This window comes from Saccostrea cucullata, unplaced genomic scaffold (genome assembly GCF_032062105.1).
Source record: "Saccostrea cucullata isolate Sc308-1 unplaced genomic scaffold, CSIRO_AGI_Scuc_v1 ctg90, whole genome shotgun sequence".
NCBI lineage: Eukaryota > Metazoa > Mollusca > Bivalvia > Ostreida > Ostreidae > Saccostrea > Saccostrea cuccullata.
The window spans coordinates 451,559-523,647 of NW_026940868.1; the positions used below are offsets into that span (position 1 = coordinate 451,559).

At 34.0% G+C, this 72,089-nt stretch overlaps 4 protein-coding genes and 1 long non-coding RNA gene across 7 annotated transcripts; 2 read left to right on the forward strand and 3 right to left on the reverse strand.

Moving 5' to 3' along the window:
• Positions 1–4,410: 4,410 nt before the first annotated feature.
• On the reverse strand, positions 4,411–15,039 carry LOC134256553 (fructose-1,6-bisphosphatase 1-like). The gene is made up of 7 exons (XM_062739230.1): positions 14,744–15,039; positions 13,270–13,432; positions 11,349–11,441; positions 11,003–11,143; positions 10,201–10,338; positions 8,643–8,759; positions 4,411–5,228 (listed from the first exon to the last, which is right to left on the reverse strand). The coding sequence occupies exons 1-7, from the start codon at positions 14,920–14,922 to the stop codon at positions 5,040–5,042; spliced, it is 1,020 nt and encodes a 339-aa protein (XP_062595214.1). The 5' UTR covers positions 14,923–15,039; the 3' UTR covers positions 4,411–5,039.
• On the reverse strand, positions 5,249–8,615 carry LOC134256554 (uncharacterized). The gene is made up of 3 exons (XR_009989741.1): positions 8,428–8,615; positions 6,842–7,016; positions 5,249–6,126 (listed from the first exon to the last, which is right to left on the reverse strand). It is a non-coding gene; the product is annotated as an uncharacterized LOC134256554 (long non-coding RNA).
• A 13,973-nt stretch (positions 15,040–29,012) lies between the features above and the next one.
• On the reverse strand, positions 29,013–43,760 carry LOC134256516 (DNA repair protein REV1-like). 2 transcript variants are annotated; one of them, XM_062739166.1, is made up of 19 exons: positions 43,618–43,760; positions 43,173–43,295; positions 41,964–42,087; positions 41,359–41,530; positions 40,283–41,118; positions 39,947–40,182; positions 39,610–39,734; positions 39,355–39,509; positions 39,159–39,278; positions 38,746–38,966; positions 38,127–38,271; positions 37,527–37,745; positions 36,731–37,091; positions 36,360–36,525; positions 35,399–35,605; positions 34,795–35,103; positions 34,276–34,477; positions 30,514–30,616; positions 29,013–30,310 (listed from the first exon to the last, which is right to left on the reverse strand). In XM_062739166.1, the coding sequence occupies exons 2-19, from the start codon at positions 43,239–43,241 to the stop codon at positions 30,199–30,201; spliced, it is 3,882 nt and encodes a 1,293-aa protein (XP_062595150.1). In that variant the 5' UTR covers positions 43,242–43,295; positions 43,618–43,760; the 3' UTR covers positions 29,013–30,198. The 2 variants fall into 2 exon arrangements, with proteins under 2 accessions (XP_062595150.1, XP_062595151.1); XM_062739167.1 differs by having other exon boundaries at positions 43,173–43,313; positions 43,618–43,734.
• Positions 43,761–45,211: 1,451 nt separating this feature from the next.
• LOC134256559 (uncharacterized) lies at positions 45,212–47,659 on the forward strand. The gene is made up of 2 exons (XM_062739245.1): positions 45,212–45,410; positions 46,049–47,659. The coding sequence occupies exon 2, from the start codon at positions 46,057–46,059 to the stop codon at positions 47,437–47,439; it is 1,383 nt and encodes a 460-aa protein (XP_062595229.1). The 5' UTR covers positions 45,212–45,410; positions 46,049–46,056; the 3' UTR covers positions 47,440–47,659.
• A 15,241-nt stretch (positions 47,660–62,900) lies between these two features.
• On the forward strand, positions 62,901–70,485 carry LOC134256506 (mucin-2-like). Of its 2 annotated transcripts, none has more exons than XM_062739143.1 (4): positions 62,901–62,964; positions 63,468–63,524; positions 64,004–68,750; positions 69,879–70,485. In XM_062739143.1, exons 2-3 carry the CDS (start codon positions 63,473–63,475, stop codon positions 68,743–68,745), a joined length of 4,794 nt encoding a protein of 1,597 aa, XP_062595127.1. In that variant the 5' UTR covers positions 62,901–62,964; positions 63,468–63,472; the 3' UTR covers positions 68,746–68,750; positions 69,879–70,485. The 2 variants fall into 2 exon arrangements, with proteins under 2 accessions (XP_062595127.1, XP_062595128.1); XM_062739144.1 differs by having other exon boundaries at positions 64,004–68,359.
• Positions 70,486–72,089: the final 1,604 nt, after the last annotated feature.

The following is a 72,089-nucleotide window of genomic DNA, read 5'->3' on the forward strand; positions in this document are numbered from 1 at the left end:
AGTTAAAGGAGGACATCGGAGTATAAATAGCAGCCAATGAGAAAAATGGTGGTATATTTGATTTTTCTGGCCACATTCAGATTGCAGAGACTTATTTACAAATATTAAAATACTGAGTCTCCTTTATCACCAGATTTTTGTCATGCTAACTCTCCTCACTAATGTCCATCTTTGGTCACAAATTAAATTTGCTGGAAATTTTTTCTAAGCTGTATTTTTCATTGAAATATTTGAAGCAGGGCTTCTATTTCTATTTGAAATTCAAAACTGACAGCAGTGGGTGTGGTTTAGTTTGTTATTGTTTACACCGGAAGTTGTCTACATCTCATGCAGACATTGTAGGAAAACAGAATGCTGCAGTATTTGACTTACTTTCATCTCTAGATAAATCCAACCTCCAAAAATAAAATCCATGATTTAAATTTTTTTCACATCTGTATTGAAATTAGAATATTATAAAATCCTCACAATAGCTGTACAAAATAAATACCGAGTCAAATATATTCCTAGCCTATCTATATACAAACAAAAAGAAATAAAAGAGAAGACACAACTGACTGTCAGATAAGAAAATAAATTATTCCCACAAATGACCCATGTATTGTACATCTTTTGGATTTGGTAGCCATGTTCTCACAATGTTCACTACACATGTTGGCATTATGTCACGTCTGTGCCATTCCTGTCCCGGCTGAAAATGTTCCAAAGCTCGCATTTTTTTCACAACATATCGGGGATCACTCCATACTCCACGATGTAAAAGCATTGTCCAAAATCTTTTATATTTCTCCTTTGGTAATTTAGAATTCCTGGGGTGGGGCAGTCTGAATGGTTCCACTTCCCACCATAATTGCCTGTTGTTGTCATCTGTGATGCAGGGTTTGCAGAGGCAGAATGGGCATTCGTCTCTGTTATTGTCTTGAGGAATGACAAATTTTTCTTCTTCGACATTATCTTCTTCATCATTGCCACAGCAATCGGGTCCAGTATCTAATTCTGTATTTGTCTGAACACCTTTGTCTACACATTCTGACCTTACACATGTTTTCCCGCCAATTTCCTCTTCCTGTGATGTGTCAATGGGGCGAAAATCCCATTCACTATGCAGAAAAAAATGTTTTATGGCCTCCATCTGCATTTCACTTACATCCAAAATTAATCTCTGTCTTTCTTCCATTTTGCTTACAAAATAAAATAACACACTGATGGAAAATGGTGTCTAAAGATTACGGTGTAGATACTAATTGATGCAATGTAGGTAGGTACTAATTGATGCAGCTGTGTGAAGTCTGACCTCCCCACATGATTAGATGGTGATAAGAGAATGGTTTATTAGTTACTGCAAATTTGTGAATAGGGCCAAACTAAGGAGAATTCTGTTTATGTTAATATTTTTTTTCCTTAGAAATTAAGGCAACTTTATTTTTTTTTTAATTAAAAAAAATGTAAAGAGAAATTAAAAAAAAGGAAAAATCAATACATTCGAACAATAATACATGTAATTTTATCATGAGGTAACACGTTTTCCTCTTTTATAACAATAAATACCCCCCCCCCCTGCCTCCCAGAAAATCCATGATAACCAATAAAGGATGGTTTTGGGTTACTGACCAATATATACTAAAACAATTACTCTCTGAACCATCAAAATCTTGTATTCAAAATCATGGCAAAAAACGTAGAATCCTCAAAGAAACGTCCACCAAATTTTAGACTTGAAATTCCAGGTGATGGAGAATTTAAAACTAAAATTCAAGGAAAACTCCAAGAGGTGAAAACATTTCTCACTTCCAAGCGCAATGCACCTGTAAACAATGCTGTTATTATTGAGGAACTTTTGGACTTTTGGCTAAAAAAACACTCAGAGGACCAAAGAGTGGAGCCGGATCAGACACAATTTCCATCAACATATCTTCAAGTCAGGAAGAGGGACGTAAATCAGAAAATGTTCGTTTGTGCAGAATCATCACTTTTGAATATATGTGAACTTTGTGAAGCTCATACCAAAACCTGTGATGGAAAATTGAAATTTTCAAAGAAAACTATGAAAGGGCATGTCATCTCTTTGCGTCTCCAATGCTCCAAGGACAAAATGCATAGTTATTCCTGGTCATCATCACCATATCTACCCAATGATGAATATTTAGTCAACCACAGAATATGTCATGGTCTCATTTGTAGTGGAATGCTACCATCTCATTATACAAGATTCTCAAATGGAAGTGGATTAGGATGCATCAACTGGGCCAGGAGGAAACAATTTTTTGAAGAATATAAAAATTCTGTTGAGACCGAATATCAGGAATCCATTCAAGATGCTCTTCATGAAGAAATTGGAAGTTACGAAGATTTGGATGGAATTAACATTTTAACTGATGCTAGGCATGGATGGCGTAAAAACGCAAAAGACACATCTGTAGTGGCCATCGGTGAGAAATGTCATAAAGTTTTGGATTGTGTCCATGTCACAAAACAACAGGACCCAGTTTCTCAACGACATGAAAGAATTGGCACAGAAACCATTTATGAAAATTTCACCTCCCAAGACGTTACCGTCAAGATCCACTCTCACGACAGAAATCTCAGTATCAACAAATTCATCAAAGACTCACAAGAAACAACAAATCAAAACGACTTATGGCATTCAGTGTAAGCACTTAAAAAATCACTGAAAAATATTTCCAGTGGCAGTAAGAAGTCCGAGGGTTTTACCTGGAGTGAGCAGCTAGTTGACAAGACCGAACCAGTTGCCACTCATATTCATTGGGCTGTTCGTCACTGTGAAGGAAATCCAAAAAAACTACAAGAATTTATAGAGAATATAATTCCGCACTATGAAAACTTGCATGAAAAGTGCCATCCAGAGTCACGATGCAGAAAGGATGAAAAGTATGAACCTTCTCGAGTGGTGTTAACAAGTAAAATCGCCAAAAAACTTTTAGAAAATGCACTGAAAGGATCAGTAATCTATAAATATCCTGAGGATTATGTTTTAGGTAAAGATACTTTCTATGTAGAAAGTTTTAATAATGTCATGAACATATTTCAAGACAAGAGAATAGTGTTTGGAGAAAACCAGTATAAACTCAGATCAAACTTAGCTGTGTGCCACTGGAATGAGAACGTTGACAGGGAGCACACCTCTGTGTATCATTCCAGGAATCCGAATGCCCCGAGAAACCAAAAAGGGAAGAAAGTGTACAAAAAACTAACATTTAGATACAGGGATAATATTTGGTGTAAATATGTAGAAAGCTTTTACTGAAATGAACTGTTATAATATTAATATTGAGTCCAGAAAATGTTGTACATATATGAAATATCAATATTATAATGTAATTGAAATAATTAATTTTTTTTTTATTTTATTCAGAATTTTATATAATCAATAATGTAATTAATCAATAAATCAGCAGTGTGTCTTGTAAATCCTGCTTTGTATTTGTTTATACTCTGTAAAGATTATCACAGTGGGCGACTTGTTTAGCCAAGTAACACATGTGCTGTCTTCTGTTATCAGCATGCTGGAGTTTATTTTTAACTTGGCTGCAGCAGTAAGCGCCGCCCTACACCAAATTTGCTTAATTGCACTACCACCGGATTTTCAAGTAGGTCAAGCTCGGCCTTTAACAATTTGTTAACTATTTGTTAACTACAGTTTACGGACTGTAAACTATAGTTAACAACGTTAATCTTTATTTTACATTTGTAAACCATAGTTAACGCGATAATCTATGTTTCATAACCGTTAACTATACTTAACACCGAAAACAATCATTTGCGATTGCAAAACATAGATTATTTGATAAATACAGTTCCATGCCGATACCCATGACAATAAAGCAGTCAGGTGTGACAAATCTGAAGAGTATACCCTGGTGTTGATATATCGTAGATAATGTTATCGAAAATGGCATATGCCTATTCGTGTTCAGCTTTAATGTGAAACAAACATTCCCTACTGTGACCCCACCCTACCCCTGGAGGCCATAATTTGAACAACTTCAAATCTACACTATACCATTATGCTTCCAGGTAAGTTTCAGCTTTTTCTGACCGAGTGATTCTCGAGATTTTTTAATGACCCCACCCTATGTTTGTCTTTTCTTGATCATCTCCCCTTGGAAGGGGGCTAGGCCCTAAGGTCATGAACAATCTTTGTGTGAAGTAGTAGATTCTAATGTTCTTCCATAAGAAAGATATGGACCAGACACATTTGCACAGACAAATGGACAAGGTGATTCCTATATATCCCCCCAAACTTCGTTTCCAGGGGGATTATAATCATTAAAGCAGTGGAGCTCATATCTCTTGTAGTTATGTTTTCTTGCTATTAACTGCTACATTTCACATTAATATTAAAAGATATGTTAACAAGATATAAATCATTCAAATTAATATGCCGATCTCCTCAGTCCACAAATTTATTCGAATAAAAAATACAATAATCATCATGCATTAATATAATCATATTTATTGCAATAATATAATTTTAAGATTTTCATACTCTTCATTTTTTCAATGGCACAATCATAAGGAATTCTGTCAAAAGTCACAAATACAGCAACTTTACGAAAAAGGATACAAAATTTGCTCCCCCCAAAAAATAATAAAAGTATAAACAAAACTTTTGGCAATACAAAATATTATTACCATAAGAATAAAAATAATTCTCCAATCCTTTCCGTTATTTTATTACATTATAAATACATGTTTTTACGATTGTTAATGATAAGCTAACAATCCCACATTATTCATATTAAAGCTTCAATAGAAACTAGATTCCATATACCTGTTTTTAATAACAAGTTTTGCAGTAGATAATTAAATTACAATTGCACTGTATGTACATGTGTTATACCTATCAGTTAAGCCTTCAATGTAGGACCACAACTTCCCAATAAAACAGATGATTTGTGGTAAACAATATACGTCGATGGACATTATGCTTATGAGACCAAATATGTAGTATGAAATTTATATTAAAAAATAATGTAGCTGTCTGAACAAAATGTTTTCCAGTCTACACAGCCCCCTGTCTATAGACCGTGTTTCTTGTACAGCTCAATGACATCCTGTACATCCTCCTTGGAACCCATAAACACAGGACAGCGTTCGTGAATTGACTGGGGAACAATATCCAGAATATTCTGTGTTCCTGTCACAGCAAGCCCTCCTGCTTGTTCCACAATGAAAGCCATGGGGATGCTCTCATACAACATCCTCAGCTGAAAAACAAGCCAGCATCATGAACAATACGGAGATAATGGAGAAACCAGAAGTCTCTGATAAGACTGTAGCTCTACTGGTCTGTACGTATAACAAAGGAAAAGTAGCACTTGGATTTGAAACTTTGCAACAGGCAAGCAATATATAGAATTACGTATTTTAGTGTAGTCTACTTGTGTGCCAAGTTATATTGAAATCAGACCAAAACTGTTAGGGGGAGTAGCATTTTGAAAGTATTTCAAAGAAATTTCTATTTTTAGTAATCAGAGCAACACCATTCATCAAATCAAAAACAGATGCACAGAATTATGTATCTTGGTGTAGTCTACTTGTGTGCCAAGTTGTACTGAAATCAGACCAAATCTGTAGGAGAAGTTGCATTTTGAAAAATTGTCTGCAGACAGACAGCTAGACAGACGGACAACATACTATCGCATAAGCTCTTCTGGTCTCTGACCAGTAGAGCTCAAAACAAACCAGCATCATGAATGATGCTGAGATAATGCAGAACTAAAGGCCAACAAAAATGATGCCCCCACAGGATTTTTTAAAATTGTTGCTACCAATATTTATCTAATTATTATGAACCAGAAACAAATTTTCCCCTTTTTTTCCCTGGAACAAATGACCTTAAATCTGTCAATAAACACTGGGTGAAGACCATGACGAACATTCAGTTCATAAAGAATCTTTGCGTCAGCTATGAACTTCCAACTTTTCTTCAATTTAAGCTATGATTGTTACATGAATTATACGATGTATGCTTTTTTTGTTACACAATTTTTACTTGTAACTTGTACAAATTTCATTTTGAGACTGATGCAGTTCCAATACCTGCACATGGTCATTTTCAGTAGGCCTTGGCATCACAGAAGACAAAGAAACAATTTTTTAGCTCTACTGGTCAGAGACCAGAAGAGCTTATGCGATAGTAATGCGTCCGGCGTCCGTCCGTCTGTCTGTCTGTCTGTCCGTAAACAATTTTTCAAAAACGCTACTCCTCCTACAATTTTAGTCTGATTTCAGTATAACTTGGCACACAAGTAGACTATACTAAGATATATAGAATAGTGCATCGGTTTTTAATTTCGATGAACGGTGTTGCCATGGTTACTAAAAATAGAATTTTCTGTGAAATTTCTTAAAAACGCTACTCCTTCTACAGTTTTGGTCTGATTTCAATATAACTTGGCACACAAGTAGACTACACTAAGATACATAGAATAGTGCATCGGTTTTTGATTTCGATGAACGGTGTTGCCATGGTTACTAAAACTAGAATTTTCTGTGAAATTCCTTTAAAACGCTACTCCTTCTACAGTTTTGGTCTGATTTCAATATAACTTGGCACACAAGTAGACTACATTAAAATACATAGAATAGTGCATCGGTTTTTGATTTTGATGAACGGTGTTGCCATGGTTACTAAAACTAGAATTTTCTGTGAAATTCCTTTAAAACGCTACTCCTTCTACAGTTTTGGTCTGATTTCAATATAACTTGGCACACAATTAGACTACACTAAGATACATAGAATAGTGCATGGTTTTTTGATAAGTACAAAGCAGTAGAGCTACAGTCTCGACAGAGACTTCTGGTTTCTTTTTTTTACAATAGTGCTCACTGCTGCTATACCTATACTAAGAAACACACTCATATAAACCTAATCATTGTCAATTTCTAGAAAAGAAATGCTTTGTTTTAATTGTGAGGACTTGGGTCCAGAAACAGAATGAAAATCAGCCAACCTCTCACTACACAAAGTTGAAGATGTCCCATTTTTAGCTCTACTGGTCAGAGACCAGAAGAGCTTATGCGATAGTAATGCGTCCGTCGTCCGTCCGTCCGTCTGTCTGTCTGTTTGTCTGTCTGTCCGTCTGTCTGTCTGTAAACAATTTTTCAAAATGCTACTCCTCCTACAGTTTTGGTCTGATTTCATTATAACTTGGCACACAAGTAGACTACACTAAGATACATAATTCTGTGTATCGGTTTTTGATTTCGATGAACGGTGTTGCCATGGTTAATAAAAATAGAAATTTCTGCGAAATTCTTTCAAAATGCTACTCCTCCTACAGTTTTAGTCTGATTTCAATATAACTTGGCACACTAGTAGACTACACTAAGATACATAATTCTGTATATCGGTTTTTGATTTCGATGAACGGTGTTGCCGTGGTTACTAAAAATAGAAATTTCTGTGAAATTCTTTCAAAATGCTACTCCTCCTACAGTTTTAGTCTGATTTCAATATAACTTGGCACACAAGTAGACTACAATAAGATACATAATTCTGTTTATCAGTTTTTGATTTCGATGAACGGTGTTGCCGTGGTTACTAAAAATAGAAATTTCTGTGAAATTCTTTCAAAATGCTACTCCTTCTACAGTTTTAGTCTGATTTCAGTATAACTTGGCACACAAGTAGACTACACTAAGATACATACTTCTGTATATTGGTTTTTGATTTCGATGAACGGTGTTGCCGTGGTTACTAAAAATAGAAATTTCTGTGAAATTCTTTCAAAATGCTACTCCTCCTACAGTTTTAGTCTGATTTCAGTATAACTTGGCACACAAGTAGACTACACTAAGATACACAATTCTGTGTATCGGTTTTTGATTTCGATGAACGGTGTTGCCGTGGTTACTAAAAACAGAAATTTCTGTGAAATTCTTTCAAAATGCTACTCCTTCTACAGTTTTGGTCTGATTTCAATATAACTTGGCACACTAGTAGACTACAATAAGATACATAATTCTGTGTATCGGTTTTTGATATCAATGAACGGTGTTGCCGTGGTTACTAAAAATAGAAATTTCTGTGAAATTCTTTCAAAATGCTACTCCTTCTACAGTTTTAGACTGATTTCAATATAACTTGGCACACAATAAGATACATAATTCTGTGTATCGGTTTTTGATTTCGATGAGCGGTGTTGCTGTGGTTACTAAAAATAGAAATTTCTGTGAAATTCTTTCAAAATGCTACTCCAAATACAATTTTAGTCCGATTATAATATAAATGTGGCATGCAAGTAGACTGCACTAAGAACATAAAGAGACTTAATCAAGGATCATTATTCTATTTATTGCTGTTGAAAAGTTTCAATTTCCAACTGCTTAAGTACTTTTCTCTTCCTTTGCTATAAGTACAAACCAGTAGAGCTTCAGTCTCGACAGAGACTCCTGGTTTACCATTCAAAATTATACCAAATGTTTTTTTTTTTAATTCAATGTTTTAATTCTTTTTCAAGTCAGTATATATATTAGTCATATTTTTGCCAGAACATGAGAATTGAGCAAGTAAGGTATTAAAGGTTTTTTGACATTGTATGCTTTTGCTTAACATCAAATTTTTTTTTTTTTTTTATTTTAAGCAATAAATAGAATTTACAAGTTTAAAGTCAAACCTTGCCCTTGGGTGCTTCTGAGGTTGCAGGGTACATAAATATCCCACCATAGACAAGTGTTCTGTGAACATCTGCTACCATTGACCCAATGTACCTGGCTCCATACGGCTTTCCTGTCTAAAATATTGGAGGGAAAAGTAATGAATCAATATAAAAGCCTCTATGTGAAAAAATGCTAAGTTTGGGTTTTTTTAGCCCCTTTGAGGTCAAAGCTCGATCCCTATATCTTTTCTGATCAGTGTGGGACCTTCATTGTACACTGTATTTTAGAGCCCTACTCTAACACCAGAACCTCTGAGCCAGAGGTTAGGAATTTCACAATACAGAAGCATACTTGCTCACCATAACCATGTACTAAGTTTGTTTAGTACCCAGAGACAGTGGTGATTTAAAAGAAATATAGAATTTCACTAAATGATTAACAGAGCCCTGTTTTATCACCTAATACCATATTCACAAGTCTTACCACATTCATATTGTTTCTCTAACAATATTCTTGTTTAATTTTCTATGTTTATGTTTTCAAGGATTTCCACTGCAGGGATTTTCCACCCCATTTTGGGAATGGGGCCCAGGCCCTTCCAATTGGGATTTTTAGAACTTTTTGGGAAATTTTATAGCAAGATGTATTTCAATAAATAAACACTTATGATAGTTCAAATTGACTTTTTACTTCATATTTTCAGAACTTTAGTCCAGAAAACAGATCTATTATTATTATAAAGTTTTAGCCAAGTCTCCAAAAAATATGTTTATTTCATAAAGAGTTCAAACCTGACCATGTTTGTTTTACATGAATTTTTCAAAATTTAAACACAGGCTGTTCATTTTTGGGAAAACTGGAGTGATTTTGCAGTTGGGAATAAGGCCCATATTCGGCCCTACAGGGGGCAGTGGAAAATCCCTGCACTGAAACCTATATTTTATTCTTTCTAAAAATGTATGATATACATACATTTTGAGAAATATATCCATAACCGCTATTATAATTAATAACATATAATATTGCTATTTCCTCAGTTTGGGACCTTAAGTTGTGCTCTCTGTGGATATTTGAAAATTGCTGGGTACAGATTCTCAGAGGAGAATGATAAAGCATAATTATACAAATATGGTAAGTCGTTTTCATTCCATGGTGTTAAAATTTCACGATATCTCAAAAAGTACTAATTGGGATGGTTTTAATTTCAGGCTGCAAGAAATTTATTCAAATTTCATATAAGCATTTAAACATTTTTAAAAACTAATAATAGCATTCACGGTGGGTTTAATTTGGCAGAAAAATGATAAATCGTGAACATAGCAAAATTAAAACCATAGTGATTATTTGCCAATCTACAGTATATAAATTGCATGCATCTTTATATGTGAGCATACAAGTTTGTTCAAATCATAACTCCTAGTGGTAGGGTGAGCAAATGAGAGTCAATGGTTCATTTGTAAAATAAATTTTGTAATAAATACAGTTTCTTGATTCATGGAAGTATTAATTACAGAATGACAAAGTTTGTATTAACTACTTGTTTCAGATGGACACCAGGCAAGACAGTGTGTTTACCTTTGGTCTCTTTTTGCTCTGTACATATTCCACCGTAGCTTTGTCCCAGAACTGCTCATAGCCTTCATTGATCGAGTAAATCTTTCCTCTTGGTTTGACTTTTATGTCGGGCTCAGTCAGGATAAATTCTCCAATGGACTGAAAAATTTAAAATATTAAAAGCAAAATTAATTTCCTTGAAGACAATGTCTATCACAGTATTGATACCTCAGCAAAAATAATTGAGAATGATGCAATTATACATGCATTGTCTTAACTCAGACCCATAATCAATAAACTGAAAACAGAATTTAGTCAAATTTAAAATTCTTATATCTTGATTTCAATTCAAAAAATTTGAAAGTTGCAAGTTTATAAAATATTAGAATTCACACACTCACTGACAGTGAAAATTTGGTCTTAATTTAAAAAATTAAACAGATTTTGAAATTTTGACGTTGAGGGTAAATCTATCTTGAATTCTGCAAGCAACCCCCTTTTTTCATGAATGGATTAAAAGTTTTAAAAGATAATTTTGTAATTTTCTTCATTATTATGAACCTGTAGCTCCGCTGTTGAGTGTTGAACAGACTTGCATGTAATTAGTCATACTGCAGATGCTGCACATGACCTATATTTTCTGCACATGACCTATGTTTTCTGCACGACCTAAATGTGCATTTTCTGCACAACTCATACTTTCTGGAAAAACATCTAGACATCTGAGGCAATGTTCTTACATGCAAAAAGATCATATTATAGATAGTAAGACAACTCCCTAGGTATTAAAAACTGAATAATGAAAGGAAAAAATCTAACTTACCGGATCAAGCATGAAACCATTAACACCGTTTCCAATGGACAGAACAATCATTGTGGCACTACCATATAAGGCATACCCTGCCCCCACCAACTCCCGCCCACTCTGTAAGCAATCCTTCTCAGTGGCAGGCCCATCATCTTTCTGCAAAAAATTAGTAAAGAAATAAGGTTTTCACATGCATATCTCAAAAAAAGTGGACTTCACTTAATACCACTATAGAACCTAGTAAATAAATTTGTAAAGATTTGTTCATTACATGTACATGATTGTGAATTTACAATTCTTGTATATATTCTAAAAACAGGTATGCACAAAGTACCTTTTAGTAACTTTAGTGTAATGTTACCTTTCTGTAAATAGCAAAAATAGACCCAATAGATACTAGACAGTCTATGTTTGAGGATCCATCCAAGGGGTCAAAGGTTACTATATATTTGCCCTGAAAGATACATATAAAATAATTTTTTAAGAGTTACTTTTAAGATAAGTTCACAAAAAAATTACCATTACCCATTACAAGTATAATGACAATTGGTATCAAGTAGGCACTATGAAGTCAATTTTTGTAATGGAAATCTCCAATACTGCAAAATCATTTTGGTTGATGGGAATTTTATTTTGTGGTTGAAGGACAAACATGAAAATGACTTTAAATGTAATTTTTAATTCAATTTTAACAATTAGTCTGGGGCATAAATTTGTTTGTCTTTTCATACCATGAAAATTGAACCCCCCAAAAAATTTGATTTCATAGTACACGTCCAATCGAAACATTGAAAAATAGGTGCAAAATGGCACTATATACAGTGAAACATGCTCATAATGAATTGATGCTTACAGCAAAGGATTTTCATTACCTATGACTTTAAAATATATGTATTAGAAACTTATCTAATGAAATATACACTTAAAACAAAGCAAAATCATCAGTCCCTGACGCTTCATTATAAGTGACTTTTACAGTATTATAGTTTTCATGAAAATTTCATAAAGAATTGCTGCAAGATTTTAAAGGGATGACTACCACTTGTTGTTTAATGTTTTTAAAAACACTATTATTGTACTGTTTCAGTATCTGTAGATGATTCTTTATATATGTAGTAGTAGTAGTAGTAGTATTTATTTGGTATCATTAGGGTTGGACACCGGTACACAGTACCAGTACCGTACCGAATAGTTACTTCAAAAATACCGGTAAAATACCGTTTCATTTAATACCGGTACTGATAACGGTATTTCTTAATCTTTAAAACATTGTTATACATTTAAAATTATCTTTAGTTAAGATTCCAGACTCGCCTAAATGGAATTCTCATGCACTGAAAGGGTAGGCTAATTAACGAAATCAGTACTAAGTAAGATACTTCCTTTCTACAGCCGATATTCGAGGGAAACCAATGCGTATTAAAAAATATTTAGATTAATCTTGTTTCAGTTTTATTAATAGAAACTGATAGAAATTGTCAATTAAAAAGGCAAAACGTTGCGGATTTGTGATGTCATCTCTCTCCATTTTTCATGTTTCGTCGTTTAGTGCTACCAAGCAAAATGGCGACCGGATGACGCGATCAGCTGTCATTTAGCAGAGAATTAGACGGCGGTGTTTGTAATTTTTTTTTTATTTTATAGAGATTCAGATTAATCTGTTTTGTTGATTATTTAATAAAAGGTTGAATTATAGAAATGGAATATATTTAACACATTTTAGATTATTATATTGAAAGTTTGGTTATAAGCGATGATAATTGAAAGCACATTTGTCATTAAAATAAACCCGGATTCTCATGCATCAAGGTATAGTACCGTACCGTTAAAAATACCGTATCGTTTCAAAAATATCGGTATGGTATCATACCGTTTCATCCTTAACGGTATCCAACCCTAGGTATCATGTCATCATACATAAACAAATACACATAATTATACATGATCTTATAAAAGATGGAAGTTGGTAATCAAGATTTTATAAATAAATAATTTAACATGACTAGATAGATACCAGGATAACCCATTAAAGCTCGAGAGCTTATTTCCAATGGGGTCCTGTCTTAAATAACTTTAAAGAATAAATAACAATACATTGTAATGAGTATTCCATCATTAAAGCACTATAATACCTTTGTAGTGCTTTAATGATGGAATATGTACAACAAGTATACAACAAAACTTGTCCAGAATGTCTATTACAAAGTCAATTATAAATTCCTATAAGGTCTATAAATCAGTTGTTTGAAATGTAGCTGGATTAGACTTGTTTCAGTTCGTACCCTTTTCTCTGGTTCCACAACAATTGCGTGATCATTTTCCTCTGACACCAGGAGACAAGTTAGAAAGGAAGACTTGAGCATGTTAATAAACAGGTCATTAGCCAAAACATCCAACTTTTTCTGGTCATCTCCAGACACATTCTCTGTACCGGACATACCAAATCTGGAAGATGGTTTTAGAGAGAACATCTGAATGAATGTAAAGGTATTGGCAATAGGGAAAGTAAGAAATAAGAAAAAAATCCTGTCTTTAAATCAGTTGACCAAAACAATTAATTATTTCTGGGTAAATGACATATTATGATTAGCCTGTATGTATGTGTATTAATAAACTCTGTGCTTAAAGTGTACAATATAAAGATGTTCTTAGGAATTCATGAAAAATTATCCTTTCCATTATAAAGATTCAAACTTTCAATCATTGTTAACCATCAGTAGGGTTATGAATGGTCTGGCTTGGTTATTCTCAGAAAAGGTTTCATACATCTCCCTAGTAAAAAAGCTCAAGGCCACACCAATTTAATTTCTTGTTCGTTGGACATTTGATGAAAAAAAGTACGAGAGGGCTAGCGGTTAAATAATAATATTATTACTTTTTGTAGGCAAAATTTTTAGGCAGGGCGTGAAAAAATTTGAGCGGACAATTATATTTTTTCTGATTTGCAGAGAAAGTATATTAAAAGTACGATAAATAGAGTGGAAATGGAACAGAAAACAGCACAGAATTCCAATGGTGCGGGAATTTTAAATATTATTTGTATAGTTTTGTTTAAATATGAGCGGGCGGATCCGACGAACAAAAAATTTTATTGGTGTGGCCCAAATGAAAAATATATACCAAAGGGAAAAAAAATAAACACCTTGACTCGAATGCTCTTGATCAACCAAGTCAATGTACTTTAAAGTTTACCTACTGCAGAGAGATTGCTTAATCAGGGATTATACCATGTCATTTGTTGTACAGAGCACTGTAATCAAGAAGAGCAGGAAATCGGCTGTTGTCTGTAACGATGACACAGAACGGTGAATCTAACGTATCCGATTGCTCATGAAAAGATCAGTCATTTATTAAACTTGTATACAAAGCTTCATCCTCAGGGATTTCAAAATTGTAAACCTAATTTCTATGTATATTGCATGCTTAGTATTTAAGGTATTATTTTGAAAACTACAAATGCATACGAGGGGGCACCTGCACTTCAAGTGGCTGTGATTGATTTGACACTAATACAATTGTACATAACGTTTAGTCATTTAAGAATTATTTTGTCAACTATTTTTCCCCAAATAAAATAAATAGTTTTTGCGTTAAATGTTGTGTTTTCTCTTAGCAATCAAGTTTAACTGGAACAGATATTAAACGGAATACTTAAGTTAAGCTAGGTTGTTTTTCTATTTTTAAAATTTTATTTTCCACAGGATTCAGAAACTGACAATAAGATCAGTACAAAGTCCAAGGTCTGTAGGTACATACATTTTGTGAATGCCTGCTTTCCTGACAGCCGAGGACACCGCTTTCACTGCCGTCTGTATGAAGTTGATCAACTGAGAAAAGTCACCCGTGGCCGAAGGATGCTTTTTCTGCTCGGCTAAAATGAACCTCGTAAGGGTAATAGGTTCCGTGTCGATGGGGTTAGCTCCTTTTTCACTCATGTTGAACTCTGTTGGAGAAACTCAATCCAGGCCAGAACTGTGTCAACTGCAATGTGCGCTGTAAACCTCTTATCTCAACCCTTGCTACTCGTCAACAACAACACGACCTCGACCTTCTACTTAATATGATGCAATATGATTGGTTAAAAATCGACACACCTTCTAGAAGGTTACCGAACCCGAGTTCTTACTTTGATGGGGAAAAATTTCAAAGTAAAAATGCACTACGAAAAAAATTTCAAAATCTACTCACTGAAAAATTTATTTAAAGTGCGTCAAAAGTGGACATTTACAGACACTTGATGCACTTTGAAAAAATTAACCATTAAATAAAAAATTCTAGACATAATATTATTTTTGATTATAATAACTACTTAAACTAGACTAAGACAAAACATGCAGATTGCTGCATGTATCTCATAGTAATTGCTTGACGTACTGTCTACTTAAATATTTAGTCTATTTTTATTAAGTTAAATATTCAAATAAATATGAATTTTCCTGTCTGAGTGACTGATGAGTGAACATTTTGAGACTCAATCAATCTGATGAAGGATATGGAGATAACAAACAGTATTCAATACCGAAGTCGATAAAACAATACAAAATAGGAGCAAAGCAAATACGGACCTCCAAAACATCAGAGGTGGGATCAGGTGCCGTGGAGGAGTGAGCATCCCTTGCCGACCGGTCACACTCGCCGTGTGCTCCTTGTCACGATCGGGAATTAACAGAAAAATCCGTCATCAATTCAGTGACTAACAATTAGTATGAAAAACGTCAGTCAGCATTTGACTCAATGATAAATTGTATTTTGCTGACAAGGTCCTAGTATCGACCATAGAACTTACGAAATGGTGACTTTAAACGAGACTGGTGATATTCTTGATTCATCACCTTGTTTGTCAATAATTTACCTCGTTCTAGAAATTGTTCATACGTAGAGCATGCTCTTGCGCATCGAATCAACTGAGATATATAAACTCCGTATGCAGGTGATGAAGGTATATTGCTGCATAAGTACGGGAAGTTGACGATAGAAACATTCCCCACCATGCATCCACCCTCCAAAGTCACGTTTATCATAGAGCTTGGCTGTTAGATAACCATTACCGTCTTTCTCAAGTAAGATATCCAAGTATGAAACAGATCTTTGTAGTGCACAACAAATTGTATAGTGCCTAGCAAATCATCCAATCAAAATAAACTTAGTTTGTTGTAACAGGAATGCCATTACATTTTCTTTTTTCATTTAGTGTTTTGAAAAAAAAAGTAAAAAAAAAAAAAAAAAAAACAACTGAATGAACTATTTTATTCACATTTTACTGATATATTGCTGCTCTCTTTCATATGAATCTCAATTAACAATCCAATAATTATGTCGGAGGACTTTTTCGACAAAGTTACGCATTGATAATTTTTATCGAAAGACTAGTTTGGGTATGCGCAAAACATCCTGAAGAAATGATCAATCCTCTTTGACCGATGTGTTTGGGTTTTTTTTTTTTTAATTTCTGAGAGAATTAATATATCTTATCTTAATAAGAATTTAACTACACTTTCTTGCTCTTCAAACTTTAAATTTTTCTTATTTTGTGTTTTGAAACATAAGTTGTTGGATTTTATTTAATTCATATTCAATTGATTAAAATCTGGAAAGATTTTATTTAAATCAAATTTTCTTAATATACAGTTGTTCTCTTTCATATGAAGCTGAATTAACAATGCAGTAATTATGACAAAAAAAAACTTGTTGACAGAGTTACGTATTGATCATCTTCGTTAGCCAAGGGTTTCTGATATGCTCCTCTCCTCATAAACCCTTGGCATACGGTGAAGTCAAAAGACGGGATTGTTTTCCGTCACGTGATCTCGAATCTATCAGGTACGCACAGATTGCGTCATCGCCAGAAATAAAGACACGTGTTAAGAAAAAATTAAATCAAAGTTTTTTTCAAGAATAATTAAGAAGCAATAATTGAGTTATGTTTATTCATTATTTATAGAACAAATCTGAAGCTTCAATATAGATTCTTAATCACATATTTAGAAGATATTGGATGACACCATGGCTATTCATAGAATTGAATGTTATCTTACGGATCGTTGTTTTCTTGCGTTTTTCATTTCCGAGATTAAAGAGTGAAGATGTATCCCGAACGCAAATATCGTCATTTACTAAAAACAATTGCTGATTGGTCGACCTGGGTGTACTGAAATCCAATCAGAACTCTGGAAAAAAATCCCGATTTCTATGAACACCGTAGGCCAAGGGTTTATGAGGAGAAGGGCGTATCAGAAACCCTTGGCTAGCGAAGATGCGTATTGATATTTTTTTTATTTTGGGAATCAAACTAAAGCGTTTGCGAAAGATATACAGCACTCTTCTGCAAAACAATTCTACACATTGTACGTAGTGCCTGGCAAATTATCTGGAGTCAAAATGAACTTAGTTGTTGTTTTTTTTGTAATTGAAATAAAAATGATTTTTTTTAAATCAGTGTTTTGAAAAGAAAACGTTTTTTTTTTAAAAAGCAACGGACTGGATGAAATATTTATTCATGTTTAATTAATATATGACTGTTCTCTTTCATAAAGATCTAAATGAACACTCCAGCACTTATGTCGGAGGACTTTTTCGACAAAGTTATACGTACTGATAAATTTTTATCAAACGACTAATTTGGGTAAGCCAAAAATATTCTGAAGAAATGAACACTCCTCTTTGACTGGTGATTTTTTTTTTTTTTTTTTTTTTTTTTTGATTTCCAAGCATATTCATGCTTCTTATCTCCATATGTTTCATTAATAAGAATTTACCTACACTTATATTGCACTGCACTACAATGTCATGTCAATCAAAGATTAATATGTTCAATTCTGTTTTACGTGATTTTTTTTAGGTCACCTGAGTAAACTTAGGTGACCTATTGCTATCCGTTGTTGTCCGTCGTCGTGCGTCGTGCACCGTGCGCCGTGCGTTAACATTTGAACATTTTCAGCTTCTACTCTGAAATCACTCAACCAATTTCAACCAATTTTGATACAAAGCATCTATGGGTAAAGGGGAACAAAAATTGTGAATTTCATGGACCCTGCCCCCCTGGGGCCTGAGGGGTGGGGCCAAAACCACTAAAATTAGTGCAATCTTTCAAAATCTTCTTCTATGCTCCTGGACATCAAGCAGTCAAACTGTTGGCATGATTGAAATCAGCATTAAGTCCTCTACCAAAATTGTGAAATTCATGGCCCCAGGGTCAGGGGTGCTAGTGCTAGAGTGGGGTAAATAGACTGTATAGTGAAAATGCATTATTTCTTTGAAAATCTTCTTCTCTGCTCCTGGGCATTAAATAAGCTAACCAAGTACATAGTTATGTTGAATAAGGCTTCCTCTTCCAAAATTGTGAATTTCATGGCCCCATGGTCAGGGGTTCTGGTTTTACGGCGGGACTCTATTGATTACTAAGTATATAGTGAAAATGCATAAATTCTTTAAAAATCTTCTCCTCTGCGTCTGGATATTAAACCAACGAACTATGTACATAGTTATGATGAGGACGGATGCTTCTTCCCAATTTGTGACTTTCATGGCCCTTAGGTAAGGGGTTCTGGTGTTAGGGCGGTGCTCTATTGGTTATATCTGAAAATGCATTAATTCTTTGAAAATCATTTTCTCTGCTCCTAGGTATTAAAGAAACAAACTAAGTACATAGTTATGATGACGAGAATGCCTCTTCCAAAACTGTGAATTTCATAGCCCATGGGTGAGGGGTTCTGGTGTTAGGGTGGGGCTCTTTAATTGTTTATATAGTGAAAATACATTAATTCTTTAAAAAAATCTTCTCTTCTCCTGGGTATGAAATAAGCCAACCAAGTACATGGTTATATTGAATAAGTCTGCCTCTTCCAAAATTGTGGATTTCACGGCCCCAGGGTCAGGGGTTCTCGTGTTAGGGCGGGGCTCTGTTGATTATATAGTGAAAACGCATAAATTCTTTAAAAATCTTCTCCTATGCTCCTGGGTATAAAACCAGTGAACTATGTACATACATGTAGTTAGTTATGATGAGGAAGGATGCTTCTTCCCAATTTGTGAATTTCATGACCCCTGGGTCAGGGGTTCTGGTGTTAGGGTGGGGCTCTATAATGATTATATTGTGAAAATGCATGAATTATTCGGAAATTTTTTCATTTGCCCCTTGGTATAATGCCAATGATCTAAGTATAAATTTATGATGAAGAAAGGTGCCTCTTCCAAAATGGTTAATTTCAGGGCCCCTGTGTTAGGGGTACTGCAAACGCGGGGGGGGGGGGGAGGTGTTACATAGTCTGAAATAAAGTAATACTTTGAAATCTTCTCTTTGATATTATCACCAATTTCTGATGAAATGACATTTATAAAATTTCCAAAATTTTGAAATATGTGGCCCCAGGGTCAGTGGTTCCTCTGGGTTGATGTGCACAACTGGTGGTTATAAAGTGGAAATGCATTAATGATTTTCTCTCTTACTCTGATCTGCCTTTGGGTATTAAGTTACCAAAATAAGCATGCTAAGTGTATAGTTATGATAAACAATGGTGCCTCTTTCAAAATGGTGAATTTCAAGGCTTTTGGTTTATAATAGTCAAACCAAATTCAAATGTTGTAAAGTTGTAACATGTTACTCAGGTGACCTATAAGGCCCATGGGCCTCTTGTATTGAAAATATAATTGAAACAAACACTTAAAAAAAAATTAGTTTTCTTTTTAACAAGTTTGGGGCAGACTGGATGCTCTTAAATAAAGATATCACTGCACTGCAATGCATCTCATTGTAATTGTTTGACGTACTGTCTACTTAAAAACATATTTGGTCTATTTTTATGAAGTTAAACATGAAATTAAGAATGTATAAGAATTGTCCTGTTCTGACTGACGAGTGAACATTTTGAGACTCAATCCAAGAAAGCGCCCATTGTAGAACAATCAAAGGCGCTTTTCAATACTGCATGCTTAGCCAGTTAGCAGTACTTGTTTAGTGAGATCAACTCACACTACATGTAAGACCAACCTTAATATGAGTGAGTGACTCTCTAGTCTTATATAGTATACAAGCTTGTTATTCGTTAGTATTGCCTAAACATTTGCATAATCGTTTTGTCTACGTTGTTCAAAGGGGCATAATTTGATTATCTAACTTTGTAAGACACTTACATTATGCAAATTTTGCAACATACACTCAGCCGCAAGAGAAAATTGTATATAAAGGGTGACTTTGGAGGGTGGATGGTGGGGAATGTTTCTAAACCATTGAATAGTTGTGCTTGTTGAAATACAACTATAACTGCACCAAACTGCACTATGCTGCAACACAGAGCAACACATTGTAGTGCCTAGCAAATCATCCAATCAAAATAAACTTAGTCAATTTGTTGTAATTTACTAGTAATTAAAAATATCACTAAAAAAACTTTTTACATTTAGTGTTTTGAGAAAAAAAGTTAAAAAAAAAAACAAAACTGGATGAACTATTTTATTCACATTTACTAATATATGACTGTTCTCTTTCACATGAATCTCAGTTATCAATCCAATAATTATGTCGGAGGACTTTTTTGACAAAGTTATGCATTGATAATTTTTTATCGAAGGACTAGTTTGGGTATGCTCAAAACATCCTGAAGAAATAATCAATCCTCTTTGACTGATGTGTTTTTTTAATTTGTGAGAGAATTAATATATCTTATCTGAATAAGAATTTAACTACACTTTCTTGCAGTTCAAACTTTAAATTTTTCTTACTTTGTGTTTTGAAACATAAGTTGTTGGATTTCATTTAATTCATATTCAATTGATTACAAGAGGCCCACGGGCCTTATAGGTCACCTGAGTATTGTGCAACAACTTTCAAACAATTAAATTTGGTTCGTGTTTTAAACCAGAGGCCATGAAATTCACAATTCACAATTTTGAAAGAGGCACCATTGCTTATCATAATTAAAGACTTAGCATGCTTACTCTATTTGTAATACGTAATATCCAGAGGAAGATCAGAGTAACATAAGAGAAAATGCACTCCCACTCTATAACCAGTTCTGCACCTCATCCCAAAAGAACCACTGAACCTGGGGCCAAATATTTCAAAATTGTGCAAATTTTATCATAAAATGGTTGATTAATACCAAAGAGCAGATTTAAAAGCATTAATTTATTTTCAGACTTTGTACCCCCCCCTCACCCCCGACCCAGGGGGGGGGCATATAAAAAAACATTTTGCTAGATGCTACTTTCTTCATCATAAATATATATACTTGGATCATTGGCATGAACCCAGGAGCAAAGGAAAGATTTTCAAAGAATAAATGCATTTTCACTATAAAACCAATAGAGCCCCGCCCTAACACCAGAACCCCTGACCCTGGGGTCATAAAATTCACAATTTTGGAAGAGGCACTCTTGCTCATCATAACTATGTGCTTGGATAGTTTATTTAATACCCAGGAGCAGAGAAGAAGATTTGCAAAGAATTAATGCATTTTCACTATATAATCAATAGGGCCCCACCCTAACACCAGAACCCCTGACCCTGGGGCCACAAAATTCACAATTCTGAAAAAGGCACTCTTGATCAACATAACTATGTACTTAGTTAGTTTATTTAATACCCAGAAGTAGAGAAGAAGATTTTCAAAGAATAAATGCATTTTCACTATATAACCAATAGAGCCCCGCCCTAACACCAGAACCCCTGACCCTGGGGTCATAAATTTCACAATTTTGGAAGAGGCACTCTTGCTCATCATAACTATGTGCTTGGAGAGTTTATTTAATACGCAGGAGCAGAGAAGAAGATTTTCAAAGAATTAATGCATTTTCACTATATAATCTATATAGCCCCGCCCTAACACCAGAACCCCTGACCCTGGGGCCACAAAATTCACAATTCTGAAAAAGGCACTCTTGATCAATATAACTATGTACTTAGTTAGTTTATTTAATACCCAGAAGTAGAGAAGAAGATTTTCAAAGAATAAATGCATTTTCACTATATAATCAATAGAGCCCCACCCTAGCACCAGAACCCCTGACCCTGGGGTCATAAAATTCACAATTTTGGAAGAGTTACTCTTGCCCATCATAACTATGTACTTAGTTAGTTTATTTAATAACCAGGAGCACAGAAGAAGATTTTCAAAGAATTAATGCATTTTCACTATATAATCTATATAGCCCCGCCCTAGCACCAGAACCCCTGACCCTGGGGTCATAAAATTCACAATTTTGGTAGAGGCACTCTTGCTTATCATAACTATGTGCTTGGTTAGTTTATTTAATACGCAGGAGCAGAGAAGAAGATTTTCAAAGAATTAATGCATTTTCACTATATAATATATATAGCCCCGCCCTAGCACTAGAACCCCTGACCCTGGGGCCATGAATTTCACAATTTTGCTAGAGAACTCAATGCTCATAACATTCATGCCAACAGTTTGCCTGCTTGATGTCCAGGAGTAAAGAAGAAGATTTTTAAAGATTGCAATAATTTTAATGGTTTTGGCCCCACCCCTCAGGCCCCAGGGGGGCGGGGACCATAAAATTCACAATTTTTGTTCCCCTTCACCCATAGATGCTGTATACTAAATTTGGTTGAAATTGGTTCAGCGGTTTCAGAGAAGAAGCTGAAAATGTTCAATTGTTAAACACGACACACGACATACGACGACGGACGAAAACGGATAGCAATAGGTCACCTGAGTGACTCAGGTGACCTAAAAATCTGGAAAGATTTTATTTAAATCGAATTTTCTTAATATACAGTTGTTCTCTTTCATATGAAGCTGAATGCAGTAATTATGACAAAAGACTTGTTGACAGAGTTACATATTGATCTTTTTTTCTGTTTGGAATCAAACGACCAGTTAGCCTTTGCGAACGATATACTGCACTCTTCTGCAAAACAGTGCTACACATTGTAGTGCCTGGCAAATTATCTAGTCAAAATGAACTTAGTTGGGTTTTTTTGTAATTGAAATAAAAATGATTTTTTTAGTTTAATCAGTGTTTTGAAAAGAAAAACTTAAGTTTTTAAAAAAAAAAAAAAAGCAACAGAATGGATGAAATATTTTATTCATATTTGATTAATATATGACTGTTCTCTTTCATAGAGATCTCAATTAACACTCCAGCACTTATGGGAGGACTTTTTCGACAAAGTTACGTATTGATAAATTTTTATCGAACGACTAATTTGGGTAAGCGAAAAATATTCTGAAGAAATGAACACTCCTCTTTGACTGGTGAGTAATTTTTTTTTTTTGATTTCCAAGCATATTAATGCTTCTTATCTCCATATGTTTCATTTATAAGAATTTACCTACACTTATATTGTACTGCACTTAAGGAATCACTGTCTAGTTTTGAGAGTATGCCAGGGCATCAACAATAGTGGGAAACATGGGATAATTTGCATAACGGGCGAAGCCTGTTATGCTAAAATTATCCCATGTTTCCCACTATTGTTGATGTCCCTGGCATACTCTCAAAACTAGACAGTGATTCCTTATATTTCCATTTCATTGTGAAATAAAATTGTAGACTTAGACATTAAGAATGTAGACTAATCGATTTAAATTACACGAGGACTTCCATGCCAATTTCAATAGTCCTCGCACACTGACGTCAAACACAAAGGTAGCCGCACGAGATTTACATGCATATTTGGCCTCCTTAGCGTCAGACACAAAGACAGATGCGCACGAGATTTGCATGCATATTAGGCTTCCTTAGCTGCTGTCCTATTGACCTGCCTAATTTACATTCCGGCAGAATTATCAGGAAATCATCTCCGCCTTACTTTCAGAGGGTTATTATAGAGAAAAAAAATTAGAAATGAAAATAATACAATGTAATGTCAATCAAAGATTAATATGACATGATTTTTTTTTATTGAAAATATAATTGAAACAAACACTTTAAAAAAAAAAAAAAAAAAAATTTTCTTTTAACAAGTTTGGGGCAGACTGGATGCTTTTAAATAAAGATATCATTGCACTGCAATGCATCTCATTCTAACTGCTTGACGTACTGTCTACTTAAAACATATTTGGTCTATTTTTATGAAGTTAAACATGAAATTAAGAATGAATACGAATTGTCCTGTCTGACTGAGTTAGCAGTACTTGTTTAGTGAGATCAACTCACACTACATGTAAGATCAAACTTAACATGAGTGAGTGACTCTCTAGTCTTATATAGTATACAAGCTTGTTATTCGTTAGTATTGCCTAAACATTTGCATAATCGTTTTGTCTACGTTGTTCAAAGGGGCATAATTTGATTATCTAACTTTGTAAGAAACTTACATTATGCAAATTTTGCAACATACACTCAGCCGCAAGAGAAAATTGTATATAAAGGGTGACTTTGGAGGGTGGATGGTGGGGAATGTTTCTAAACCATTGAATAGTTGTGCTTGTTGAAATACAACTATAACTGCGCCAAACTGCACTATGCTGCACTATGCTGCAATACAGAGCAACACATTGTAGTGCCTAGCAAATCATCCAATCAAAATAAACTTAGTCAATTTGTTGTAATTTACTAGTAATTAGAAATATCATTAAAAAAAACTTTTTACATTTAGTGTTTTGAGAAAAAAAAGTTAAAAAAAAAAAAAAAAAAAAACTGGATGAACTATTTTATTCACATTTACTAATATATGACTGTTCTCTTTCACATGAATCTCAGTTAACAATCCAATAATTATGTCGAAGGACTTTTTCGACAAAGTTATGCATTGATAATTTTTTATCGAAGGACTAGTTTGGGTATGCGCAAAACATCCTGAAGAAATGATCAATCCTCTTTGACTGATGTGTTTTTTTAATTTGTGAGAGAATTAATATACTGGTATCTTATCTGAATAAGAATTTAACTACACTTTCTTGCTCTTCAAACTTTAAATTTTTCTTACTTTGTGTTTTGAAACATAAGTTGTTGGATTTTATTTAATTCATATTCAATTGATTAAAATCTGGAAAGATTTTATTTAAATCAAATTTTCTTAATATACAGTTGTTCTCTTTCATATGAAGCTGAATTAACAATGCAGTAATTATGACAAAAGACTTGTTGACAGAGTTACATATTGATCTTTTTTTCTGTTTGGTGTTTTGAAAAGAAAAACTTAAGTTTTTTAAAAAAAATCAACAGACTGGATGAAATGTATTATTCACGTTTAATTAATATATGACTGTTCTCTTTCATAGAGATCTCAATTAACACTCCAGCACTTATGGGAGGACTTTTTCGACAAAGTTACGTATTGATAAATTTTTATCGAACGACTAATTTGGGTAAGCGAAAAATATTCTGAAGAAATGAACACTCCTCCTTGACTGGTGAGTAATTTTTTTTTTTTTGATTTCCAAGCATATTAATGCTTCTTATCTCCATATGTTTCATTTATAAGAATTTACCTACACTTATACTGTACTGCACTACAATGTAATGTCAATCAAAGATTAATATGTCCAATTCTGTTTAAGAATGAATACGAATTGTCCTGTCTGACTGAGTTAGCAGTACTTGTTTAGTGAGATCAACTCACATTACATATAAGACCAACCTTAATATGAGTGAGTGACTCTCTAGTCTTATATAGTATACAAGCTTGTTATTCCTTAGTTTTGCCTAAACATTTGCATAATCGTTTTGTCTACGTTGTTCAAAGGGGCATAATTTGATTATCTAACTTTGTAAGAAACTTACATTATGCAAATTTTGCAACATACACTCAGCCGCAAGAGAAAATTGTATATAAAGGGTGACTTTGGAGGGTGGATGGTGGGGAATGTTTCTAAACCATTGAATAGTTGTGCTTATTGAAATACAACTATAACTGCACCAAACTGCACTATGCTGCAATAACTGCACCAAACTGCACTATGCTGCAATACAGAGCAACATATTGTAGTTCCTAGCAAATCATCCAATCAAAATAAACTTAGTCAATTTGTTGTAATTTAATTAAAAATATCATTAAAAAACTTTATACATTTAGTGTTTTGAAAAAAAAGTTAAAAAAAAAAAAAAAAAAAACTGGATGAACTTTTTTATTCACATTTACTAATAAAAGACTGTTCTCTTCCACATAAATCTCAATTAACAATCCAATAATTATGTCAGAGGACTTTTTCGACAAAGTTATGCATTGATAATTTTTATCGAAGGAGTAGTTTGGGTATGCGCAAAACATCCTGAAGAAATGATCAATCCTCTTTGACTGATGTGTTTTTTTTTTAATTTGTGAGAGAATTAATATATCTTATCTGAATAAGAATTTAACTACACTTTCTTGCAGTGCAAACTTTAAATTTTTCTTATTTCGTGTTTTGAAACATAAGTTGTTGGATTTTATTTAATTCATATTCAATTAATTAAAATCTAGAAAGATTTCATTTCAATCAAATTTTCTTAATATACAGTTGTTCTCTTTCATATGAATCTGAATTAACAATGCAGTAATTATGACAAAAGACTTGTTGACAGAGTTACATATTGATCTTTTTTCTGTTTGGAATCAAACGACCAGTTAGCGTTTGCGAAAAATATACTGCACTCTTCTGCAAAACAGTGCTACACATTGTGGTACCTGGCAAGTTATCCAACCAAAATAATCTTAGTTGTTTTTTTGTAATGAATTAGAAATATGATATAATTTTTTAAAGTAATGTTTTGAAAAAAAAGTTTTTCTTTTAAAAAAAGCAGACAATGAAAATATTTATTTCACATTTAATTAATATGAGTCTTTGACCATAGTTATGGTTAAAGACTAATATATAAAACCATAACGATACAATTCTGCAGCTACCTTTACTAAACCTTTTGACTTCAAAATCAATAGGCGTGTTCTTTAGGCCATAGGGAGTTGTCATTTCAAAAGCTGCTCGATATATCACTGTGGATATGAAAGTGTTGCAGACAAACAGAAATACAGCCGAACGGAGGGACGGGCAGACGGACAAGGGGGGAGAGAAGGAGTTATGGTATAAAATTTCATTGCGAAAACTCAAAAGCTTCTAAAGATATCGCCCGGAAATGAAAGTTTTACAATCAAACAAAATGTATGAATTTACGGCCTTGATCTTTTGAACTCAAATTTAGAGGGGTCTTCTTTAAGCCATAAAGAGTTGTATAGAATATCATTGCAAAAGCTCATATGTTTATCGAGATATCGTTGGGGAAACGAAACTGTTAAAACAGACATAATTTTTTTTAATGTATGATCTTGACCTTTGACCAAATAGGGATCTTTTGTAGGCCATAGGGACTTATTGTGGAAAATTTCATCGCAAAAGTTTACAGGCTTCTCGAGATATCATGTGGAAACTAAAGTGTTACGTACAGATAGAACAACAGACGGACGGATGGACAGACAGACCGGAATCAATACCCCCTACTTTCAGCGGGAGTCAAAACTCCACGGGCCACAAAGCTCACCTGAGTCACTTTGGCCTTGCTGTTTTACATCAAAATTTTCCCCTTGGAAAACTGATATTCTATAGTTGCCCCACTCACTCGAGGGGACATAACTCGATCAACTGATCAATATAAAATCTAAACTACCTTACGAATTTTTCATATCCTTTCATCTTTACTAGTCCAGCTCTTCTTGAGAAGTATATACGAGGGGTTATCAAAAAGTTCGTGGACTGAGGCTATAAAATTAGTACTATGTAGTCGGTGCTTTCAAAATTTATAAGGAACATAAAACAACAAAAAATGAAGAAATGTTGAAAATTTTAGCTTGATACGTTCATTAGGTGCCAAATCATTGTTAAATAAAAACGACAACGTCATTATTTTTCAATGTCCGCTTCTTCTACCTCATACCCTTATTTTGATGAGATTCCCTGGAGCTAAATACGGACTTAAGGTTTCAATGCGTATAATACTGAAAATATATTTATACATTGGGAGAGATCCTCGCTTGATTGTGCCAACATATTTTGCTTATTGGAGTTTAATTTCTACAACATATGATCAACGTCATTTATTGACGCGATTGATTTTTTCACACCTTGACTACAAATCGGCATTACTTGTGCATCCCTTTTGTCTCTAATACTCTTTTGGCATTAAAAAACAAGTACTCTGGATGCATTTTATTGCTCCGTAGCCAGTTAAAACATTTCCTAGGTCTAAACCAGTTTTTTCAGGGGCAAAACTTAACCCAACACATACCTGAATTAACGGGATTTTTGGATGTCAAATGTTCATAACTTAAGAGTTTTTCTGTTACACTTAGGCCGAAAAAACGTCGTGTTCGAGGTTGCGCCGCCTGGACATATATATACCACTGCTTACAAACACATTACTAATTTATTACAAAATAAATTTTATGATTTGTGGTTTATTCTATAGATAGAAAATATGATGCTTACTAGATATTTTAAAATTCATTGATGTACCTAAAGCTGTTTTTATTTTATGGCGCTAGTCCACGAACTTTTTGATACCCCCTCGTATTTAAATGTTTTCCTTACAGTGTTCAACTTTGATTCTCTATCGTGGTCCCACCTGGGTACATGATTTGGACAAATTAAAATCTACGCTACCACAGGATGCTTGCACATTAGTTTCAGATTTTCTGGCACATTGACTTTTGAGAAGAATAATTTTAAATGTTACATACATATGTATATATTTAATGTATAGATTTGATTCTCTTTTGTGACCTCTACCTACATCCAGGGGTCATGATTCTAACAATTTAGATTATACACTACCTCTGGAAACTTTTATACAAGCTTCACCTGTTCTTGGGATTTTTTAAAGAACCAACCCTATTCTTATTTTTTTGTTATTTTGGAAGGCCTTTAAGAATTGAAACTCCCATTAATCCAAAGACGTTTTATACTAGCTTTGATGAAAATTGACCTAGTGGTTCTTGACAAGAAGTTGAAAATGTGAAAAGTTTACAGATAGACAGTTAGATGATGGGTGATCTGAAAAGCTCACATGACGTTTCAGCTCAAGTGAATTAAATTACCTCATAAGAAACATAAATGTATTAACATTAACGTAGAAAGTCAAAACACTATTAACAAAGGTCAAAAAGTATATTTTAATATATATACCAGTCAAAACATGTTCAGGTAGCATTCCACAAAAAAAATTGACAAGAGGCCCTTGGGCCACATCGCTCACCTGAGTAACACTGGTGATGCCGTTCTTTACCAGATTTCCCCTGTAATACCTGTTGTGGCCCTGCCCTACCCCCAACCCTGGATCATGATTTAAACAATTTGGAATCTACACTAACCCAGGATGTTTCTACATAAGTTTCAGCTTTTTCTGGCCCAGTGGTTCTTCAGAAGATTTTAAAAGATTTTTCCTTTATATTTCAATGTAAAATTTGGATTCCCTATTATGGCCCCGCCATACCCCTAGGGTCATGATTGTAACAATTTAGAATCTACACTAGCTCAGGATGCTTCCACATAAGTTTCAGCTTTTCTGGTCCAGTGGTTCTTGAGAAGAAGATTTTTTCATGACCCCAACTTTTTTGTCTTTTCTTGATTATCTCCCCTTGTAAGGGGACTGGCTCTTCATTTTAACAATTTAAACTCCCCATCACCTAACGATGCTTTGTACCAAGTTCAGTGAAAATTACCCGGTGGTTCTTGAGAAAAAGTTGAAAATGTGAAAAGTTTACAGACAGACAGACGGCAGACAATGGGCGATCAGAAAAGCTCACTTGAGCTAAAAATCTAATTAATTTTTCCCCCCTTTTTTCCCTTTTGCCACTAGATGCCATGTACCGAAATTGATTGAATTGCTTTTGCATTTTCAGACAAGAGGCTGAAAAGGTTTGTATGTTAAAGCATGATGCACAATGCACAACAACAAAAAAGGATAGCAACAGGTCACCCACGTTACTCTGATGACTTAATAAATAAAAAGCATTTTATGACTAGTATGCAGAACTTGACCAATATAATAAATTAGTGATAAAACAAAAATATGGCCACAAAGAAGGAAACAAGAAGTCCATGGGCTACAACAAACATCCAAGTTATATTGTTCCAGCAGAAAAATTACCCAAGCACTATATGAAGGTGTATCTCAAAATTTGAAAACAATGGCAAATGTTCCAATAAATAAATACTTTTTCACTAAACAAAGCACAATTTGCTGTCAGTTTCAGTGGTGGCACTTATGTATCACGTTTAAGGTTTCTCAGCAGCTTCACGATGGCTTGTAAAACTTGGGGGAGTTTTATTGCTGCATCACTAACAGACATTCAATTCAGCTCCATGATAAGTTTTCATAAATGACTGAACTTCAGATAATATTATTTCAAATAAAGTTTCCCAGTTTGAATTATCCGTCTTTTTAATGTGTCTGAAAAAGAGAGAAGATGTTGATATGATACAGAAACATAGGGTACTCTGTAAACATCCTTCTTTTTGGTACCCTCTTCTTCTGTGTCTAACAGAATAATTACTCGATAATAACATAAAACTACTCAAATTATTGATATCCATTAAAACAAAGAACAGAGAGTATTGAATGAAATATGATGTGAACTGAAGTTTGTGAATTACCTTGTTAGAAATTTGATTACAAGATCAACTTGTTCCAGGTTTTTATCTAAGATTAAATCCTGAAGGTAGGCAATCACGACCTGTTTGTCTTTTTCTTCAGGTTCTGAAATAAAATATTCAACTTTTTTATAGTTATTCAGGATTGTTTTACCATAGACTTGAACTCTTAATGATGATTTTTTCTACAATCTGATGATTTTTTCTACAATCTGATGGTTTTTTCCACAATCCCTCCATCATGCAGGAAATCTGAAAACAAGTTACTCTATCATGCTAATTCATAAATGGAATTTTTCTTGTCTGTCAAATATTTTTTTCTGTATGGATTACTTCTCATCTACCTTTTGCTGATGTTTGAAAATAAAAAAAAAACAAGAGGCCCATGGGCCACATCGCTCATCTGAGCACTGTGGCTAGGAAAAAGTAGAAATTGGTTTATTTATTGAAAAGTTTAAATCCTAAAGTAGTCCCATGACCAATCATGGTTTTGCTATTCTTGTTGAGAAGATGATTTTTAAATAATTTTCCTATGTCTATGTAAAACTTTGGTCGGCCATTGTGGCCCTGCCCCTACCCCCCCCCCCCCCCCCCCCCCCCCCCCCCCCCCCCCCCCCCGCGGCCTTGATTTGAACAAACTTGAATCTACACTACCTGACGATGCTTCCATATAAATATGATCAATTATGGCTTTGCTATTCTTGAGAAGAAGATTTTTAAAGAATTTTCCTATGTCTATGTAAAACTTTGGTCGGCCATTGTGGCCCCGCTCCTAACCCCCCCCCCGGCCTTCATTTGAACAAACTTGAATCTACACTACCTGACGATGCTTCCATATAAATATGATCAATTATGGCTTTGCTATTCATGAGAAGAAGATTTTTAAAGAATTTTCCTACATATTTCTATGTTAAACTTTGGTCGGCCATTGTGGCCCCACCCTACCCCCGGGGTCATGATTTGAACAAACTTGAATCTACACTACCTGACGATGCTTCCATACAAATATGATCAATTATAGCTTTGCTATTCTTGAGAAGAAGATTTTTAAAGAATTTTCCTATATATTTCTATGTTAAACTTTGGTTGGCCATTGTGGCCCCACCCTACCCCTGGGGGTCATCATTTGAACAAATTTGAATCTACACTACATGACAATGCTTCCATATAAATATGATCAATTATGGCTTTGCTATTCTTGAGAAGAAGATTTTTAAAGAATTTTCCTATATATTTCTATGTAAAACTTTGGTCGGCCATTGTGGCCCCGCCCTACCCCCGGGGGTCATGATTTGAACAAACTTGAATTTAAACTACCTGAGGATGCTTCCCTATAAGTTTCATCTTTCCTGGCACAGTGGTTCTTTAGAAGAAGATTTTTAAAACATACCATTAAATTTTCATTAATTCCAAATTATCTCCCCTTGAATGAGGGCGTGGCCCTTCATTTGAACAAACTTGAATCCCCTTCACCCAAGGATACTTTGTGGCAAGTTTGGTTGAAATTGGCCTAGCGGTTCTTGAGAAGAAGTCGAAAATGTGAAAAGTTTACAGACGGACAGACAGACAGACAGACAGACAGACAGACGACGGACAAAATGTGATCAGAAAAGCTCACTTGAGCCTTCGGCTCAGGTGAGCTAAAAATGTCAGGGAGGAGAAAAAATTAGACTTACAACTTACATGTAGAAAGCAGTATACATACAATAAATGTATTCTGATTGGCAGAAATTAATTTTTGAAGAGGTTAGCACAGATTTTATTTCGAGCATTTCTTTTTGTTGTTATTGATGTAAACTGTATATATATACAAGACATTCAGCTTTGTACTTGATTTAGAGGAAGTTTCTTTCCACAAAATGCACTAGAAAGAACACATAGCCAAGTGTAATAATATACTGACACGCAAAAGAAACGCAACACCCTTCTTTAGGGGGAAATAATTATGTAAAGTAAAAAATTTTGTATCTTAAAATAATGAAAATCTTCAATTTGGTAAACATCGGTAATTTAACGGTTGAATGATTTCCAAACCATAACCGGAAGTCAAGTTTTAGTCTGCTTAACAGAAATCAAAAATTGCATGTTTAACAGAACATTTGGCAATTGTATGGAGTTTAAGGGTTTTTTAATGTTCATCAGATATAATGCAGCAATATTTCAAAAAATAAACTCTCCTTTCGTTTCCCGTAACGATGCTAAGGCTACTTGAAAATGACTTATGTACGCATTTCCATTGCTCTGGCTGGAAAATTTCAATGTAAAGGTGATGGAGAATTGCTGATGCGAAATTTCACTACATTACGCCTCAACAGGGTCTTGCGTATCATATGCAGTAAGGACAGTCCTTGTACCGGAAGTCCAAGGTGGCTACACTGCTCTAAGTTAGAGAAAATTCGACCTAATCATCTGAATAACGGGCATTTAAAAATGCCAAAGAATAATTCCTTCGCTCAGATCTCGATATTAATGAACATATTGTATCGTAGAAATTAAGCTGCAATTGTTGTTTAGGGTAGTCTTGCACGTTTTACTTGAATGGCTTGGAGGGGGTGTTTTAACAGTCACATTTTACTTAGAAAAGTAAACAGATAAACATTTAACATTTTTATCAAATCTCTGATGTTCTGAAAAGTGAGTTTAGCCTTACTTTATTCGCTTTTGATAATCATCAGATAAAAAAACAAACATTTGTAGATTACTAATTGTTGCGTTTCTTTTGCGTGTCAGTATACTAAGGGTGAAACGTTTACTGAATTTTGTAAACGTTTAAATGGATAGCAGTAAACGAAACGGTACCGTTTAAACGGGAGAAATTTTATGTTGGATTTTTATGGCTACTTACTCATGAAACTCGAATTTAATAATCAATTCTTTCACTTTAATATAAGTATGAGTTGTTATTACAATTTCATTGTTGGTCATTATGACGAAATAATTTGAGGCGCATTAAACTCATTTACTTTCTACATCGTCACCCAATATTGTATTGGTTTGTTTGGCTACACACCGGACGTAGAAAAAGAATTGTAAGGATGGATCTTTTAATCTCGAAAAAAGTAAAACAATACCTGCTGACTGTATCAAAACACCTTTCAAAGACTTGTGAAAAATGTATTATATTTATTTAATCAAAATATATCAAGTTTCATATTTCAAGTGTCATAAAACATCGCTAGTATTCATGGTATTAGGAAATCGGAATTAAATATGTTAGACCGTATCAGGTTTTAGATATTTTTATTCAATATATTTCCGGTATAGATTGTTGCTTATCAAATGGTCAAAGACGGTGTTTCTTTTGCAAATTATGAAATAAAACAATTTGTTTGTGTTTAACTTTATATTTGATAGACATTGATAATGACCTTCGTGTAAACGTTTACTCAATCTGTAAATGTTTAGAGGATATAATCGAAACGTCGCTGTTTACACGTGTAATCGTTTCGCCCTTACAGTATACATGTATGTTCACAGTGACTATTTTTGTTCCATGTTATTTATTGGCCTATTACACTTACAATTTTGCCCCATTTTGAGTTTGCCCAGACACTTCATTATTAAAGAGGTAAGTCTTGTCTTCTTTGAATTCTTCCCATTTTGAATTTGGGAAGGGGCAAAAACAAAACTGGGACAAGAAAATTTCCCCATATAAAGTATCTACTATTTATTAATGTAGCTGAAGTTTATGAATCAAAAATTCCTATTGACTTTCACTGACTCCTATTTTTCATTCTTACCCTGCTACACACTCCACCTCCCTACCTGGAGAACTTTGGATCCACTCCTTTAGCAGTGATCTAACTTCTGCAATAGTTACTGCACCACAGAGATTGACTGGTGTGTCTTCTGATTCAAATGACTCGACCTCCATTGGCTGGTCTCTTACACTTTTGTTTATTTTCTCATCCTCTCCTTTTCTTAGCGAGCTTTGATCATTTGACAAGAGGTCTTCCGTAAATACTGCCTGTGATTAAATGTAAAAGAAATCCTAATTTTACATGGTTACTTAGAGTCAGGGCTTCAATTAATGTGAATATGAACTTGCTAGTTGATTGTAAATCAAGATTCTTTACACATGTTTCAGCACTATGTGTCTTGTAAAGTTACTAGATATTATAAATAAATTCCTCACATAAATTTGAGATACTTCAGTAGCATGTATCACTTTTATATTATTAATAATCCATTTTCCTCATGGAAAATAAGGAAATGCATTAAGTTCAGATTTCTACAGTTTGACCAGATAAATTCATATGATCTGTTTCATATTATTCATATAACCTGTTTCCCAGTTACAGCTGTCATGATTGAGGGCTGCCCTCTCTGACGGAAGTCCAGTTTTTTGGGGCGCCCTCTCCCCGGCCGACCCCTGGGAACTTTGAACTGTGGACTGTGTTTCCCTGGTGATCTCCCCTTCAATTGTGGGCTGGTTTTACGAGGTGACTTCCCCTTTGGGGAGGCCTTTCTAGGGGATTTCAGTACATTGGACAAACACTGTAGATTCTGCTTCTGTTGCTGCTGATGTTGGTATGCATCTTGGATTTCTTTCTGCATGTCTTCTGGGAGTGCATTCAGACAGCTTTCATCAAGCTATGAAAAGATATTTTTCTATCAGGAAATATAAAACACATCCATGTGACAAAATAATTTTATTTGGACTGTCTATTTCAGATTCTGTGATCCTTACAGGTTATGAATACATTTGAGCCTCTTAACCCTATCAAAATAAGGAATCCTAAATTGCTGCATACACCTCAAACTTTTTTAAAAATCTTTATCCTAGTTCTTTACCTACATATAACACTTATTCAATAGGTTTATATTTTCAAAAAAAGTACATAAACGTGTACTTAAAACAACTCAGTTGGAAAGATGGAGCACAAACCTGAGACAGGTCTGGCAGAGGTACTATGGATGAGGTACCCTGTGTAACGGGAGCTGGGCCTGAGGTCCAGTGAGAACAGCCTGGCTCCTCACTGTAGCTGGACACGTTCTGTTTGGCCTGGCGAGGCCCTCGTCTCACCATCTGTATCTCAGTCTCAACCTGAGCTCGTATGTCTGGTGGCAGCTCCCTTAAAACGTCCTGATCAATCTGAAAATCACAGATCTGAATTACTTTAAACAATATTTAGGCAGATTTATGTATACATGTAAATTGTGAAAAAGATAAATTGTAAGAATACACACTCCATGACTAATTTCTAGTCAATACAGTGTATATTGCCTAATTTGCCATATACAATAAGTATATAATATTACATTTGTAAACTAAAGAGAATGGAAATCTCTTCACATAAGAATGAATTTCTTGTAAATGTGTTCATTATACCCCCCGCTTGAAAAGTGGGAGGGTATATAGTAATCGTTATGTCCTTCCGTCTGTCTGTACGTCTGTCGGTCCGTCCGTCCAGCTGTCCTTCCATCCGTATATTACACTTTGGGATACCCATCTCTTATCCGCAACTGCTCTTATACCACTGAATGAAATTTGATGAAACTTTCACAGAATCTTTATTACATATTGCCATTGTGCACCTCCTATTTTACTTTTTGATCTGACACATATTTTGGGTTTCCCACAACAAAACATGGACACTCCCATTATATTCATATGGGAGGCGGGGGGTATCATTTAGTGAGCTCATTGCTCACAGTACCTCTAGTTGTAACTATTTCACTGTAATGTCTTTTATCATAAATCCATGGTGCATAACAAGTTCTTGTAAACTGTTTGTAAAATGCATCTGCATTATAGTTTTATAGTTTCTCTTTGCATCTGAATTTGAACATCTTTAAATTTCGATGATTTCATGAATTACACACGAGTATTCTAGAGTAATTACTACCTGTGAGGGGGATGGGAAGTAGTCCCCAGTAGAACCATTAGTATGAGCCCCTGAGCTGCTCTCTTGTGTAGAGGTACTGGGTCTGTTCAGCAGGTGTCTGTACTCAGGTGTGGACGGAATGTCTAGGGTGGGTAAGGGGGGAAGAAACCGGTTGGCCGTTTTCCTCCTTGTAAAAATAAATCAAAAAGTTGCCAACATATGTTTTTCTACATAAACATACTGTCAGAAAAAAAAATTATTTACATTAAGATAGGGATTTCTTTAAAATAGAGGACCACAGGAAATAGAAAAAAATATCAACAAAGAATTGTTCTAAATTCAAAGCTATTTAAAATATAACATCTTGACCAGAACAGCATTTAGTAACATACCTTGACAATTCTGAGAGTAAGTCTTGACAAACAGCCCCTTCTAGAAACTGCCCCTCTCCATCACAGCTTCCCTCTTCTGTGTTCTGATTGGTGGAGAAGGCATTCTCTATGTGTCTGTAGAGTTCTGAGGCTCCGTCTGGACTGGCTTTATCTGGACTCACTTCTCTATCCAGACTCAGCAATGTGTCCGTCCAGTGTCGCTCCTCCCCATCTGTCTGGATATCTGCAGATTTATTGTTAGGACTTACAGTGTCATCTGGACCTCTCTGCTTTCCAGGGAGTGTAGATTTCACAACCTGATCATGACTTTTGGTTTCCATGCCATTTTGCTTGTGAGGACTTGTTTTTGTAGCAGACACTTCTGAAAATGTAATTGAATCATTTTATCATTTAATAATTTGACACATATGGACAATTAATTTATTTAACTTCATGTCTCTTATTTCATTCCATGATGAGTATTTACATGAAGGTTAAAAACAGTTGAACTATTGATATCTCTAACCATGATATCTAAAATAACATGGATATGTCAAAATGAGCTTGTCCCAACTATTTTTTCTTTTTTTTTATCTAACATTGATCAATCTGATTCTTCAGAAATTTTTCTTTTTTTATCTAACCTTGATCAATCTGATTCGTCTGAAATCTTTTTTTTACCCATTTCAGTTAGTTCAAGATTCATGTAACAAAGTTTGATAGTACTTTCTTACAAAAACATGCTCTCAGAAAATATGCTTTAAATTTTTTTTTGACATCCAATCGAAAATGGCATTAATCTATGAAGTTGACCTACTTGTAGTGAAATTGAGAATGCTCTGCAATTTCCTTTGATTGTTTCCACCAACAACTGCCAATTCTAACTTCTGTACCTGGATCCCAACTCCCCTCAAGTCTGCACAGTTCAGTCGCAGTCCATGTAAGATAGTCATACACTCCTGGTGGATCAAACCAGCATCATCTGTTGCCATGGGCAACATAGTGGATTTTGAGATGTTGTTACAAATTCCATGACCTTGTAATTCAGAAACATTTACTCATAAGATTGGATAGAAGAAGATAGTTTGAAAAAACACTATAGCCTCAGCTATGAAAATTTCTATTTGAATTTGTAGTCAAAGCCTTGAAATGACCAAATGCACAGAGAAGTTCACAAGTATATATCATTAATTTGTAACTTATATTGGACTCAGAGACATAGATTAAAATAATATACTTGGGATCTTCTATCTTAGAATAAAAAAAATCTATGGCAGAAAAACACACTTTCGAAATTGAATCATACATAGACTCCATTTTTATGAGAATTTCTCTTTATTTGCTACCATCAGCTTGACAAATAACAGCATCCATAATTATTGAGCACTAAAACCATGTTGAAAAATATTTCACATACCCATGAACTTGGCAGTTTCTTGTGGAGCATCTTCTCTTCTGACCATCAATTTCAAAGTCACAGATTTTCCCTTCATTCCGATTTCATGCAGACGATTGTGAACTTCCTGTGACAAATCCAATATAAACTTGTCTGCTTCTGTATTCTTAAACAAGAATGAAATCATCGTTATTTCAAAACACATTTCAAAATCTAACGAGTGCATGAGCATGTAAATTTTTCAATTTCATATTTTTACATAGATTTTTGTCTTTGGCGTTATACATAATTTGCCTTCCTCCCTTTCCCAACCTAAGAACAAGAAACCCACAGGCCTCAGTATTCATCTTAACACTTTTTTCCTGCTGTCATTCATCATATTCTAATATTTTTCTTAATTACCAAGAAAAATGTGGTCCCACCTTAGCACCACGTCAAGGACTTAACTTTGAATTTAAACAACATGGGGATGCATGAAATCATTTAGCCTCATCCTAACCCGAGACTCCATAACTTGGAAAACTCACAGCACTTAAGAATATTTCAAACTCTTTGTGATTTGGTGTGCTTTTTGAAATGAAATTTTAGTCAAATGTTTACAGACAACATGACAGTTAGACAGTCTGAATGAGTTGCTTACAGATTTGAACCTGATCCCATAATTGACTTCCGCTGATACAGACTTCCTTTCCTGGTTGGTTTTGATCTGTCGTTCGTCCTGCCCCCTACATCCTCTATACAGAGATAACCCTGTCTTAGGCCCAAACTCCCTCTGTAGGGTAGACTGAGGCACCCCCTGTAGCTGACCACAGGTGCTGACCCCCATAGACTTCAGCTTCCTACTCATTGACCAGCCTACTCCTTATCAAAGTGAACAAAATTTATAAATATTAAGTACGCTCTTTTAAAAATACATAAATATATGTATGCTCTTTTTCAAAATACATGTACATGAAACTAATTACTTGGATATAATTTTTTTATTATTTGACATTAAATTGATTCATTTAAGTTTTGGTAAAGAATTAAAATATTTAAAGAAATATGGTCAACCTGGAATATTTTGAACTGATTGTTCTTTCATGAAGTCAATAATGTCTGCCTCCTTCAAGTAAAACTGTCCATTTGGTTTGGCCTTTTTTGTAGCCATTTTGGCAAGTAATATATTTCCTCCTGAAATTAAGAAAACAATTGTTGAGAACATACTCCTGGCTAACTTTAAAACATTATTATATAAAATATTTCCTACCCATTCCAGCTGAGGCAGTGCAGCCTGTCTTCAGATGTATTTGATTCCTCAGCAAAGAAGCAAACTGTTCAGGTTCAGCGCCCGTGGTTGCCAGGAGATCTGTGCAATCAACCAACATTTCATCACAGCTCACTGCCTCAATGTCATGTGTGTAACTGAAAAAAAAAAACATACCGATTTACTCTCGGTAAAAAGTGTCTTACTTCCTATTATCATTTACAAGTAAGATTTCAAGAAAATTTTAATGGTACTCACCTTAATACAGTATCATAGAGTATTTTGGAAACTTCTTGGTAGCCTTCAAAATCATAAGGAATTGTCTGCAAATCTGGGCATAGTTTTTTGGCTGGGCCCATAAACATTCCATTTCTAACACCAGCCTGAAATTTGCCATATACATGTAATAATCCAGATATTTATACGAGATTGTGATTAGGTTCTTTAAAATAAAACTGTGATGGGAATTAAGAGACTCCTCTTTTGCTGATCAAACAGAAATCACGATGACAATTTACAAATGCTGCATTCTATACTGAATATTTGTAATATGGTAATTCTTTTGGTTTATATTTTGAACAGAAAATTTACTCACTTGTCTTGCCTCATAACTACAGGAAGCTAATTCAGACATAGAAGAAAATGCATCCAGATTTCCCTTTTTTCCAAATTCCTCAGTGCTGTTGTTCATCTTAGACTGCTGGTCTGGATTTGTGGATATACTTTTATCTTTTTTACTTCTCCACATTTTTTGTTCATATTCAATGTCTGACCCAGGAATAGGTCCTCTTCTACCCTGGCCTTTAGAATGTGTAACAGCAACTGGCTTGCCTGAAAGACAAGGCATTTTGTTAGTTCACGAAAAAAAGTACTAAAAATATGATATATTATTCAACCTAGTCAAAAAGTCCTAGTTCTTATAAAATCTCACCAATAAGATCTGGCCTTTTCCGCAGACCAACAGACACAAAGAAACAATCCATGTCAACGTGCATTATGACACGTTTAGGTTTCCCTGATGTCGTACTTCTGACGCCCTCTAAAGCCATGTCCCGCGCCTCTAAGCCAGCCTCCTGGTCACTCACAACCTTCATCAGAGCCTCTCTGCCTGAATAACTTGTCTGCTCTTTGGACATTTTGCTGACATACTCTCTCCACTCTGATTTCCATGTGGAGAGATGGTGGAGCCTTGAATTGTTGTAGAATTCATTCAGATAATGTGGATCACCTGCTCTTCCATGAGGCTTGCTGTTAGGTGAAGGACTTTTTATTTGGTTAGAAATTGAATGATTTGGACTTTTTATGGCTCCACCCTTACTTGCAACATTTGAAGTGCCAACACTTACCATCTCATTTTCATTAAATATGCCTGAAGTGGAAGCCTCATTTTCATTTGCACTAACATTTGTCAGAGAATCATCCAGGACAGCCTGCTTTGGATCAGCTTCCACTGTATATCTTCCAAACTCATTGTCTGAATCACTGTCTTCTGACCCACTCTCCACTTCCTTCACAAGCTTTTCCACCTTACTCTGTATCTCCACATCCTGCTCTTCCTCATCATCTTTCTCCACTAAATTTCCACATCTGCTGCTCTCACCTACCAGATTTCTGCTCAAGGCATTTTTGGTACATATGCCTGCTATGGTGGAGTTGCAGATTTTTGTTGATGACTCTGTAGCGTAGGAGGACATGCCTTGTTGGATTTTGGTCTGACCCGTGTACAGCTGATAGGGAATGTATGACAGAAGCCTCCCAGCAGCCACACTGAAATGACAAACACATACTGAGGTCATATCATCATGGCTCATTTTTTCATCTGGTTGCAGCTATTATTTGTACAAATAAACAACTTAAATTGCAGCCTTCTTTCTTACATGTGTTTCTATGGGATTATAAATGCAAGGTCATCTGAGACAGTGGGAAGATATGTTGTAACTGTAAATTCTCTCATTTAATATTTTGTAGAAATAAAACCAAGCAATTTCTGATTGATCACACACTGACCTTTCTGTTATCCATTCAGGCTTGATCACTCTGCAGTGTTTCAGTCCCTTTGTAATCTTACTATTGGGGAGACTGGTTGCTATGATATGGGTAACCCTTCTCTTGGCTAGATAGTGTTCATAATGACCACCATTTTGGTACATAATCCGTTTTAATTCATCAGAAGATGGCTCTATAAAGAATGTAAATACCTGGTTAATATATAATGGCTAAAATATAAAGCAACTGAATTTAAAGTTAACAATGTTTTTCAGACAGACTCTATTGCAAGTTTATATGATACAGATAAAACCCATTTGCTGCCTGATTTAATGATTCAGAATTCGTTCCATTCCTTTGATATTTAAAGTGTCAGTCATAATATAAGAGAGTTTAAATTTCTGTTTGCTTAATGGATTATGTAAATATACATATTGAAAATAAGTTCTGTCAATTCTGACTTCTTGCTTAGTAGTTATATGTCTGTCTCTGGAAAGGGGGGTGGAAGTAGTATGCATTGAAGCAAAATTAACTTAATTGAAATAATAGAAAAATATACACACTGTATGTATCACTCTTTACTATCTAACAAGTGGGAAAAACTTCGATCCTTCACACAGACTTACTTGTGTATCCGTCCACATGGATGACAACCCCGTGGAAGATGTTGGACTTCACTGCCCCCATTCCTGTTCCCCCTCCCAGAAACTGCTCTGTCAACTTCTGTTTCTTCGCTGCCATATAACCTCCCTATAACAAATATAACATCATATCATTTAGCACCTCCTTATCACAAATACATGTGTAACTATATAACAAATCAATCATTTAATTAAGGCCAACTTAATGGTAACTATTTACAGAGTATCATTTAGGGCTGCATGGGTATTGGCCAGAGATTTCGTATTGCTATATATTGCGATATTTTTAACTGTATTCTGATATGTATTGCAATATATTAAATGAAAATAAAATGGCATTTTCATCTTAAATTAACTTTAATTTATATGCAAATTGTACATAACTATGATAAGTAACCTAAAGAAAAAAAATCTTGTTGATTTCTGTAAAGTTGTGCTCTGAAATACAACCATAAAATAGTTTGTGTCTTACTGTTTGGCTTCATAACAAGCCTTTCTAACATTTATTTTTATGTTTAATGTTAAATTTCCTTAGTCTAAGAATTTTGCCGATATATTGATATTATAAAAACGTATTGCAATACGATATTTTTTGTCACTGTATTGCAATATATTGAAATATCGATATTTTTGCCCAGCCCTAGTATCATTACAGGTCAACTCAATTTCTTTACTTCACTCTTATCATATCTACTAAGATCATGCGTGGTTTTATCATTCTAAGACCAATACAAAACACTTTTATAGGTATAACCTCATCCCATCAACAGGGTCCATAATTTGAACTTAAATCTGCATTATCTGAGGACCAGCATATTATTAACCATGGCCCTGTTGTTTTCAAAAAAAAAAAACCAGATTTATACAGATTTTTTTTTATTTTTCGGGGTGTTTGGACGCACATGCACATGCTTTACTTTAAGTTTCTTTTTAGTCTTACTTTCTTACTTCTGGTGACATTTCTCGACTTTGTCTAGATTGCTTATGTTACAGCTGGATGAAGCAGCTGCGTATTATGGGTCCAGCTTTCATGGGAAAGTGTCAACTACTTCGTTGGGATTATGCCTAATTTTGTGCTCTCCAATTCATCAGTTAAATGCCAGTTTTCATTATCTGACATATTGATAAAGATAGAATATTTAATCTTTATTAATAAACTACATGTTTACAGCCTGTCTGACGACCAACACTTACTCTTTCTTCCCAACCATCTCCCTGCCTGTTCTTTTTCTTTGTTGGATTTTTTGTCTTTGACTCTGCCATTCTAATTTTACCAGTTACTGAATGCGTCCGAGCTTATCTGTATTTCTCCGCAGTCTTCAAGATTTCAAAACACTGGATCAGCAAAAATATAGCATTTCACAGTTTTTTTTATCAGTGTTAAATCTTTATATTGTATACAAATATTACATTGTCAATCTGTTTGCTGCATTAAATGATCAAATTAGTATAATAATTGTTGCTCCACGTTTACTTTGGAACTTAAAAAGAACCGGATAAAATTTAAGGTTAAGCCCAAACAAAACAGCTAAAGGAAGAAACGAAAGTAGCTGACGTATTACTCAATGAATTGTGACAAAATCACCAGGGACTCAGGTATTATATACAGCTATGTTTTTTATTTTGTTTATAGAATTACCTTCAAATTTTACATCCATTGAATTCTTTAGCCCTGTAAAAGCATTTGAGCTTTGTGCCTTCGCGCCAACTTGTAATACTGAGAAAATTCGAAAAACGGATGTAAACAAATATATAAAATTCAACTTTATCCTTATCCGTAAATCCGGAAGAGTACATTGTCTGGAACTTATCTCGTGTCTTAATCATTATTCCACATTACAGGACCATAAGAAACAATTTCAAATTGTATAGGCACAACCAAACACTCTTAGCATGCTTAGAGCCACGCAATATTTTTTAAAAGTTGGTAATTCCAACTTTAAAGTTGGAATTACCAACTTTAATCTTGGCTATTTTTTATAAATATTTTTTTTATCTTTTGACCTTAGAGTTTGACCTTCTAAAAAAATTAACCTTGGTCATAACTTTTCAACAGTTAGTACTAGTACATACTTCACCGGTGTATTCCTTGTGACAAGACATTCCTTTGGATACCAACAATTTTGACCCTTTGACCTTGGAGCTTGACTTGCATCTGCCTTGAGAGAAACTTACTAACCTCGTCATATGCTGCCATACGAGACATCAGTGTTAAAAAAAAAACTTGTCTTTTTAAATGGGGTCTCGTCACCTTTTTCTTATTTTTGTATTCTAATATGACTATATATGCTCTCGATAAAGTAATCTTTTTGTCCCTGTAAGTTATTTTTTAAAAATATCGTTTTTGACTGATACATAAAAAGGAAGGGGGAGGGTCCATATCCAAAGTGCTGTGAAATTATAATTTTACATGTACTTTGTTTCCTTTTTTGACCAGAGCAGTTAACCACATGATTATTTTAGTTCATGTCGCAATAAGTTTGTTAAATCTCAAATAATTATACAGTGTGCAACAGAAAAAGAGACGATTCCTTTCTTAAAATAAATTGGACTGGAACATATTTTGAACGATTCGAAATAGGAGAGAGTCAGGGTTTCTTCTTAACGGTAGGTCTAAGGGCAGGGTTTAATGGTAGTGGATGGGTTGGAAGGGGGGTTAAATCACTTAAATCACTTCTTTTGATTAGTTATAAAAGGCCTGAAAATTAAGTAAAATTCATTCACTTAGCTTTCCATCAACCATAAATAGATTACATGTACAAGCATTTTGAGGCAATGAAATAAAACGACTTTATGGTCTTGGCTGGCATGCACCGACTTTGAAATCCACTACATGTATATATACAGGGTGACCAAGTGATGTATTTAGGTGCGAATGAGGTATTTTAATGTGTTTACATTTTTGTTGTAAATGCTATGGTCAGCCTGTATTACATGTATTCAAGTTAATGATAATGTTTTTGAAAACAAAAATATGAAGTCAACAGGAGAATACTACAACCACAAATACACAGCGTATTTCTTAAAAAGAATTTTAAGGAATATCCAGTCCAGAATCAGCTTTTTGCTGTAATCACACCGTCATGATTTGAGCCCTTCAAGTGGACTATGGACCCCTGATATTTTGAGGATGCAGTTTTGTAGGAAAACAATTTGAAATAGCTGCTATCTCATCATCATATCCAGTAGTAAACCAGCGAGTTTAACAGGGGGTGGAATACTGAAGTAAGCCCTTTATAACATTTACAAGTGACTGTTTCCCTTCCTGGATTATGTCAGGGATCGCTGAGCTGATCATCACACGACTTCCTGGAGTCAGTAAGTGGCAAAGGAAATGGTATTTTATCCGGAGTTTCTTCCTGAGTAAACCTACAACCTTAAATCGCTTAGGATAAAAACGAAGTATAATTATTTTCAACATAAAACCAGTAAGTCTGATTCTCACGGTATAATCTGCCATTTTCTTTATTAGATATTTTACACTATATTGTGGTATCGAATTCCGTATTCCTGTAAAGTAACCTTTAATATGATATGTATTTTAGTATATTTTTTAATGTCACTTTGGTGATTTTTGTTACATGTAATATTACCCAGGGTAACTTACGTGTCACAGAACAGGCGTTTGATATAATTTCACCATCTGACTGCCAAGTATCAAAAGGATCTGTTGACAAAGAAATTGTTTGCAACAATTGTGTAGACCATGGTCAACGAAATAGAAAGCAAAGATTACAAAGTTATAGCAAACAGATAATTTGCAACAGACATACAGGCAGACAGACGACGGGACGGTAAGCATTACCAATTTTATTTCATTTCTGTTTTAAAGAAATTACACAAATTGAAATATTACGTATGAATGACTTATACTTGAGTAATTGCAATGTTAAACGACGCTTATTACTACATTCGTTTTGCTGAAAAGAAAGAGTTCCCTGTTTGGTATTAACAGGATACTTTGTAATAATAACACCCCAGTAATATTTAGTATCTATTACACAAATGAACCCGGAAATTTTTTTGCTTTTGGTTGTAAGTAAAATATCGTTGTTTACTGTACAGATAAGGGAAAAAAATGGACGACACTGTTTCTGTTGACACGGCCGCTGATAGCGAGAACGAGGAACGACTGTCCCGGGAACTCATTAGGAATATATCAATGAAAAGGGAAGGTAAATCTACGTTTGTAACATTTAACGATTTCTTCACGAAGGATCCCCTGGATAACTCCATTCCTGTCTGTACGCTCCGAGAATCGGTCACCTCGGAACTAGCTCCAGACGAGAAGAGCGCGCTGGACGATTATAGAGCAGACGATACAGAGGGAGTGACATCAAACGACACAGAACAGGGAGATAGTGATGATGATGGCGAAAACACGCAGACCTGTGAATTAGATGGTGCAAAACCTACTCCTGCTTCTTGTGTTTCTGTGGAAGTAGGAAATTCAGAACAAGATGCTGCTGCTGCACCATGCAATGGTACAGAAATCGCTACAGACGACGGACCAGTTTCTCCAAAGATAAAGCAAATCCCAAATCAAAACGGTTTGACAGAGAACGAGCTACTTAAAAACACCAGCGTCACAGAAAAGTGTGGGGATATATTCATGAAAGAAGATAGGGATGTTGAAAGTGGACTTGAAAGTGTAAACTTGCTTCAAACAGCAGATAACGGACATATTTGGGCAAATTTCGGAAAAGAAATGTGTCAAATTGATCTAACAGGGAATGTTGTTTTTAGGCAGACCTTTGATGTTCCTGTCGATGATTTCGCTGTACTTGGTTCCAATTCCGTCTTTCTTATAGAGCCACAGATTAAGACCATTCGATTTCTGAAGATCGAAACAGGAGAACCAGTAATGACAAATTTTGACAACTTATCCCCAGATATCCCTAAAAATGTGTGTATCAATACAAAAACAAGAGAAATTGTAGTAAGCATTTTAATGAACAGAGGGTTCCTCTTTTTTAAACGTATTCGAACCTCTATCAGGAAATATTCTTATAGTGGCAAATGCATGGAAGAAATCATTCCTAAAAACAAAGGAACAGTTATATTTGATAGTACGCTAGATATGACCTGTAATGAAAACGGCGACATATGTATTGCAGCCGTGAAAGGTTCGTCTCACTTTGTTGCTGTATTTGACCAATCAGTCAACTTCCGATTTGCTTACGTTGGCGGAGAAGGAAGAGAAAACTCTTTCCGTCCCACTTCCGTTTGTGTAGATTGTGATAATAATATCTTATCCCTGGACTCAAATAGTAATGCTATCCATATCACTGACCTTAACGGAACTTTTCTGAGGTTAATAAGCCCATTCGGTGACAATTCAGTGTGTCCTAAATTAAAAGCTGTATGTATTTACAAGGACAACAGGTTACTGATTGGTCAGGACAACGGAAAGATTCGTGTGATGAAGTTCACAACTCGTTCAGAGACAACAAAACTCTGAACGATATCAATGCAACATAGTTGATTGAGTTTAAGTCAGCATCAGTTAACAATCTTCCTATGTAGATCAAAATATGAGAAAGAATGTTTTTTTATTCTTATATTGTTAAAGGTTTAAAATCTTTCACAATATTTAAAGAAATTTAAATTGAGAATATTTTTTAAATTACTTAATATATAAAAGTTGCTTTTGAATTGTTTTATTTGAACCGGAGACATTGCATCTCATAGGTATAACTTTTAACTTTTCGTCTGCATAATGAGTTTCATTTTTTATGTCTATGAATTTATTTATCTTGTTGATTTGTTCATTATTTTGCTTCAAATGTATTTTTTACAATTAAACGATAAAACTTTTTACTGCACAGAATTTTTCAAACATTACCATTCAATGATTATCAATTTCATTGTTTATTTAGAAGTTAAGTCAGCTAAAACTTTTTGCAAGATGAACATACTGTCCTTACAAAGAATAAATCATTGTTGAATGAAACATTTTAAAGGATAGATATTGTTAATCGTTGATGAATTGGTTGTCAATTGGTTAATTAATTGACTAAGGTGTGGAACCGTACGATATCGCAGATTTTGGCAATTATCAGTATTGCTTTCTCATTGCATATAAATTCCTTGTCATTTTTAAGGTTGAGGGAGGCGTAAAAAAGATGTTTTTAATTGCTAAGACCTCTACCGTAAGCATGCAAAGAATTCCTCATTGTCCTTCACAAATTTGATCACGTGCCCAACCAAGTTCATTTTCCAGTGCAGTTTTTAACAATGTTGTTTACTCTCCTCCTTGTTATCAAGCATTTAAAAAAGTGCAGGGTTAGGATGAGCAAGGTGCTATCTATGTAAATAGTGTTTATAACCCCTTAGCCAGGAGATCTGATGGTACCGAGGAATTCTGTGTTATTGAAACTGCATTCTTTTAAAATCTTGTTTGTCACTGAGTATTAAGGACATACGCAAGGTACCTTACCTGCTGATAACTTTTCCAGATATTCTAAATAAAAACTTATAATACCATTACATATTCTTAGACAAAAAATCAGCGTGTGTTACCAGGTGTTTTGAAAAGATATTAAATTTTGAAAATTTTTGCATTATTCAAAGAAAAATGTACAAAAATCACAAAACATAAATTCCAGATTTTTTTTCATCAAAATTTGTTAAAGAAGTGTAAAATCCATATATATACATTAATAAAAGTATTGCACGGGGGTCCTTTATTTAGTGGAACTCTTCAACTCCAGGGAAGAACCCAATAAAGTTCAAACTACGTTGCGTATGACCTTAAATAAAAGGATTTCTTATATTATAAGCATGTATATATATATTTTTTTATATGCATCCTAAACATTTCTTCTCACTCCAACCTGACTTGGTATAGCAAATGCAAGAGTACTTTAAAATATGAGAGAGGATGAACATACTTTGTAAGGAAAAACTGGTTTGAGAATTGCCATAGAGACCTTGGCCTGCCTTAGATTCGTGATTTCTGCAAGAGTTTGCGGGAAGGGAGGTTTCCTTTTCTTTTTATTTTTAATTGAAACTGGCTTTTTAAATTAACTAATCAAATATATTAATTGAAGAAGATTTAAAAACCTGTCAGGGGCGATTAACCTTTTACTAAATTAGTAAATACATGTGGTATTTGCATTGTTCATTTTTTATTGCAAGTTTTGATGGAAATATCGTAAAATAAGAGAATTCGTTCAACTTCTATTTAAAGTAGAGGAATACTAAATGATTTTTTTCATCAGTCATAATAAATAAGTGCCTTTTGGAACCACAAAGGTCGACCTAATTAGAATCATTTGTAAACACATCATGTTTGACTGACGTATTTAGGTACCTCTTTATACCAAAAAATAAAAATAATTACGAATATTTTGACAGTTATGCACTATGTAGATTTAAAGATATATATTTATAAACATCTTTATTACGCCATAATTAATAGTTCGTTGGTCACAAATAGTTTTCAGGTGACATGAAAGCGAACCTTAATTAGCCCAATCAGAATCTAAACTACTGCATCGAAGAATTTTATTATTATCTGTCTGACAATTATCAATTATAAAATTGTAGTATAATATTTTAAAAAGTTAACTTGTTCTTCACCTCAAGCACCTGTTGTGCATTTTATTGCACAATTTAGTAATAGTGACGTCATTGTTGCTTTACTTTTGAGTGACATGAGCAAGAATACTCAGTAATATTTCTGCGACATAACAATAATCATGAGTAATGATAAACAACTGTATACAGCTAGTTGAAATACCCTATGGCAATAAAAATAACTAGAGGTACTGTGAGCAATGAGCTCACTAAATGATACCCCCGCCTCCCATATAAATATAATGGCAGTGTCCATGTTTTGCTCTGGAAAATCAAAAATATATGTCAGATCAAAAATTAAAATAGGGGGTGCACAATGGCAATATGTAATTAAGAATCTGTGAAAGTTTCATTAAATTTCCTCAAGTGGTATGAGAGGAGTTGCGGATAAGAGATGGGTACCCCAAAGCGTAACAGACGGACGGACATACCGATTACTATATACCCTCCCACTTTTCAAGCGGGGGGTATAATAAAAACGATAATATAAATCATGGTTTCCATTGCCTCAGTTGTGTATTTCGTGATTAGCAATTGAATATTTAAAATAATAATGATTCAGTATTGATAAAATCATTTCAGTCAAAACAAACCAATACATCATACTCCAGTCTCTACTTGAAATTCGTCCATCAAACCTATTGAGCAGAACAAAAGCCATGCAAATGAAACGATTCGGATTGTACATGTGTAAACTTTGAATTTTTCCGTTTAAAATGAAACGAAATACAAAATGACGTATAGCTTAGAGACCATGTTAATTCAAGACTGGGTTTCTTGCCGTTGACCATTGACGAACCTTTCAAAACCAGTACAGAATACTGCAATAGAAACACCAATCCAGAAAAAATTATGCATGTAAAAAATAATTCATACATTTCTTATCAGAAACATCTAGTCTAACATTTACCGAAACTCCTGTATGGTCGTCAATCATAACGATATAATGAAAGAGCAGTTCTAGACACTATTAGACAAATTTGATTTATATGCGGTATATTGTATCGAAATGAACAAATGTCAAATTTTGAAAACTTTGAAATGTTATTTAATAAAAAAAATATAAATTAACAGAGAATATTATAGTGTCAAATAGTGTATTCACAATTTTTGTTTTTATGACGTCACAAACCAGTCCGATTTTATATTCTTTCAGAAAAAAGACAAAATGGACAAAATTTCAACAATTTTAGCTTTAAAATTTATAGTACAGTGACAGAACAAGAACATATTTCATTAATATTATCATCTACACATTATATCAAAATAAGCTCCAACACATATCTATTACCTTGTCAAAATATCAAATGTGTACATTTTTCTGTAAAATTCATTAAAAAGTGAAATTTACGTCATGTTTGTTTATTTTACATATGGCGTCATTACTTATGAAAATACAGTGTTTTAAGTAGCATATACTGACTGTTTAAAAAAAATTATATCTCCATCAAAGTTTGATTTTGGGGGCAAATATTGGTTAATACCGAATAAAGTTCTTTGATTTACAAGCTTTTGTATCGAAATGAACAACTGCATTTTTTACACAATCATTTATTATTTCAAATAAAAAGAAAAATAAATAAATGCAATTTTCGAGCTAAATATATAAGTCAAGAATGCTTTGGCATTTTATATGGTAGCTATCGGATAACACTTTTTCCATATCAAAAAGTTATTCTTCAGTACAGTGACAGAATAGAGAACATATTTTGCATTAATATTTCATCATACAACAAAACGTAGAAAAAGGCAAATATATCTATTACCTTGTCAAATATCAAATCCGCAGAAATTTCTTCACTGATAAAAAATATATGTATTTTTTTTTTTTACATTCGTACATATGATAATGATACATTTACAGGTAATTGTCTGCCATCTAAAAAAAATGACGGCGCACCTCACCTCTGGATCATAATTTGCTATTTACAAAAGGAGTACAGCTGTACATCTCACCTCAGGATCATAATCTGCCACCTACTAAAGGAGTACAGCTGTACATCTCTAGATCATAATTTGCCATCTGTTAAAAGGAGTTCAGTTGTACATCTCACCTTAGGATCATAATCTGCCATCTGTTTCAGGAGTTCAGCTGTACATCCCATTCAAGGATCATAATCTGCCATCTACAAAAGGAGTGCGGTTGTACACATCACCCCAGGATTATAATCTGCCATCTACTAAAGGAGTTCAGCTGTACATCTCTAGATCATAATCTGCCATCTACTAAAGGAGTACATAGCTGTACATCCCACCCATACAAGATCATACTTCTTGTTTTATAGGCATTGTGTGCATGTTGCCCAATGTATTCAGTATTCTGAATACTAGTAGTCCAATTTAGACCATCTACTTTGGAACAATCAAAACTTCTTATGCGACTTCAAGTAATTTGTCAAGTTGTGATGTTTATAGTGTTGCTGAAAAGTTAAAACACTAAAATCTCAAAAAGCCAACATGTTTGGAAAAGAAAATGAAATATATGTATCTATAATATTGAGGTTGTACTATTTAAGAATCTCACTTTCTTATTCACTAGTAATTTAAAATATAATTTTGAACTTACTACTAAGCTATGAAGCTTTTAAAAACCAAGAACACATAGATGATCAAAGCAAGTGGTATATGAACTCTGATTATCATACTAGTATTTCAGTTTCTAAATACATCCCATATAAAATACACACACATCTGGATTTCCAAAATGTACTAGTTTCCTTTACTGAAGTAAAAAAGAATTTGTTTTCACTTTGCTGGAAGTAGAGAATACATCCTATTTATAGATATAAATAAACACACACATGAGCTCACGGATTTCCTATGGTTATAATGAAAAAGTATGTGGCCGGGAAACCCAAAATATGTTTCCTAAAATTGCACAATGGCAATATGTAATAAAGATTCTGTGAAAGTTTGTCAAATTTCATTCAGTGGTATGTTACGGATAAAGATAGAGAAGCGTAACAGACGGACGGACAGAAGTGACGCTATTATATAGACTATAATACCCTCCCGCTTTTCTAAATAAAAAATATATTTACATATTCACTGTACAGACGATAATTAAAATTATTACCGAATGTTCAAATATATCATGAATTGCACGCCAGATATTGGTTAATTGTCAAATAAGAATTCTCGATTGTAAAAGAAAATGCCCGAATACCAAAAATTCAAAGACCTATTCCAAACCCATAACGTGATTAATTCCCAATCTGTGAAATTTTAATGACAAAAGTATGAGAGAAATTTATTAATCATATATTGACAAGTGATCTATGACGAAAAACAAGGAGTATAGGGGAAGTAACAATGAACCCGTCAACCTTCTGTCAAAGCCATCAAACGATTACAAACGCAACCGCTTACTAAGTGATTCATTAACAATATCTTATAAAATATAGTTAGTAATTTGGAAAAAAAAATGACAAAATAAAACTTCGAAAATTAACAATTATTAGAAACTCAGATCAACACAGAGGAATATCTGTTATTACGTCCCGTAATCGAGGATTCGGGGGGTAAATACTAGTTATTGCCCTGACTGTCCGTCTGTCTGTCTGTTTGCCCCCCCCCCCCCTAAAATCTTCCCCCTTAATTGTCTAAAACTTTTTAGTTGGTGGGGATATTTGCCTCTCATATTTTACGGGAATATTCCTTGTGAAAAAAAAACTTTCTTAGGGTACCATCAAATTTGAGCTCTTGGCTGATACAATTTTAAAAAATATTACCAAACATTCACCTTGACTTTAGAACAGTGGGTGCTAGGGCTTTCAGACTTCACATGTGTGTTAATTGTGATAAGACTTTTTAATGGGTTTAAATATTTTGACATTTGACCTTGACCTTAGAGTTTGACCCACTTTTGAAAAACTTTAACCTTGGCTATAACTTTTGAACAGTAAGTATTAGGGCTTTTATATTCCACAGGTGTATTCTTTATGAGAAAAACTTCCAACGGTTTAGACTTTTTGACCTTGGGTTTGACTTGCGTAAGGGAAACTTTAATCCTCACTATAAATTGTTCATAATCACATCTTGATTTGTATAAAATTTTTGAAAATTGACAAATAATAAAAATTAAAACTAGAAAATGTACCTTAACAATTAAATTTCCTGTTGTGCTGGAGACAAAGGCAAAACCTTTTACGAAGACTTTCTGTGTCAACAGAATGATCAAAGAAAATTCTAGCTCTTTGTTTGACACGCAAAACACATAAGGAAAATGATAGTTATTTGTTAAAACAGTGGAAAGGTCAGTCGAAGACAACAAAAGAAAAACATGTTTTAATTGATTAATTTGACAATATCCTTTAAAAATTGTTTGTGAAATTCAGAAAATGGAGGGACCTGATAAAATTTTTGATACTGAGCAATTGTGTGCGAGTCGATGAATGTGAGTAATCTTTTATTCTGATTCAGAATTGTTTAGTTAATGAAACACAAGTTTCGTTTGTGTTCAAAACTTCATCAAGATCTTTGTGTTTTCATTTGATGATGAAATGAATTAAAGGATACATGAAAGTTAGTCACTTAACTCTAAAGTTTATAAAACGTTCGAGTAAACAAAGACATAACAGAATCAAAGTATTCTTAACAAGGTTGTTAATGGATAATTCACATAAACGAAATTCGTTTGACCGTATAAATGTATGACAGGCAATCATTTCTTACCTGCAGATGCTAGTGTAATGAACATAAAAAAGGTATTTTACCTAATTAAGTGCGCAGCAACTATTAATCTTCTGACAATCTACAGAATTATGACAACTGCAATCATTAATATGTCCGATTTTTAATTCATTTCATTACCAGTAAGCAAACGTGAAGAAAATTGTGTATTGAACAAATTTTTTCTATACTTCAGAAACTCCTGAGGAAATTAAGCAGCAATTAGCAATAAAACAGGTAAGTCTACCTGTATTTTAGATACAGCATATATAACACTATATTATTTAGTCCGAGACATGACCCAATCATAAATATTTCCCTACACCTTTAACGAACTTACACGTCAGCATTTAATAGTCACATAATCTCATTAAAACACAGTCACGTTCATATCTTACAATTTCTGATTTTTTTTTCATATCTTACAATTTCTTATTTTTTTTTTTTTTTTTTTTTTTTTGCTATGCCTTTGTAAAAGCAATGCAATTTTTCTTGCCTTCAAATTGAGCATAACATTTTTTTAAATTATCACAATGAAAGGCATAACCTTTGGAAATTAAGTTGACATATCAGCTCCTCGATATATTTGTTACCCTTTGGTAACATCGTCATGTAAGAAGGAGAAGGCGAGGATAACGAACAATGACTCAATTCAATTTTATTTACTGACAACACCATAAATAAATAAAATCTGTAAACAATTCAAATCTATAAAAATAAAAAAGGCCTAAACACACAGCCCTGGAAATAAAACAGGTGAGATCAGATGCCTAGAAGGAGTAAGCTTCCCCGCCAACCAGGCATATCCGCCGCCTGACCTATAAAGTGTTGAAGGGTGTATTGCACATGATTAATACACTATATCAGAAAATGCTGGAATTAAAAAATTGATACATTTATAAACATATATACAAAAGAATTTTAATCATGCCAAGTAACGATTCAGACAGATTTTTTAATTGATACCATTATGTTAAGTACGACTTCAAACAAGAAAAAAATCTTTAAAGACGTACGAAAAATTCCAGTTTCTCCGCCTGTGTTATTCTGCTACTGAAATGATAAATATGAAATGAATATATAAAAGTATCCCTTGCATTTGCAACATTTTAGATTTGTATTATTTCAATAATAAGCCCTTCAGTGATAGTTATTAAATGTGAGTCTTGTTCTATATTTAACATGAAAAGCTGAAGACATTTGTACTTTGTAAATATTTATTCAGAATGGCACGTGTATATTATTTTGTTTATCTTGCTAGCTAATATCAAAGGAGTTAATATTCATTGATAATAAAATTGCAAACCGACAAGAAAAGCAAATGTCTGACTAATTTGACGCCATTACGATGCATAGAGATGATTATTATGAATAATGTTCTGTCTTTAAGTAAGGGGACATTCATTGTCCTTCAAGTGGTTATTTTTGACTTTCTACATCGTTTCATGGTCATTTTTAGGCCAAAGTAGATATTGCTAAAAACACTACCCTTTTATGAGTGTTTACATTTGTCTTCAAAGGTGGACAAACAATATTAATATTTTTTATCTTATTTGAAAGTGTAGAAAATTCAGAAACTTAATTTTGAGTATGTACAATGCATTGGTGTACTAAAGTTACACTCATCACTAACAGATTTCATAACAGTGATAACAAAAGGTTTCATTGACCTTGATTTTTGTTAAAGTGTTCCGGATGTTTATATCCTTTGTCCATAAAGTTTGAAAGACGTTTAATCTTTTGGCATTCCACATTTTGTTTTGGCAAGCTAAAAAAATATTTATGTATGCATTATATTTGTAAAAGCTAAATACAAATTAGTTAACTCTCAAAAATGTTCTCAATAAAAGATGTTAATAGTTGTTTTTTACTGGTGTAATAATGTTGACGTACATGTAGTAAGACAGCTATTAGGAAAGGGGGTGGGTGAGGTCCAGATTTTTTTCTACAAGTAAGGAGTTTCTACATGAAATGGAGATAAAAAAAAATAACATCAATAATTCACCTCGTTTTAGAAATTGTTCATACGTAGAGCATTGACAATTCTTATATTCAGCATTCTGGTAGATTTAACTGATTGTACTCTTTTTTAAAATTATTTGTATAAACAATAATGTAGCAGTCTATATATGTCCACAATGAGAGTTTATTTAATTTACTTGTAATCTATTTTGTACAAACTGTTGAACACTTCTGATTCATACTGTTATAATATCTCATGTAGGGAGAGGGCGATTTAAGTTTTTAGAACTTGTGCCCAATCCCATTGTATATATTTATATATGTAATATAAAATATGTTCAAACCAATGTTGTCGATATATCTAAATGTCGAGTTGAAGGCCACATCAAGTGTTTTCTTCTTTTCACGAATAAGATTTTGGACAAAGTCTGCTTCATATGAATACAAAAAAGGACTGCTATTAACGGGGCGCAACTGGTACCCAATATTCCAATAGATTGTTGGAAGACCTGGTCTCCAAAATCAACATAGATAATGTCAATGAGAAACTCAAGCATCTTTTTTATATCAACTTCAGAATACTTATAAGAACAAACAGAATGTTTTTTAGCAAAATAATTTTGCATATGACCAATGACAATGTAAGTAAATACGAGTTCCATTTTTATTGAAAAAGCAGCTGTCAATGATATCAAAAAGCCTGGAGTTTAATTTATCGTGGGGAATGGTTTTGTATATACATGTAAAGTTGAAAAGTCGTAAGTTCCTATGCTGTTGAATTTGGCAAAATTTTGTGATTTCGAATTTTCTAAAAGCTCTTTGGAATTTTGAAGTATCCACATGTGATTTACACCACTTCTCGAATACGTTATTGCACAGTAATCCTGAAGTTTCTCCTTCTCTACTGTTAATATTTCAGTGAGGAGTAAAGAAAGAGACTTGGTAGTCATAGAGAGACATAGATGCTTGGTACATGTAAAAATAAGAATCTTTAAAAAAGAAGGGAGTAGACAAGACAAAAAAATATCCTTAGTCGATTTTGTTCGAGTTCCGTGTTTCTTAGGGTGGCCTAGCTGCAGATCTGTAGCTCTCCGAAAAAAATTTATTGATAGACCGGAGAGCTACAGAGCCACCCATTGAAAAAACTGTATATTTATTGCGCACAAAAAAATGCGCTAGGTTCTCGATTTATTTCTCCATTTTTTTAAAGCTGTAATCTCAAAATATTACTAACCGTGTGTTCCTAACATATTTTTTGACTCTTTCCACAACAAAACATTCCTCATAATTGTTGTTAATAGTCCTCCTGGCCCTGATATTGCAATCATCGGACATTTCGCTTATTTATACTGCCATTTTGGTTTCAAAGATAATTCAGTCCAATATGCTTCGTTCAGATGTCAACTACGAAAGAACTTGATAGAGGAGGGAGTAATTTTTTGAAACCTTCCATTTTTTGCAATTGAGGTAAGAATTTGGAAAAATTAATCAAGAAAGCGCACTTTTTTGTGCGCAATAAATATACAGTTTTTTCAATGGGTGGCACTGTAGCTCTCCGGTCTATCAGTATATATTTTTTCAGAGAGCTACAGATCTGCAGCTAAGGGTGGCCCAAGGTAATTGGAATTCTTTCTTTAACAATTTAACAACTCTAGAAAATACAGCGTGTTCAGACCCCTTACCTAGCTGCAGATCTGTAGCTCTCTGAAAAAATATATACTGATAGACCGGAGAGCTACAGTGCCACCCATTGAAAAAACTGTATATTTATTGCGCACAAAAAAGTGCGCTCGATTCTTGATTAATTTTTCCAAATTCTTACCTCAATTGCAAAAAATGGAAGATTTCAAAAAATTACTCTCTCCTCTATCAAGTTCTCTCGTAGTTGACATCTGAACGAAGCACATTGGACTGAATTATCTTTGAAACCAAAATGGCAGTATAAATAAGCGAAACGTGCGATGATTGCAATATCAGGGCCAGGAGGACTATTAACAACAATTATGAGGAATGTTTTGTTGTGGAAAGAGTCAAAAAATATTTAGGAACACACGGTTAGTAATATTTTGTATAGATTACAGCTTTAAAAAAATGGAGAAATAAATACATTTTTTTGTGCGCAATAAATATACAGTTTTTTCAATGGGTGGCTCTGTAGCTCTCCGGTCTATCAATAATTTTTTTTCGGAGAGCTACAGATCTGCAGCTAACCCCTTACCATGTCTACCCCTAAGGGAGGGATCATTAAAAATTGTATAAATAAACAATTTAAAAAATCTGTGAGACGTTTTTTCATGAATGGATATGTCAAAGATGTTGGGTAGAAAACACAAAAAGCCAACCACAAACCATGGTAAAAACTATAAAACTTTATAATGTTCTATTTTAAGGACTCAGACATTTACGTGAATGCCAGGACATTTCTGAGAAAGAACAGTATAATACTTCTGCAAAAAATGGAAGGAATTATTTTTTTTATTGCTCCAGTACATATATGTGTGCCCTTATAGCCAAGATTGGGGAGCCTTGGAATCTATAAGTTAATTTAACATAGTAGTTTTTTACATGAACATTATTGTAACATGAGGAATTAAGATTCACAAAAAGTACAGAGCTTTGTCTGTTTATTGACTATATATAAATTACTCTGTTCATCCAAAATTGAATCTGAAAAAAATGAATCGCATACTTTTTTTGAAGGCCTCAGCTTTAATAAAGTGTGCGATTTTTGTTTGTTCATTTTCGGTGAACAAAATTGTTTATACATATACAAAAATATATGCAAAACATATACAAATGAATCTAGTTTTCAATAGAGCTAGTAAATTTTACACAATTCTTCATGACATTTTGAGCAGCGGCAAACATGTCACTGTTAAACTGTATAACATCTATGATGTTCAAAACTAGTGGCAAAGGATGAACATATTATTTAGTCCAAATATAACTAAACTGATCCAAGTTTTCACAACGATTCACCAAGAGAAATTTTAATAATCCACACTCCTTCAACTTGTCCAAACCGCAGCATTCAAAATTTGTGACATTAGTAAAACTGTTGTCAAGAAATAAATTTTGTCGCTGATTATATTTTGTCAAACACTTGTAACTGTCGATGTCCGGTATATTTGGTTAGTGAATGTCAACTTTGAGTTGTCATTAAGAGCAGGAAGACAGAAATGAAAATGACAAGATTTTTAACGCAGGAAATGTTTTAACACCGATACTTATAAATCTGTGCAAATTACGTAATGTTCTTGGCGTAATTTTCATAAAATAATCATGTTTCTATTTTATTTTGATAAAAAATTAAGGAACGGTAGCTCCCATTCGATTGTAAAATCTTTAAAAGAAATGGGAATTTTTTCTTGGTGTTGTTTCTTCAGGAAATATCACATTTATTGTTGAAAATAAAAAGTTCTTGCATTTTGCAAATCCATTTTAAATATTGATGAATTGCAAATAAACCAGACGTTCACAGTGTATGTGTTTAAATACGATCGAAATGCATGCCAAAATTTTGATTGTACATGGACTACAGGATGGATATACTAGTTAGCTTATTTATCATCAATACGGGGTATATTAACTAATACTTTTATGCAAAAAATTAAAATTCATTCTAAAGACAAAATATGCAGCCGTCAACTTCATAACCTCAATATGGGGGGGGGGGCAATATTAGGTACATGCAATCAAGGTTTTACAATGAAGTGCCTAAGAAAACCTTATAAAAAATTCTTTTCAAGAACATCCAAGTTATGATTGGCCATACCCACAGATATACAAGAATCAAAGTCCAAAACAAGTGTACATCAGAGTGAGAAGGGACCTCAAATTTGTCAAATCCCCCCCCCCTCGGTGATAGGTTCGGACCACTTATTAGTCCCCTACCAGTGAAAATGGAGGGGACTATAGGTTTCCTTCGCGTTTGTCCGTTCGTCTGTTCGTCTAGCTGTTTATAACTGATTGCCTGTTTGTCCGTTCAGCTATCCCCCTGTCCGTCTGTCAGTCTGTCCCAACTGTGGAATTCAAAATTTTCAATGGGAACCACATTACACTTGCCAGTAAGGGGGCTGGTATTGCTAATACAATACTCTCGGAGTGCTTGTATATTTAAACTTTTCAATATTAAACCGGTTTCTGTTTTTCCCTGGCCAAAGGGCTCATGTTGAGCAATATGATTCTCTTGTTTAGTATTATATTTTCCATGACATATGATGAGGGAAATTCCCTATTAGCATTTTTTTAAATCGGTGTTTCTATATAAATGTAATAGATCTTCCTTAAGAATACCATTAGCAATTACAATCTCTATATTTATATACCAAATGCAAAAGGTTTCCGCATTGCAATCACAAGTCATCAAAATGTTTAAAATATAACCTTTCGCTGTATATAAGATTTATTTTGACAATAACTGTTTATCCAATGAAGACAGTGATTAAAAAGATTATATTGTCTGCTTTCTAGATTTGTTACCGTAATGCTCTAGACTTTACTGTAATGTCTAAATTTTGTTCAAAGGTAATGTACTGGTTAACGTCCGAAATAATAAACAAGCTATAAATTTCAACCATTTCAAACAAAAAAAATATCGAATCCCCTTGTTAAAATATCAGGTAATTTCACGTTTGTATTGAATCGAATTTCCAAGATCATGATATACATGTATAACTTTTTAATTCATGATTTTTTAGTGATTTACAAAGATTGATATTGTTATGTAATTTACTTACTTTCATTTGCTACGTAGGCCTTGAGGGCATCTGAAGGTATTCAATGAGTTTTGACGGAAGTAGATTTCTTGCTTCCTTTATAAAGTTATACATGTACATCATTTTTTTAAAGGTAGGTGTTTGAGGGCGTTAACAATGTACATTATAACTAGGGATGTCAAATCGGTCCAGTTTTAATACTCGGTTACTCGGACGTTTTTCCGATCGAGTACCCGGGTACTCGGTAAAAGTCGGACGTTTTTCCGATCGAGTACCCGGGTACTCGGTAAAAGTCTAAATAAATATGAACAAGTTAATTGATAACTGTAAAACATTGTAAACCCTTGTAAAAATAAAACCACATGGTCTGATGGGAGGTTTACCTGTAAATGTATTGTAAAAATTATGACCACTTTGTGCCCGACGAAATTTAATCTAACATTTTTTTAAAGTTCAATTTATTTATCAGATAAATGCGAGAAATAAAATCACAAATAGTTCACAGTGGTTTTGTTTCAAAAAAATAATCTGTTCCTTAATTGTAATGTTATTCTGATGCGTTTGAAGTCCAAGTAATAAGTCGTCAGAGCTACATGTACAGTTTTCCTATAACAGAGCGGATTTACGATCTCCGTATACTTTTCGATCCTAGATTTTATAAACTTACAAGATGGTATGGTGTAGTTTGGTGCAACGGTGGACATATTATGATTTTTAAAGCCTTTGCCTTCAACCATTTGCATTAATTGGCATGTAATCAAACGCATCCATATCAACAATCGCACGTGCAATTTCGTCTGTCTCTTTCCCCGAGAATTTACGGCTTCTCATGGACAATTGACAATATTATCTAATTTATTTTAAACATAATAGACCTTTAACGACGTTCAATGAAAACAAATAATTAGAGCAAAACAAAAATAAGGGTAGAAGACAGCCGAAGGTGAGAAAAGCCAGGTAGGTAACAGGTGCTTGGTCACGGTAATTACTGTATAAACACTGCCACAGGAGATAACGGTCATTTAGAGGCGCCGGAAACCCTAATAACTGTATGTACAAGTGCAATGAACATTTTACGTTTTAAAACCGATTTTTTAATGCATTAATAAACAAGCTTAAAAATATTTATCCGAGTAACCGAGTACCATTTTTAGTATTCGATACTCGGACGTTCGATCGAGTACCCGGTTAACCGGGTACTCGTTGACATCCCTAATTATAACCTATGCAAGTAATCTACCTGGCGAACAAAGACACTGACAACATGGTAAAATATCGAGAAATATTTGATAACTTAGTAAATAATCAACCATCGTTGCAATCAAACGTTTTTTTTTATTGTACATGTATGTACAGAGACAGCGAACAAACATGTATTTGGATTAAGTTTCGTACATATAGTGCATCCTTCAATAGTGCTTTGAATATCTAAATAATCAAAGAGCTGAAACGTTGATATAAGATTGCTTTAAATTTTTTTTTTTTTAAATAAAAATGTTCATTCAAATTTGTGAAAAGCAACTTAATCCAAGAAATTCTGTTGTTTTGGAACATGTCTTTACAATAAACAGAAAAATGTAAGTGCAATACAAAGAAAAACTAAAGACGTGCATCAGATGAAAAAAAGTTTTCATTATTATTCCTCTTCAAAAACTTGTCCTACTGAAATCTGCTTTATTGATTAAAAAACAAAAATCTAGTCAGAAAACTGACAATTTTTAAGTGTTTTTATGGATAAGGCAGTGTCTATGCAAATTATTTCCGAGATCGAGAAATTGAATTTGTCAAGAAAAATTATCATTCCATAATAATGAAATAATAATGATTGATAATTATAAACTAAAATAATTTCCATTGTGTGACAATGATTAGAATGCAAATGTTCCAAGTTTACTGATTAGAATTCACAGTGCATGATTTCGAGGGAAGTGAAGCGTTTATTCCAATCAAAATTAACGCCTATGGTTAATGATTATAACGATCTGTATTTCGTTATGAGGAGTATACCTGCTTGGACGTAATAAGTCTCTTTTGTTTAATCTCTTTAGCTTTGGGTAAGTGATTTTAAAAGTGATTTTTTTTAAATATTAAAAATAAAAAGACACGTGATATTTCGCTTCAAAAATCTGGATTTTTCATTTGCTTTTTAAAAATGTATTTATCTTTTATTTTGTTTATTGTATTGGTTTATTGTTGTTGTTTGTTTGTTTGTTTGTTTGTTTTTGGATTGGATTAATATTTTATTTTTTTATCTGTATTCTAAATTTATATTATCATGGAGCGCAGAGGGGGCATATATGTAAAAATTAAAATACAATGAATTCTGTAGCCAATGACATTTTTTTTCAATACACTATATACAGAAAATGTTCATCATAAAATCACTGAAAAATTAAATTTGTGCTTGCCTTTTTCATTAATTAAACATGGCATGTATAATTAAATGTAAGGTTTAAACAATTTATCTAATCAGTAAAACTTGAAATTTTATTTTTAAAACTTGATTCTGAAATAAGATTATTTTGCAAATTTCAAATGTACATTTTTTTGGTTTCAGACAGGATGTTGGTTGAAATTCTTCTCGTAATTCCAGGACTGTTTCATCTTGTTTCAGGTGAGTATTTTCCTGTTAAATTATCAAAATTTAATTAAATATTTCATTTCATTAATGACATGCATCAAACAGGGAAACTTTCTTAATTACGTGCATTGTAATAAAAAATTGCTTAAAAAAACTGGCTTCAGACAAAGAAAAGTTCAACGTTTCAATTCATATGAATGATTTTTAAAATCATATTACATTAGAAATAATATTCTTTCTGATAGATTTTTTTAATAACGAATGACTATAAACGGAACAATCCTAATTGGTATTCTAATGTTGCATTGTCCTTTAAACTCCATGTATCAAGATTTCTATAATTATATATGCTTCATCACGTATGTTATCAAAATAACCACGATCGAGGAAATTAAACATCATTAATTAAAAATAATTAATAAATTTAATTTACTTTAAACAATATCAAGCTTTTGAAGAAAGACTAAAAAATCTTCACAGATATATACACTACCAAACATTGAACATTGTAGGACAAGGCGAAAGGACCTCTGTACAGTCTGCTACACCTGATCCACTGGAAGAGTTATTTGGCATAGGACTTGATAAAAACATTGATCCGTGGTCCAGCAATTTAATCTTCGGAGACATCCAACAAAACGAATTTTCCAACTCCGTAGTCACCACTCCTCCTCCGCTCCCTAGAAACAATAATCAGGAAAGATCCAGACAAGAATCATTACCAGCAGGGTTATCTTTCCTTAATGGAGGCGGATCACTTCCAGGTTTTCCTGTGCTAGACGCAATCCCTCCACCCGTTGACCAGGCTAGCACAGGTGAAAATGGACTATTAAACATTCCACCTATGCCCAATTTTGATCAACTTGGACTGGAAAATGTTCTTGATAAATTTCTCCCCATTGATGGTTCGTTTAGATTACCGCCTCCATCTGATAATCCTATTATTCATTCAAGGGAAAATTCGCCAATACCCTCAATTGGCCAACTTGGAATTGATAGTAATGGACTATTTGGTGACAGTCTATTTTCTCCCAGTGCTGGAAGTTTATCGAACACACCAGCGGCATCAACTAGGTCAACTGAGAATCTTTCAACGGTAACTAACAATAATAACAACAACAACAACAACCAAATGGGTTTGGTTGACATTCCTTCGGAAACCACTTCATTAAATCAAGGTAACTTGGCACAAAATTTGGCTACCTTGCCAACAGAAAAGAGCACAGAACAAAAAGCAATTGATCACAGTATCTGGGATGGCATATTACCTCCTATACCAAAAGACAGAAATCCAGTAGAGGTATTGCCTACCAACAAACCAACTCCAAAACCCAAAATAAGTGACAGGAATCCAAAGAAGAAAAAGGCTTTGTTACCTCTTCTGCCACCAACACTAACAAGAAAATCTACAAAAAACAAAGCCAAACGCATTCCAAGTAACCGTATATTAAATACAATTCCTAGAGTCAATCAATTAATCACAACTACTACACCAAGGCCAATAAACATAAATAACAAAAATCTGTTGGCAAATATTCCTTCAATCGATCAGCTTGGAATTTTTGGAAGCAGTAGCCCAACTAAGAATACAATACTGTCTGATAATGCTCCAAAGACTACAGAACAGCCATCAATAATTGGAGACATTTTTCAATTTCCCGATCAATTTAATGGCGGTAACCGACAATCTTCATCTGTAAACAAAGATAAACCCGAAGATTTAATGCCCACTTCTCAAACACAAGCAGGTGACACATTTTCTACAGACTCGCCGAAGAATGCTACCACCTTAGAAGAAATCTGGAAAAATATATTGATTGAAATACCTGAGTTAGGTAAACTTACTGGAGAGGAAACTCCAAAAGAGAAACCTAAAAGTATCGATGAACTTCTAGGATTTTCGGTACATGACATTGAATCATTCGATGCAAATCAAAGTAATACATTACAACCAGACGAAACAAAACCTGAGACGATTCTTAAAGTTACAACCCCCAAACCTTTTCCTGTCTTTCTACGAACCACAACTCCGACAGCCTATGTACCAACAACCACATTACCTCCCAGAATTTTTGTAACTCCATCTAAAACACCATTACCACCTCTGAAGGTAAATACCCCGATTACCACAACTACACCAGCAACTCCACCACCGCTTCCACCGCTAATTTTGTATACCACAACTTCCACAATTCCGCCACCACCACCACCGACGACGTCAACGCGCAAAACACCGACTACCACGGAAAAGGATATTTATTCACTACCTATCATCCCAACAATACCACCTAAAGTATATGTCCCCCCTACATTGGCTTCACCTGAAAATATGGCCACACCACAGAAACATATAACAATTGATTTTAAAAAGAAGGACCAGAATATTTTTGAATCACCTGATTTTAAAATCAAAGATGAAGGTGCACTGCCTCCTCTATCTGGCGAGTTACTTCCGACGTTAGGTCTTCCTCAATTGACCGATTTTTCTAAAACAGTATCAACAACGAACAATCCACCATTAGAATTGCGTTCTGAATCAGAATCAAGTTTTACAACACCCTTTTCAATAAATAATTTTGTTCCAACAATTCCAGATGAGCAATTCAAACAACCTGATATCATAGACGTGGGAATATTTAATGATAACAAAGAAAGGAGTCCATTCACACAAACTATATCTGAAGAACCTTGGTTTCCGAAAGTAGAAGAAAACAACATCCCTGAACGTTCCACTGGTGAACAAGGAAATCAAAAAGAATCGCAAGTGTTCGACTGGGATGCTTTGTTTCCAAACACCCAGAAATCAGTGTTTGAAAACCTTTCAAATGAAAAAGAAAATCAAAAGAGCGCCGATATCTTTTCAAAAACGGAGGAGAAATTTAAGCCAATTGAATTTACAGATGGAAAAGAGTCTACTACTACTTCGAAATCATTTATACCAAAAACAACTGAAGAAACACCTTTGCTAGGACTAGAAATGCTCATGGGGAAAAATACAGAACACTCTATGCCAACAACGACTAGCATACCGGAATTGCCACCGTTAGACTTTGATCTACTAGGCAGCTTGACTAAAGATCAAAAAGAATCCAAGGCAACTGTAAACGAAGATCGAAATAAAATAACAATTAAACATCAGAATATTAAAGATTTTCCTCCACTTGATATTGACATTTTGCAAAGATTTCAAGACGTTAAGGAGGCAGAAACAACTCCTTCCCCTCCTACTCCAACACTTCCTTCTCTCCCTTTCTTTGGGGATATGAACACAATGAATACAGGTAGACAACAGCCTTGGGATACCACTCCGAGGGATGAAATATTCAATGCTAGAGATACGAGTTTTTTCACAACTTTACCCCCTTTTACACGTAATGAAGAACCTGAAAAAGCTGGAACGATTTCAAGATCACCTGAACGGACAAACGATCTTCCATTCATTGGACCTACTTCAGAAGCTTCGAAACATTTCGACTTTGAGCCTCATAGTGGCGGAAACATTCGACCACATCCCATACTTTTAAGCCAGACCACAACTCAAAGAACACCCATAACTAAAGAAAAAACAAATAAACCAAATATTTTGGTGATAGACATTGTGAAAAAACCATCGGAAGAAATAGACACCACCACAAGACGAAGTAGTCCTGTTTTCCAAAATGCAAATAATTTAGTAAATACTCCACAGGTTACTCCAACACCACAAAGAGGAACTACTCCAGCTTGGTTGATGTCGACACTTTTGGCAATTAGAGCCCGTCTTAATCAATTGAGAGCTCTGAGAAACAACAGGCAAAACACTGAAAACAGTAATAGTCAGAATCCAGTTATAAATACACCCACTAATCAGAACACAAATCCAGGACAGGTATTTACATTACCATCCCAATTAAATTTGAACAGTCAACGAAACAATGGACAGCTGATCCAAAATCAGCAGCCTCAGCTTCAAAATGGAAATGTTCGCAACCTTAATATACAGCGACCGGGTGCAAATGGGGTTTTATTTCAAGGGAATCCAAACAACTTACCATTTTCAAACAGAGGCATATCTCAGAGTCAACCCCTTGCAAACTTTCGAAACTTAATGTCTCAAAATGCTCAACAGCAAGGGAGAAGACAGTTTCAGATGCCAAATATTCCAAATCGGTCTAACCAACCAAATTTACAAGTCCGACAGCCTGTTTTCCAGCCTTCTGTAAACTTACGACAAACGCAGACACCCGGGATTCAGAATATACAGACGCAACAGAGCGGAGCCACAGAGGCGGAAAGGGAACTCCTCAGAGAACGAGTCCGCCAACGCATTCAACAAGTTCTTAGAACTCAAATTCTTCGTCAACTTCTAGTTCGCCGTTTACAGGCACTTCGAAGTCAAACAAATAATAATGCACAGCCGGCTGCAAATCAGCCTATTAGGCGGATTCCAACATCAACCAACAATATGAATATAATGAGTGCCAACAATGCCATAAATATTATACGTCAAGCCAGACAACGTGCATTAGCGGCATCGCAGCAACAGCAGCAGCTGCAACAACAACAACAACAATGGCCTGGTCAACAGTTTAACAATATTTTCAGAAGATTTTCAAATCGAAATTTACAAAATGTAGGGTTCACGCCTAACTCCTTTGGACGCCAGCAGACGACACAGCCTTTAGATTTTTCGAGACTTTTCCAAAACAACAGAGGGTTAAATTTTAACAATCGTCTTGCTCAGTCAATTCAACGAATGGTGTCAAACGAAACGAATGGAAATAGAATGAGGAGGGATCAAGGCCCTGACTTATCACAACCGCCCTCAGAAAGAGCTCTTCAGACATTAAGAAATTTTAATCTTCAGAGAACTCGTGGTCTTCAACCAGGTACTACTTCTAATGTTAGAAATAATCAAAATCTAAGAGTGGAAAGAAGAGCCATTCCTATTTCAGAAGCTTTTCAACTAACAGAACGATTACGTGCACAAAACAGAGACATTGCACCATTTAGGAACTTTAATTCCAATATTATTCCACAATCTGTAATGGAACGTTTAAGAAATGGTTTACGTAGATTTCAACCAGTGCAAAACGTTCTGCACACACAATTTAATAGACAAAGAATTATAGTTCCAATAAATGGGCAATTGCTGGGCCAAAGAAATAATCTCAATGTTTCTCGAAGGCCAAACCTGGGTCAAACCAGCCCCCCACCTCAATTTAACGGACCCCAAGAGGGCTGGCCGTGGGTGGCAGAAAACAGTGATAAATGATCAAGGTAAACTTCGTCCATCGTTTGTAAATGGGAATTTTGTTTAATTTTCCATTATTTTCTAGGCAAAAAATTTTTTAAAATGTTGGAAATCTGTTTTTCCTATTTCGCATTGTTTTTATAACTGGATTTTTAAACCGGATTTATCAAATTATATTTTTGAATGTAGGATTCCTAAATGAACCGATATTGAGAACAAACAATTTAATAGAAGAAGGATATGGAGATAACGAACAGTATTCAATATCAAAGTCCATAAAACAATACAAAATAGGAGCAGAGCAAACACGACCTCCGAAACATCAGAGGTGGGATCAGGTGCCATGGAGGAGTGAGCATCCCCTGCTGACCGGTCACACCCGCCGTGTACTCCTCGTCATGATCGGTAAATAAGGGAAAAAATCCGTCGTCAGTTAGTATGAAAAACGTCAGACAGCATTTGTCTCAATGATAAATTGTATTTGCTAACTAGGTCATTGTATCGACCATAGAAAAAAAATTCTGAGAATATTTTATGGGTGTTTGAGCATAAAATACATGCGACACTCTCATTAGCAAATTTTACTTGATATTTGCAATTCCAAGGAAATAAATTACATCCTCGACACATTTAAATTTTGAGCTGTTAATTAATGTACATGAATGTCCCGTCAATTTAAATGAAGTCATTTTAGCTGAATTTAATATCCCGGCATCTCAGTAAACGTGGAAAATTCTCTATAATGTACATTGTATGCATTTATATAATAACAGAATCTGATTTTAAGGCATAGATCTGATAGAATAGAACAATCAATTGATTATGTGAAGAGTCTTTTCATTTGTAAAGTTTGAACCAAAGTTAGTCAAAATATATTCAGTCATCCATCAATCAATGACGTTTCATGCTTTTCCTATTTGAATAATATACTATGCATTAGCCAATATAGGTTAAATTTAATTATCTATTACTTTGATTCGAAATCTTAAAACATGAAATGTCAATCAGCGTTTACCACAACAGTGCTGTATTAATTATTTCAATCCTTGTAGGACATAGCTGATCCAATTCTCAATTCAACACTCATAGGTTCTGGGGATTGCCCCAAAAATTTAATTTCTTCAAACATCAGAATTTATTATCATTTTTTCCAGGTTTTTCATGGCAAAATGAACAGCTTTAAATCCTTCACTGTGATTCAAAAAACAGGACAGCTTCAAGGTCCCTCAAGGTGATGATTGCTGCCGTCCAAGAATACAGTTATACAAGTCTCTCAAGTTGTCACTTCATGATGAAATCCATAGTTACTGCAATAGGATATAAAAAGGAAAAGTTTAACGAAAATGGACAGAAAAGTTCCTTGGTGTTTTGAAGCTCTCTCTAGGCCCAGGTCATGTCCCGGTTTGCCTAGGCCAAAGTTCCCCCAAGTATTTTAAGTCCAGGGGAATTTAAATTTTTTGACGGATTTCTGCTTTATTTAAAAAAGCAGAATTCTGCAATTTCGATGAGTGCTTAAACAGCGAAATAGAAAATGATATGTTTGTGTAGTGAGAGGAGAATGCGTTTTGTTTTATTTTAGTTCAATTTGTTATCTACTTAATACATTGACACTTTTTAGGAACATGTACTTGTATGCATGACACGTATTTACATGTAAGTGAGACAAAAAGGACAATGTTGTCACTGTAAATATTAATGTTCTAATTTATATTTTGATGTAATTTTTCTGTTTTCAATTGATTAAAAGAAAATATACACATGTATCCCTCTTGTAATTACTTCTGCATGGAACCTTTAACGTTTTCCGTCATCTGGTTAATTCTCTCGACTTATTGAAATTAAGCCGGTATAAAGGAACAAATCTGTACCCGAGACAAAGAATCTCCCAGTCAGCACACCCAAATACAGGATGTTGCCAATGTCCTTGGTTTATAGACATTTATCATGTTGACAAAGTTGTCTTTCTTTTCGCCCATCGCCATGTTTATCGATGATTCTAATACAAAATTGATGCAAGGTCAACACAATTTTTTTGGCTAATTCAATTCATTAGTAGCTAATTAATATTAGAAATAATTCCTTGTTCACTTTTTTTTTGTTAGATTTTATTAATTAGAAAGTTATACTAAATCGTAAAGACGGTACACGTAAAGCCCAGCAACTTCACATAATCTCATATTATTATATAATATTGTTTCTCAGTACAAATTAAAATAGTAAAGAAGAAAAAAAAATGTATTTATCGCCAAATTTTTTTTTTATATAGAAATAATCAGTAAACTGTAGGTTTTTTTTTTACCTTTCTTCTTTGCCTTCTTTATAGGCGCAGATAGAATTTAAAGTACACTATAACAGGATAAATATATCTAGAAATGCTCAAAAAATCGTCCAAAAAATCATATACGTAATAATTATTATTACGTATGATTTTTTGGAAATAAAAATTACACGCTGGATCAAGTCCATATGATGTTTTTGTACTAAGTTGAGAAAATGATTTGTAAATTGGTAAAAACTCAAACAACCGTCGAAAAAATTACTTTGTTGACCTCGGACTTTAAAGAAATAAGGAAAGGAAATATCAAAAACCGTTGAAAAAATTTGTAGACCTCGGATTTCCTATTATAAATTCAAAAAGATTAAAAACAGCTAATTTGATACATGTATAGATACATGTACATTTTGAAAAAGAGAATGTGGTTCGTGTCATTTTCAGGAAGAAATTTCATCAATTACATGTTCCCGAGAAAATATGTTATTGCTGGTATATATTATTGTTATGTATACTAGCATTTCTTCAATTTTACATCTATCGAATCTAGAAACTAAATAACTTCATCCTTATCGAGAACAAATGTAAAAAGACAATAACATGGCATTTTTTTGTGTATCACCAATAAAACAATGGAAAATTTCAAGAAAATATATATATTTAGTTGAGAAAATGTAATAATTGTTACTTTCCATTTTTAAATTACCCATGAAAGAACTTATATCTATTCTCTTGAGTCGATACTTAAGATTCTATTGTCTTTTCGATTTTATTTTAAAAACGCAGTGGCTTCTGATGAAATCGTTCTTTTCTCAATAGCTTTTCAAACTACGAATGATTGAAACTTTATCAAATTTAATGTTCAATATTGAAAGCAATAGGGAAATAAATTCTGTCGTCTTCGTTTTCTTGGGATCTCAAAATATTGTGTATTATTTAAAGAAGAACTTTTAATTTCTAACAAAGGAATTTCAATTAAATATACTCAGTTCATTATGACCTTCTTTTAGCAATAAAAAGTAAAGACGCAAGTTTAATTTCATGAAAGAAAATATTTCTTTTTCGAATTTACGATGTACGTATAAACATAACT

Coding starts and splice junctions, on each gene's coding strand:
- LOC134256506 (XM_062739143.1), top strand. CDS start 63,473: ATGTTGGTTGAAATTCTTCTCGTAATTCCAGGACTGTTTCATCTTGTT. Junction 63,525..64,003: donor ACTGTTTCATCTTGTTTCAG/GTGAGTATTTTC, acceptor TGAACATTGTAG/GACAAGGCGAAAGGACCTCT.
- LOC134256559 (XM_062739245.1), top strand. CDS start 46,057: ATGGACGACACTGTTTCTGTTGACACGGCCGCTGATAGCGAGAACGAG.
- LOC134256516 (XM_062739166.1), bottom strand. CDS start 43,241: ATGGCAGAGTCAAAGACAAAAAATCCAACAAAGAAAAAGAACAGGCAG. Junction 42,088..43,172: donor GAGATGGTTGGGAAGAAAGA/GTAAGTGTTGGT, acceptor TATTTGTTATAG/GGAGGTTATATGGCAGCGAA. Junction 35,104..35,398: donor CTCTGCCAGACCTGTCTCAG/GTTTGTGCTCCA, acceptor ATCTTTTCATAG/CTTGATGAAAGCTGTCTGAA.
- LOC134256553 (XM_062739230.1), bottom strand. CDS start 14,922: ATGAGTGAAAAAGGAGCTAACCCCATCGACACGGAACCTATTACCCTT. Junction 10,339..11,002: donor ATGGTTTCATGCTTGATCCG/GTAAGTTAGATT, acceptor TAAATTTTTCAG/TCCATTGGAGAATTTATCCT. Junction 8,760..10,200: donor AGAGCAAAAAGAGACCAAAG/GTAAACACACTG, acceptor CCAATATTTTAG/ACAGGAAAGCCGTATGGAGC.